This window comes from Cupressus sempervirens, chromosome 5, assembly GCF_028749045.1.
Source record: "Cupressus sempervirens isolate cs-2001-9-10 chromosome 5, ASM2874904v1, whole genome shotgun sequence".
NCBI classification, from domain to species: Eukaryota; Viridiplantae; Streptophyta; class Pinopsida; order Cupressales; family Cupressaceae; genus Cupressus; species Cupressus sempervirens.
This window is the reverse complement of record NC_143122.1, coordinates 441087366-441159454: the sequence shown is the minus strand read 5'-3', so window position 1 is coordinate 441159454 and position 72089 is coordinate 441087366. Positions and strand designations below refer to the sequence as shown.

General features: G+C 35.6%; 1 protein-coding gene across 2 annotated transcripts; it reads right to left on the bottom strand.

The window, feature by feature from the left end:
• Positions 1-27807: 27807 nt before the first annotated feature.
• On the bottom strand, positions 27808-69381 carry LOC149556680 (uncharacterized). Of its 2 annotated transcripts, XM_089831111.1 has the most exons (3): positions 68732-69381; positions 28773-28838; positions 27808-28522 (listed from the first exon to the last, which is right to left on the bottom strand). In XM_089831111.1, exons 1-3 carry the CDS (start codon positions 69356-69358, stop codon positions 28520-28522), a joined length of 696 nt encoding a protein of 231 aa, XP_089687237.1. In that variant the 5' UTR covers positions 69359-69381; the 3' UTR covers positions 27808-28519. The 2 variants fall into 2 exon arrangements, with proteins under 2 accessions (XP_089687237.1, XP_089687238.1); XM_089831112.1 differs by lacking the exons at positions 27808-28522; positions 28773-28838 and adding an exon at positions 67595-68592.
• Positions 69382-72089: the final 2708 nt, after the last annotated feature.

Sequence of the window (72089 nt, the reverse complement as noted above, 5' to 3'; positions counted from 1 at the left end):
TTGGTCACGTAGATGTAGCTGATTTTCTACAAAGGATTGAAGCTCCAGCTACACACGAGATAAAATGTATTAAAAGAAGCAACATCCATTTGGTTACTACATTTCCCATGGCAACCATAGAACCTAATTTTTTCTACGGATGTGCTTGGCACTTCACTCCAAAGACAAGGAATATTAAAGACGTTGATGGCAAGGTTATCATTAGCCTTGATCCTAAACTGATTGAACAAATTTTCAAAGTTTGTCAAAAATCAGAATGTGTTGATTTGACCAAAGAATCATCATTAGCTTGCTAGAATGAACAAAAAAGAAACTATCAGAAGTATGTCAACCTTTACTAGTTAGACAACAAAAGAAGCAATTTTTCTAGGTGGCCAAAGACTCTTCATCGGTCAAATTTTAAACAAGAATACAAGGATCTCATCATCCTTCTCAGCAAAATCTATGGTCTTAAGGATTCTTCCAATTTTGAGTCATGGATGTACAAATTTATGTTTCAAATTATAGAGAATAAAGAACAAATATTTTGGGGAGAGCTTATCAATACTGCAATCTGTCAGCAGATATGCAATGTAGGAACATCAGTATCTTTTTACATGAATTCATATCTAGTTTACATTTTTGCTGCTATGGGATCTTTTTCGGGTCTTTCCACCAAAGGTAATCATATTCAAGTACTTATTTGGGAATACTATGACCAAATCACTTTGGCTAATAGTAAATACCATTACAAAAGAGTCCAAGATGCCTTCTTTGGACAGTACAGGTGTTTGTTTGACAAACAGTTGTGTATCAAAAGAGCATCTGATGTAGCATGGGAAAAGGTAAAGCAGTACGGCTAAATTTTTCTTCAATTTTCCACTTTCACATACTTGAGAGTTGGGTATTTCAAAGGAGATCCATATACCTTACCTAGGTATGCTACAGATCGAATCATTCTAATGGAGTTAGTTAGAAACCTCATGGACATGCAGAGTGATCAGCATGCATCACATAGGCCCAAATTTGGCATCACCTCAGCTAGGCCTTTATCTATTGGCAATTATTCAATTGTTTGTGTGCCTAAAGTGAAGAATATGGAATTAGTGTTGTGATTGATCACATTGAAGAGATTCAAAACTAGATTTGATTTTGATTATCGAGAGATGAACTCTCAAATAAAGAGGGCATGTACTCATGTTCATCATATTGAAGATATTTGGATTGACATGAGAACAAAGTTTGATATTATGAAGATGGATTATTGCAAGTTAACCTTGCAACAAATAATTGATCTTAATATGTTGGAAATCCCTCTAGATTTCCAAGTTGAAGATGATGGCGACATCCTTGATCCAGAATTTCATCAAGCTGATTTTGATAAAATGTGCCCTTGTCCTATTCAATGGAAACAAAAAGAAGGTACATCTATTGTGGACAGGTTTCAATCCATTTTAGAAAACACTAACAAGTGGTTGAAAAGTAAAGGCCTAAAAAGAGTAAATCCTAAAATGGGTCTAGATTGTGGAAGCTTTGGTCCTCCTGGCAGGAAGTCACAACTAGAAATTACAGGGAAAGATGGTGCTTCATCTTCAAATGTCAAGAATACTCTCAAATTCAAATTAAACGGTGGAAAATGAACTAAATCATCTCAAGTTCCTGAACCAATTCAAGAATTAGTGACAGAATCAGAAGAAGAATTGAAAATAGAATTCGAGAAAGCAGATTTAGATGAAGAAGGAGAAATTAGGATCACATCTCCTCCAAAGCCTACACGAGCTTGTACGTCTTCTCCAGATGAAGAGCCCTTTTTGCATGAGGTTGATGATGATGTAGATTCATTCTCTACTATTTTCACTCACTCTATTCCAATCTCAAAAGATAACACCATGGCTCTTCTGATTTCATATGCTGCTCCTCCTGTTCTTGCACATGATCAATATGAACACTTAGCAAATGTGTTTGAAGATTTTGCAACTCTTACCAGTGGTCAAGTTTCCCAACTTGGTACATATTTGATAGGATTTGAACTTTTCATGACAAGATCTTCACAACATATTCCTATGCCTACAGCAGTACAAACTGAATCATGTTTAGTCACTACAGATATACAATCTGGATCAATGCCAATGGTCTCCACTATGCCTGCTTCTATAGTTGAAACTTTTAGCCTACCTGCATGGTTGAGTAGAATAACAAAAAAGAGAAGGAAGGTGGTTGTTCCTCCTGACAATCTTATTATAAAGAAGACTAAATCTAAATCTTTGAAAGATAAGATTATTTCCAGAATTTTGGTTGATTCTGACAAAACCAAATATGTTGAGGTTGTTGAGCCCTTCGTAGGTAAACCTGTTGAAGAGCTTACCCATTCTGACCACAAGTTTACTAAATTTGAAGTTGGAAAGCAATCTCATCTAAGTTTTTTACAAGATGCTCAAGATGCATTGAAAAATGTATCAAAAAGAAATCATGAGCTTTGGGAAAAGAAGAATCAGTTGAAATAGGAAATAGCTCATTTGAATGAGGTCATCCAAAATAAATCTTCTCAAAATATTATTGTTACATCGCAAACATCTAAAGACAGAAGGTTGATTGAAGCTACTAAGTCTTGGATACAGGAAATCATTGTTGAAGGATTTTAAGCTATCACAGAAACACTTGCAGTTCTAAAGCATGTCAAAGAGATGAACAAAATGGAACTAAGCTTAATTTATTCTTTGACTCAAGAAGCAGATAGCCTAAAGGAAATCCTTGAGGATTGGGATGAAATGATAAAATTTGATCTGAATGCTATGGTCTCATGTGATGTTCTTCTGTCTTGTGAAATGTTCTTCAGATTTCAAGGACTCATTGGTTACAAGGAAGAGACTTTAAGAAATTTGATCATAAAATTGCAAGTGGCTCTTGAAGATTGTCAAGCAATAGAAACAAGCCTTATTTGTGATTTGGAGCAATTAGGATGTTGTGTTACTGATAATCTTGGTAATCTTTTGGCAGCAGAGAGAGTGAATTCAGAATATACAATCAGGATCAATAATGATGTAGATTCTAAAGATTTTGGTTCACACACGATGAACAAGTTTGTTTTGTAAAAATCCTTGACAAAACACTTGTTAGATACTACAACAAAAAATTCCAAATTTGTGCAATTAACGTATGAAAATACAGTGAGAATTGAAGCCATATCAAAGACTATGGAAATTGTTGATCTTCCCATAGTGCATGACATCATTATGAAATTCAAGGCATTAAGAAGCAATCTTTAAGATTGTTGTATAGTTTCTATTTCATAGTTGTTTAGAATGCATTACATGAAAAAGTGTAATTGCATGTAATGTGAATTGCATGTATGCAAAAGATGTAATGTGAGTTGCATGTGTAGTTGCATGTAACCCTTTAGTTTCTATAGTTAGACTTGGTCAAAGTTGGTTGAGTTGATCCCACTTTTTCCTCCCCCTTTTTCTCAACTTCTTTGCCTATATAAAGGAGTGCCCTCCTCATTGTAAAATGATTATTATCTTTGTGCAAGAGAGCTCTAGAGAAATTATGACAGCAGAACTTTTTTTGTGTTAGCATTATTTTGAGAGAAAGTGAATACAAAGGAGCATTTGAGACTTGACTTTGATTAAGTGAAATTGTCACTTGTATGAATTGTAAGCTTTGTCTATAATTCATTCAAGTTATCTTTGATTCATCCTATCTTTTGTTATTGATAGTGTATCTTGTGAATTGATAGAAAAGAGTTAAGAAACAATTGAAGCCTGAGCTTTGACCAGGAACAATTGTGAAAATCCATAGCTATAAGCTTTGTCTGTAGCTTGTATATTCGTCTTAATTCGCAAAATAGTTAGATTGTTCTTACTTTTAGGAGTCTTTGTGCCCTAATTGTAAAGCTTTCACCATATAGAAGTACAACATGACTTAGAGCCTGACTGGTACGTTTTGGCTAGCCTTTGAGTTAGTTAAAATTTATCGATATTACTGTTTCTAGCTCTTGATAGAAATGTAGTTAGAGATTCACCTTGCCCATTATTCAATTTATGAGTAAGTGGATCCTTTCTTAAAAGTTAAGAAGAAAGGATATTAGTAACACCCTATTTATAAAATCTCTTGACTTCTTACTTACCTTGAGTTGATCCAAGGAATGGTGAGAAGGGGAAGCCTTCCCTTTAAGGTAGGAGAGACTCTGTCTCATATGTTGTGGCTGGTCATCTTATTTTATGACTAAATTTCTACACAAAATTTTTAGTTGCAAAATATCCACCCAACAATTTTTTGGTCACGCATTCGAAAGCCTCAAGCTTTTATTTGAAGGTTAGTTCCTTATTCTGATTGGCATTACTAGTTATCACACTGGTAAGTTTTGAGTACATGTATTCCCAAAGGAAGAAGGGAGAAAGTTCTTCAAACTCTACCAAATCATTTTGGGCTCAACGAGCTCGTTTTGATTTACTTACTACTATTCCCTCTCTCTCCCATACTTCAAGTTATCCTCATCCTAAAAAGAAGTCATATGTGCCCAGTGAAAATTCCCAATTTTTCCTCAAATACTTGTTATCTACTGCACAATTACAACTAGCTACTACTAACATTCCAGTTATCATTATGGTTGTTGTTCCATGGGGCGTAGTGTTTGGTCTGTTAAATCTTGCAGCACCATTGCATGCATTACCTCAAGGTTCTCATAAGAATTTTCCCAAATTCTATGGAGACGATAAGCAACATCCTAATGAGCACATTAAAGCCTTCTACATTTTTGTAGGAGTCTTTGGTGTTGAACATGAAGATATATCTGTAAGACTCTTTATTGAGACTTTACAAGGTATAACAGTTGATTAGTTCTATAATTTAGAACCTAATTCCATCACTGATTGGGCATCTTTGCATGCTAAGTTTATTGAAAGATTCAAGCCTACAGAAGATGAGCATGCTCTCCTAGAACAGTTCACACAAATGAAAAAGGAGGCAAATGGTGGAATGAGGGATTTTATCACTAAGTTCAACAAATTAGCGAATAGAATTCCTACTGCTTCTCAACCCACTGCTACCAATTTGAAGTGTTTCTTCATCAATACTCAACTTCTGAAGTTAGCTTTTTACTTCGAAGGGTTGCCCCTCCAACATTGGCTCTTGCACAATCTTTGGTAATTGAGATTGAAGATGATCTGATCCTTGCAGGAAAGATTCGTAAGGATACTAGCCAATTCAAGAATAATTCCTCCTCAGAATCCTCTTCATCAAATACATCTGATCCACTAGTTTAAAAGCTAGCAAATGAACTTCTTGCTCTCAAGAAACAGATATCTCAAGGTTCATATGCAGCACCATATAAGGATATTCCAAGGTGATCTTATCCTAATGCTACAAACAATTATGTAGCTAAGAATCAGAAAAAGCTTCCTCCTCCTTTGGAGAGGCTTGCGCTCAAAGTACCACTAAGTAACATAGCTACTGGTTACTTTGAAGCTGATCCACTGAATGAAAATCAAGATGAATATCCTTCTGAGGATGATGTTGCTCTGTATCATGATGATCTTGAAGTAGTTGGTGACTCTACTATTGGTTATATGCAGTACAGTGCTAAAGAAGATCACGAAATTTATTTTGTACAAGCTTATGCAGTGATGACACGTTCACAAACTAAGCTGGCTCAACAACAAGAAGAGGCTGAAAAGAAGTTGGATGTTCCTTAGATGCCTATTACCATTGCAAAGAGGGGGACACCATTGCCCAGTCTACCTAATGATCCATCTAAAAATCAAGTAACTGTTGATCAAACTATTCCTGCATCTACTGTTTTGAAGCCCAGTATGCCTAAATCTCAGGCCAAAAAATTTAATTCTTCCTTAGCAAATTCCTTTCGAGCTTTTGATATTATAGATCATGCTAAGAAGACCAAGATTCAAATGTATGAGGTAGAATACCTACAATCTTATCTAGATCAGATGGAAAGACTTACTAAATTTATCAAAGAATCTGACCCTACTCAAACCCACTTGGTTACTCCTGAAGTCAAGAATATGCAAAATAACTTAGTAACCATTCCATCCTCAATTCTAGGGAAGATTGATCCTTTCTATCTTTCCCTTTTGATCAATGGTTTCAAGTTAAGTAACTACGTCCTAGATTCAAGTGTCTCTAATAATGTCGTGTTTACCAAGGTTGCAGATGCCTTAGGTTTGACCCTAACCAAATCTTTTGGTAGTTGTTATTCTATGGAGAACAAACAAGTGCCTCTAAAAGGGAAAATCAAAGATGCTCAGTTTTCCTTTGCATCTTTCCTAGACAAAAATATCAAAATGACGGTCTTAGTTTCCAATGTACCAGCCTCCTATGGTATGTTACTTGGTCAAAATTTCTGTAAGGATGTAGGAGGAGAACTTAACATGGATATGACTGAAGCTAGAATCCCTATTAAAGGTGTTATACAAAAATTATATCCCAAAAGAGAAACAAAGTATGTGGTAGTCAAATCCAACGATCTGCATGCTCAAATTCTCTTTGAATCAACAGGGATGGGAAATTATTATCTACATAGACTGGACGAATTCTAAAAGCTCTTCACTATTATCAGATACCAAGAGATTTGTTGATGCCATAGAGGAAGATGTTATTCCTAATGACAAAAATATTCTTAAAGATGATCCTATGGATTGTTTAAAGGATAAAGAGATGCATTCTGAAAGTGATTCTACTGATTCTCTTGAAGGAAGAATTATTCTAAATGATTCTAGTGCCAGCACAAGCAGTTCTACTATTGTTTGGGTTATGGAATTTAATGGAAGTTGTGCTTCCATGGGATCTGGTGTTAGAGTTGTTTTTATTTCTCCTGATGGTGAATTTTTCCCTTTTTCATACAAGTTGTAGTTTCCTAACACCAATAGCACGGTTGAATATGAAGCCTTGATATTGGGATTGAATATGGTGCAAGCTAAAGGAATTCAAAATTTTCATGTTAAAGATGATGCTGAATTGGTAGTGTATCAAATTAAGGGTCAATATCAAGCCAAAAATGTTCGACTTAGACACTATCGTGATTTAGCTTGGGATTACATCAAGCTTTTTGATGCCTTCAACATTTCAGTCATCCCTAGAGAATTAAATGATAGAGCTTATACACTTGTAGTTTCAGCTACAGTTCTACTTCCACATCAGGATTTTGAAGATAACATCTACAAAATATAGTTGGTCTACCGACCAAGTATTCTTGATAATTGTGAACATTGGCAAGTTTTCAATGATGATAGTCAAATTATCAACTTTCTTGAAACAAAAGAAGGATTTGATGAAACTTATTTTGAAGGAGGTGAACGTAGTCCCAAGGAAGTGATCTCTAAAGTAGATCTAGAAACTAGTCATGAAGTTATTCAACTCAAAGGGAACAAGATTCATAAAGGTTTGGTTTCTTTAAAAAAATTGTTTGACAAACATGATAGATATATCAAAGAACAACAAAAGGAAAGAACCAAGTCTATGGAACATTATGAGAAACACAACATTGGAACAAATGAAGACCTAAAGCTGGTGAACATTGGAAATTGGTGCACAGAGGAAGAAAAAGGAAATTTTGTTGCTCTTCTTTGTGAATATAAAGATGTCCTAGCTTATTCTTATGAAGATCTGAAATCTTTTCGTCCTAAAGAAGTACAGCATGATATTCCTCTGAAATTTGGTGCAACTCCTTTCTGTCAAAAGAAGAGCCAATACAACCCTAATATTTCAGGTACTATCCTGGCTAAAATTTAGAAGATGCTTGAAGTAGGTATCATTTTTCCTATTCATCATTCATATTGGGTAGCTAATATTGTTTCTGTTAGAAAGAAGAATGGTGAAATTCGCATATGTGTGGATTTCTGTAATCTTAATCAAGCATCACTTAAGGAAAATTATCCATTGCCAGTCATGGATCAAGTATTGCAAGCTGTCATTGGTTCTGAGATGTTGTCTATGCCTAATGATTTTTTTGGGTATAATCAAATTGAGGTTCATGAGGATGATCAATACAAGACAGCATTTACTACCCCATGGGGTACTTTTGCATATAAGTGGATGCATTTTGGTCTGATTAACGCTGGAGAAACTTTTCAAAGAGCAATGGATCTTGCTTTTGATGGTTTAATCAATGATAGTATTGTTGTGTAGTTAGATGACTTGATTTTTTTTTCCAAAAAATGTCAAGATCATTTCTTTCATCTATGACAATTTTTGGAAAGGTGCAGGCAACATGGCATATCTTTAAATACCAAGAAGTCAGTTTTTGGTTTGATGGAAGGAAAGCTCTTAGGACATATTGTGTCAAAAGAAGGTATTAAAATTGATCCTAAGAGGGTGATAGCAATTCAAAATCTATCTCTACCATCAAGTAAGACAGTAGTTCATTATTTCTTCGAAAAGGTGAATTTTCTCAAAAGATTTGTGTCATATTTTGTTGAATTTACTCGTCATATTGTTGAGATGATGAAAGGCAAGACCTCTTTCCATTGGAATTAGGAAGGAAGTAAAGCATTTGCAGAAATCAAGGATGCTATAGCACATGCTCCTGTATTGGTATCTCCTAATTACACTAAAAGCTTTCTTATGTATAGTTATGCTTCAGAGCATACCCTTTTTGCTATTCTGATTCAAAAAAATAATGAAGGTGTTGAATCACCTGTTTCATTTATGAGTTGTCCTCCAAAAGGTCATGAATTGAAATACAACCAAATGGAGAAACATGCTTATGTTGTTGTCAAGGCAGTGAAGCATTTTAGATTCTATATTTTAAATTCTCATATCATTTCTTTGGTTTCGGATACTACAGTCAAGACTATCTTGACTCAGCAAAATTTTGGTACAAAAAGAGGGAACTGGATTGCTAAGATTTAAGAGTATGATATGGAGATACGCCCTACCAAGTTAGTTCATGGTAAGGGACTTTGTCAGCTTATGGTTGAAAATGAACCATTACAAGTAGAAGATTAGAATTCGTCCTCACTTCCTACTATATTGTTTGTTAGTACAATAGATGATTGGTTCTCTAACATGGCTTATTGTCTAAGTTATGGCGAATGTCCTCCTCACTTGAAAACAAAGAAAAAAGGATTCTCAAGTTGAAAGCTTCTAGTTTTATTCTTTGGGAGAATGGTCTTTTCAAGCGAGCATTGGATGGAACATTTTTAAGGTGTGTTGATAAAAGTCAACAAGTCTGACTTTTGGATTCTTTTCACAATCAAGCCTGTGGTGGACATTTCTCGACACCTATCACTGCTCACAAGATTTTGAGAGCAATATACTATTCGCCCACACTTTTTCAAGATGTATATTAGTGGGTAAGGAAGTGTGAGTTATGTTAGCAATTTGTGGGTAGGCAGAAACTTGCTGCTCTTCCATTAAAACCAGTAGTAATTGATGAGCCATTTCAACAATGGGGAATTGATTTCATTGGTACAATTAATCCACCTTCCAGCAAAGGTCATACTTGCATACTAGCAGCAATGGATTACTTCACCAAATGGGTTGAAGCAAATTCGATGAAAGGCTCTACATCAGAGATTATTTGTGACTTCTTGAAGCAGAACATCATCTCATGTTTTGGTGTTCCAAATAAGATTATCTCAGATAATGTAGCTATTTTTTCTTCTAAGGAGGTTATTGAATTTTGTTTCATTCATGGAATTTCCTTGGCGCATGCATCTGATTAGTATCCTAAAGGTAGTGGTCAAGCAGAATCAAGCAACAAAAATTTGGTTAACATTATGAAGAAGTTGATTGATTCAAATCAGTGAACTTGGCACAAGGCTTTGTTTGATGCTTTGTGGGCAGATCGGATCACTTTGAATCAAGCAATTGGAATGTCCCCTTTTCAATTGTTGTATGGGGTCAATGCTGAGATTCCAATAACTTTAGAGCTTCCCGCTCTCAATTTGGTGTGTGCTATTGAAGATGAAACTTATTCAAATGCACTGGATAAGAGAATTATGTTTCTTTAGCAGTTGGAGGAACAAAGAAAAGAAGTGGTTGATACACTTATTGCTCATCAACAACAAGTGAAAGCTCTTTTTGATAAGAAGGCCAAATATTGAGAATTTCAAATTGGCAATCTTGTCCTACTTTGGGACACGAGGCGAGAATGAAAAGGAATGCATGGAAAATTTGATTATCTTTGGCGAGGTCCTTTCACAATTCATCAGATTGTGGGTGAAAATAGTTTTTGGCTTGCATATTGTGATGGAACACCAATGTCACTACCTTACAGTGGATAGCATCTAAAACATTACTTCCAGTAATTATCAAATAAGTACCCCTTGTACATAGTTTTGGTTTTTGAGTCTTTAGCTTAGTTTTTGTTTTCTTTTGTTGCCTAACTCTATTACCCAATGGAGTGGATAAAGGCACTTAGAGAACTAGATTCTATGTCACTCTTTGTTTCAAGAACAAATGAGTAACATTCCCCAGACAGAACCAACTGTTGTCCTGCATTTTGTCACCACAAAATGTAGATAATAGCATGAAACTTTTTCAAGATAGTTTCACGTTTCTCTAAATTTGAATTTGATATTCAATTGCTTAATGTTGATCGACTGATCCATTTCAATTCGAATATCAAATTGTTTTTCTGAAGGCCTTCATCAAGTAATTTTTTTTTTGCTTTCTGTCGAGCCTTTGCTTGATTTTTGAAGCCTTCACAATTCGTTCTTTGCTTCTGAGTTTGCTTTTTCTTGTTTTTGGTCCTTTGGATTTGCTCATGTCATGCCTTTCATTTTTCCCTTCGATTCGGTCTAGCCTAGAGGTCGATCAGAGTTGTCAATCAAGAGATATGGTCATTTTAGTGCCTCAAAAGTGGACATCTTAGGTGTGACAGCACGAATTTAAAAAAATGATGTTATATTTTCATTTTGACATTCACTTTTTCAAAAATATAACATTTACTCACTTTTTGTTATGTTTTTAAGTTACTTTTCATTTAAATTTATAAGTTAAAATTGACTATAGTGAACTTTATGTTATAATTTTAAGTTGAGTTACTTTTCAATTTTTCACTTAAAGTGACAATAGAACTATATAGTTATTTTTCAAATTTTTTTATTTTTAAATCAAATACTTATATAAATGTCACTTTAACTTAATGTTTATGAATTATATTGATTAATATGATACATAAATGTTATTCTTGACCCATATTGTTGACATTTTTATAAAAATAAGTGAAATACATAATTTAAAATCCTAAAAGTGGACATTTCATGTGCATATACATGTAAAAAAAACTATGAAAAGTGGAAACTTTTCATAATATTGCATATAAAAACTCACTTTGAGGACATTTTTCATGTCATTACATCAAAAGCTTGTAAAAGTGGACCTTTTTGATGCAATGACATGAAAAGTTGAAAGTGACTTCTACCTTTTCTTTCTTAGCAGGTTTGAAAGTGACTTCCCTTTTAGTTATTGTTTCACCTACCAATCTCATTTCACATATTGTAAGTATGCCTTGAATCTCATCTATTGTAAGTTTTGTCAAATCTCTAACTTCCTCAATAGTAGATATTTTAGCATTATATCTAAAAGGTAAAGACCACAAAACTTTTTGAACCACTATTGGTTCTTTCAAATTTTCACCTAAATCATTAATTGCATTTACAACTTCATCTACTCTTAAAAGATATTTAGCAATACTTTGTTCTTGTTTCATTTTAAGTTCTTCAAATATGGCTTTATAGGTTTGTAATTTAGCTTGTTTTACTATATCATCTTCTTCATAGCATCTTTGAGTTTGTCCCAAATTTCTTTAGAAAATTTACAATGCATAACCTTGGTGAATTCATTGTTACTAAACCACACAATAAGGTATTTATTGCTTTTTCATTGCTTCATAATCTCTTTTATTAGCAGCATAGTTAAAGGTGCTTTAGGTAAGGTGTAACCATTTTCAATTGACATCCAAACATCAATACCAATAGATGCAATGTAACTTTCCATCCTAACATTCCAAAAGGCATAATTTGTTTCATCAAAAAGAGGTTCTTTGTTTGTTGATGCTCCTTATAAATTTGCCATGTGTTCTATTATCAAGATCTACTTAGATTGGTTAAATCTATTGACAAGCATTGGCTCTAATGTACCAATTGTAGAACATAATTACACTACTAAGAGTGGGGAGAATTAGGATTGTAGAAAATCTAATACCAATTTAATTTCCTGATTGATTTTTTTTGTGAGTATTATATAACAAGTGATGTAAACACAAAACGATCACAAAAGATTATGCACAAGATATAACATAGAAACCCAACTCAAGAAAAACCACTAACACAAAGTCTATTAGGATCTATTGTCTTAATTCAGGCTCAAATCTGAACTAGTTACACTGTTTAAGACTTCAACTCTAAGGAACTTCAATCCCTTCTCTAGAGCTACAACTCTTTCCACAACATCTACTCCTTCACTATGAGCATCAACTTCATAGTATCATCATTGAAATAAGTTACATCACAGTTTATAGTTTAAAGTATCTATTCTTTCTAAATATATGATATGATTTCTCTTTACACTATGATTTTAAATCTGAAATATCTATGAGTCTGAACAAAAACTAGATTAAAAAATTTAGAACCACCTATTCACTTTCAAATTAATGTTCTAGCTCAACACTCCTATCTCAATTAAACAAAAGAAATCTGAATTTTATACTTTTCTGCTAATGTGATCAAAATTTAGGATAGATTTTATTGCAAGAATAAATTAATCAGACACTTGTAACAATTCTTCAGGTATAAGGCCTATTCAAATCCATCTCTGATAGTTGTAGAGTTTCTTCCAATACCAAGCATTTTCTTTATAATGACTTGAATGTATACTACACATAGTATCTACCAGACGTCTGAGATTTGAAATGTTAAACAACAATCTCCATTATTGATTGTTACATCATTTTATAATAATACTTCTTTTTAACTTCATATACACCCACTAGAATTTTTCGCCTCTTTGTTGCTATCTTTCTTGAGACACTATATATACATACCAATTCACTCCAACCATCAACGGGTATGACGACTGGCTATTGTAATAAATTAAACAACTCTTTAATATTGTTCCTCATTGTTAATTCATTATCTTAACAAGTCACTTATAAAAGAACCGATGCTTTGAGATACAATTCCATTGTTTCAAAATTTTGTTCAACTAATGATATAATTTAGTATTTGTTTTATATCAAATTGAATCAACCACATAACAAATGCATGTAATCGGATCATGTCATACTGTACTTTAAATATTTGCAAATTCAATGGAAATTTTGATTCATAAGACAACTACATGCATTTTTCTTATTAACTTTATGATTTGGGCACTATCGTATTATCATCTAATAACATTGTTATTGTAATAATATGCATTCATTCGATCACTTTTATCGGGTCCTGCTTACAAATTGTCTAGCTTGAATATTTGCCTAATAAGACAAATGAAATATTATCAGGACCTAGTTGTGTGCTTCCCGTTATAGACAAAAATAGTTGGAAAACAAATCAAAATAACCTATTACATATTGACTATGAGTTTCCAATGACAAGCCGTATCATTTGTTGTTTCATATGTGTCTCTCATGTCAACATTTATCTTATCTGTCATTTCAGATAATACCAAGATTGTCAAGCATATACAAATTGTTTGTTTTATGATTTACTTCAAGCACTACAAGGTCTACATCATGTTAAAACAAATTCACGGGAATATCAAGGCTCTCTAATTGTTCATAGTATCATAAGCATACAAATGAGAACATCTTCTTCAATTGTTCAAAGTATGAAAGATTTTGTTATATATATTTGGGCGCTTGACAGTATCTGAAAGATTTGAGCAATACAAATCCACAAAACTTGAAAAACACCTGCATGCAAGATCATAGAGAAGAAAGGACAAAGAAGAGGCAAGGGTTTGGCTGTGAGAATATAAAAAATTATATTATCAAACTAAAAGAAATAAAATTTACAATTGATCAATCCTAATAGAAAGAGATTGTAAAACCTAAAAGGGAAACCCTAAGAAGTAAATGGCATTTAATAATTACTATTTAATTATTAAACAAAAATGCATGAGCATAAAGTGAAATCTTAAGAAGGGAGTAATGGTAATTTAATAAATTAAATTAAATTAACCATTTAGTCTAACACTTCCCCTTAAGATGAGCAACCACATAGCTACAAACAATGCATGAAAAAGAAAGGAAACTACAATGTTGAAAGCAAACTTGGGTCCAGACAACAAGGCCTCTATGAAATGGAAAAATAGAGAAAATCACGTAGGAAAAACCCTACTCCAAAAAGAAATCGAAAGAAAAAATACAAATTCTATGTCTCAAGAGACTCTCTTAAAACCATAAGTACAATGAAACCCTCCATGATAGAGGCTTGAGACTCCATAACCCCCCAGAATGGTAGAAATTTTGTCTCGATGAATAGACCAATGTGGCTCCAATCTAAAATAAAAAAAGGCACTGAACAAGGAGGATGAAACCCCTAAATATAAGGTGAAGATGGAAGTCTCAATTGATGCTCAAAGGAGAATGCATGAGAATCCTGAAATGGAATCTCCAATGAAGGTGAGATACTAGGTGTGTTGAATCTGTCATCTAAGAGGAGATGTGTGTCCTCTAATATATCCTCAACAACTACACTACGTGGCTTGATGACTAGAGCTACAATGGTACGCAATGTTGGAGAGTAATCTTGTGCAATACATGGAATCTGAACAAGAGGTGAAGGTGTAGAAGTCACAACACTAGTTTTAGGAACAACACATAAGTTCAAGTGACCTGACTTCACCTTAGTAGTCTCTCGTGAAGGAGAGTGAGTCTCCAGTAATAGAGATGGTGGACCAAAATGAGAGAAAGAGTATAAGCGGGAAGAATAATCAACAACCCCTATAGCAACACTATTGTTTATCTTACTATCTCTAATGTGTATTGGATCTTGTGCAAACTCAACTATTTTCACTTTCCCATTGTGTGTAATATGATAAATAGAGAGAAGGTTAGAGGACAAATATGGAACACATAGTACATCATGAAATATGCCATCATCAATTTCAATAGAACCTTTCTCACATAGTCATAACAATGTTATTCCCCGTCAAAATGTGTGCATTAAGAGAATCCACAAAAGAAGAGAACAACTCCTAAGAAGATGCCATATATTGTGAAGCACCTGAATCCAATAACCATCTAGAAGAATGTGACAAAGTGGTTGCACATAGTGCATGACCATTTCCTATGTCTTTACCATCTGATTGAAATTGTAGACTATCAAATACCTATAAAGAAATCAACCCCATTGCCTCATCCATCTTGTTCATGTGTTGCATGATCTCAAAAGGCCTATGTAAAATTGGTTACACTGCGTCTAAACAAGACCACAACCCTTTTAACCAGAGAAGTGGCATCAGGGACGTGTGATAGTTATGAGGGGTCAGAAGTTCTAAATAAGAAGAGGTGGTGGCCATTGTTTTAGAAGGTGTTGAATTTTTCTGAAAAAATTATGGTTTACTGATGTAAATAACAGAAACAATAATACAAAACACGCCCCACAATGTAAAAAATTGAACCTTGGTTGCTAGAAGGAATGCGTATATAAGAAAAGAGAAAAAAAATTAGTTTCAAAATCATGTGTACCTTTGAAAAATATTGATGAAAACAACAAAAAATCTAGATAGTGCTCGAGAAGATCTTTCTAGCACTTCTTTCGGATCGAAAAATAGAGCTAAAACAAACAAGTTATGCTCTTCAGAAGATAGAAAGCATCATCTTACTTTGAGTGAAAAAAATAGGTACCAAACTAGAAAAATATCCAAAAAATACCTTCACCATCATTTAAGTCTTGGAATCAGCTTTTCGATGATATTTTATTTTCCAAAAAATGATATTGTATGCTCAAGTTAGAGCTAAAAAACCGATAGGGCCTCTAGAAGTGCAATAAAAAAAAATAAAACCCCAAAAAAATGTGGAGGGGATTAAATTTTGGCCTCTAGCCCCCCATGTGACTACGGGTTGGCGGTGGAGGTCAAGTGGCAGTGCATTGGTGGCCCAACTAGCGGAGGCGACGGTGTGCTGCATTTTTTTTTGGCAGAGGAAGTAGTGGCCGAGTGTCAATGGTGCGGGGGTCACACGACGGAGCACAAGCGGTACTATGGTGGCCGTTGTGCGATGGTGCAACGGTGGCACTCTGGCGGCACGTTTTTTAAAATTTGTCATATTTTTAAAAATGTAATTTTATTTTTTAAACTCAGAATGCATGTCAAGGGTCATACAGCCCTAATAAGCAAATAAATTTTACCTCTGATTTGCCCAATGTCCAAAATTGACAAATTTAATACGAAAACAAGGGTTTTGACATCTTCTAAAGCCAACTGTGAGATTTGTTTGGTCTCAAAGTGCTTTAAAATTTAGAGCCCCTTATTTCCATTAAAAAAAATACTCAAAAATAGCCAAATTTATTTTGTCAAACCTTCATTCATCTTTTTCTCCAAATAAGAACAAGCTATAGAAGATTCGGCTTTGATACCATGAAGGATTTGAGCAATACAAATCCACAACACCCAAAGAACACCTGCATATAAGAACCTATCACAAAGAACAAAAGACAAAGAAGAGGCAAGGGTTTGGCTCTAAGAATATGGAAAATTATACTATCAAACTGAAAGAAATGAAATTTACAATTGATCAAAGCTTATAGAAGGAGGTCGTAAAACCTAAAAGGGAAACTCTAAAAGGTAAATAGAATTTAACAGTTACTATTTAATTATTAAACAGAAATGCATGGGCATAAAGTGAAATATTAAGAAGGCACTAAAGGTAATTTAATAAATTAAATTAAATTAACCCTTTAATCTAACAAGTATCATTAAAGACCTATAAGTTTCAAAATCGTGCTCTCTAGTTTGGATAGATTAGACTCCTAAATTTGTGTTTTGCCTATCAATAGAATTTTTGATTGTCGTTATTTTGACATCAATGACATAAACAACCAACAACGACTCCATCCTTTGCATAGGCAATGGTTCCCCCTTGCTTAGCATTACTCTTTTGAACATTGGATATTCTCCCGTCTCATGTAAAGCTTTTCTTTCAACAAGTTCATACTTCTCTGCTTATTCTTCATGTGCTACAAGTTCTTATTTCCTTTACTGGTACAAATAGAACTTAGAAAGCTCTATGACCAACATTCCCATATTTGAAACAAGTACCTTTTAATCCTCCATTGTTTCTACTCCTTCCTTAAGTAATTTAATCATGTGATTCTACAATTACCATTTTATACTTGTCTTTATCAACAACTAGTTTATCCATAATCCTAGGGGTAACTTGTCTTCTCTTCAACTTATGTTATGTCTTCAAGATATACTGATAAGCATCCTCATTGTATTAATCCTCAACATACTTAACTCATCTTGAATGTTAAATGTAAAAAATTAACATATCCAGCCACCTTCTCCTTGGATGACTCTCAATGTTCGTCTTTGATCGTTATCTTGTAGAGCTCCTCCATATACTCTTTAACTATCAAATCTTTCTATTTCAAATTTTGCAATTTATTAAACAATTTTACTTCTTAATCTCTAGTATGAACTTACCCTGAAGTCTAGAAACCATAACACATCGTCTAGTGATCACAAGTGCATCATTATCTTCCCTATCTGTGTGCAATTCTTTCCACAATAAGGCAGCATGACCCTTCAACTTAGTTTGTATTAATCTAACTATTTGTGGATCCTTAACATCTTTGAGTTCAAAACAATCTACTACTTCATTAATAAAATCTATCAATTCCTACAGGTGTAAATAACCATAAAAACATGTAGCATCAAGTCTATAACTCTTACCCATTTGTATCATAGCCCTCAACAATATGTCCTCTTCGGCAGGAATATAACTTCAACTATCTCAAGATCCTCAATAGCTTCCTCAAATTCATCTTTAGTCTTAGTGTTTCTCCTCACTCGAACCAAAGCAATATAAATCTCAGTCCTTATCTTATTTCTGAAATCATTCATCATTTTCTCTAATCTTCTAAGATTCACTTTTTTTAGGTGATATGTTTACCAACACATCAATCTTCAATTCCTTAGGCTTGATGATCTGATCACAATTGTTAATTTCCCTAATCTAATCCAAAAATCTACCAAAATTTTCAAACTATCTCAAAAAAACTAGGTCTATTTCGTATCTATGAAACTATCTATTAGATGACTTAGAGGGGGGGTGAATAAATTATGTCTATTTATCCTGAATGCACTTCAAACACTTAAGTACCAATTCAACTTCATAAGCATCAATAGTAATAACTCAGTGATTTCATTCAACTTCTCAATTCAATCTTGTAATCAATTTACTTTAAACTGTTATCTCATTGTTTTTATTATCACTAAGTATCAAAAATATAACTTAGCTTTTACCTTACTATTACCTAACTATTACCGAGTTGTGATATTAAGTAAATACCATGAAAAACAACTTACAACAAAAAAAAACATTCACACACTTAACACCATGATTTAATGTGGAAACCCTGTAAAATGGAAAAACCACCTGGGACCGGCAGCCCAAATAATTTTCACTCTTCTAAAATGATCTCTTTTAGGAGCCAACCTTATTCAAGTTTACATGCACATTTTTATTGTGACCTAGTTGAAGGTTTTAACATAAAGATCAAAGATCATCTAGACCTTATCACTCCTTGATCTTATCTAAAGAGCGGTCTACTTTAAAAGGACTTACAAACGTCAGTAATCGATGCTACCATATAGGATTCCACAAACTTGTTAAGTCCACCCGATTAAGATATTTTTCTACTACAATGGTAAAAAATTTATAGTCAAATGATCTGTAAGATTCAAAACTTCCTTGTTTGTTCAAATTTTTGTTCTGCTATGTCTTCTTCTTTCTCTTATCTCCTCTTGGTTGATTCACTTTTTCTCACTTTCACTTTCCTTGTACTCTGCTCAGTTCACCTTGTTCCTTTTCTTCTCTTCTTCTATGTCAATAATTCGCATCTAGTAGCATTCAACCAACAACCAAAAACTTTATGTAACATCTACTTAAATAGTTAACTCTCTACTTCCATATTCTTCCAAGTTTTGCAACTTAACCACATTCATAGATCTCAAATTCAATGTATTCAGTCATTTAAAAAAAAACTTTCATTGAACTGTGTGCTCGTCCTTATCATGTTTAAATCTCCATCATCAAATCTTCATTGTATTTTTTCAGCCATAGAACTTGTAACAAACTTTAGCCTTAAATCTTTTTGAACATTCTTTATTTTCATCATAAGTCGGCCTCATATTCCATCTTCCATAACTTGTTCTTACAGCTCATACTCAATGAACATTACATTTCACTCGGTCAATATATCACTTGGTTAACATATGAATTACTTGGTTAATATTGAACTTTAACTTCCTCAAGTCCAAAGTCTTGGTCAATACTATAGTAGCTTGATGTAGCTTGTATATCTTGGTGAATACATTGACTTCATCATTACATTACATGATTGTAAAAGAATCAAACTAATATTACATTATCACTGTCCAACTCATTCAAGTCCTCGTTGAATACCATACTTATCAACTCAATCAACATACTTTCTTCATCAATCAAATGATATAGAAATCTACTGAATTAGCATAATGTCTAGTGAACTAATACTTTGACATCAATGACAATATAACAACTAATATGACTCTTTCGCATACATTCATAGCATTCTCAGTTACATCATCAATTGGGGCTAACAATATCCCCCTTTGGCGTTGATGGAAACACATAAAAAAATGATTTTACATTACATAAGATAATCAAATGTATGCATTGACAATAATAAAGCTTTTTAGCTCTTTGACATCATTCAGGTTCTCTGTAACAAATTTCATCAACTGTACTCGGTTTGTATCTTCAACAACATCAGTCTTCAACATTTCTCCCCCTTAGGATATGCTCTATTTTTGTTCAGTTGTATCTTTATTCTTCTGTATCAACTCCTCCTTTGATATTCCATCCACAATTATGATTCTCTTCCTTTTGTTATTCTTTCCATCTTTATTTATTTTTCATCTCCCTTACTTATTCTTCATCTCCCCATTTGTTTATTCTTCATCTCCCCCTTGGACAGCAATGCCAAAGGTAACCATAAGTTCCAATGTGAAACTTATAAAATTTTGTAGTTATACCTTGTACTTTGCATGTATTGTTTACGTTAGTTTCCTTAGAATCATTTTCACAACTTAGAACTGCTCCTAGTGTTAACTCTTGCATCAACTCCGCAAAGATATTTCTATTCATCCATGAATTGATGCAACATTCATCTTCTCTTTGTGAATTTTGGATAGGGTAAGGACCCCAGTTTACTTCTTAGATGCTTAAAAGCATCCTTAGGAAATGGCTTAGTAAATATTTCTGCAATTTTCTCCTTAGATTTCACATATTCAAGCCTTACTTGTTTATCTTGTACTTGCTCCCTCAAGTAGTGATATTTGATTGATATATGTTTTATCTCTGCATGCATCACCGAATTCTTTGTTATATTTATTGAACTAATATTATCACAATAAATAGTAAAAGGCTCAGTTATCTTCTCTTGCATTCATTCCAACAATTGCTCAATCCAAACAATATTAGAATAAATAATTGCAGCAGCAAAATACTCAACTTCAGCAGTAGATTGTAAAATGCAGCTTTATTTCTTTCTCAACCATGTTATCAATCTTTCTCCTAAAAAGAAAGCTCTGTGACTTGTTTTTTTTCTATCATCAATATTACCAGCCCAATCAACATTAGGATAGACTTTAAGAGTAAAGTCACGATCTTTTTTATATCATAATCCAAAAAAATTAGTCCCTTTAAGATATTTGAATATCCTCCTGATAAAAAGTCAAGTGGGTTTCCTTAGGATTAGAAGAAAACCTTGAAACAACTCCAACAGCATGTGCAATATCTAGCCTACTATGCACAATAGGTTGAAGTTTACCAGTCATTGATTTGTATTGAGTTTCATTTACCTCAACAGTAGTATCTTCTTTTGACAATTTCACTCTAGTGGTCTTGACTCAGTATCTTCTTTTGACAATTTCACTCTAGTGGTCTTGACTCATTCATTCCAAATGTTTTAAAGATTCCTTTACATATTTAGACTAAGTCACATATATACCATTTTGTGTTTGATGAACTTGTAAATTAATGAAATTTTTGATCTCGCCAAACACTAACATCTCAAATTCTTTACTCATTTGATCAAAAAATTATTTACACGGAAAATCATTTCAACCAAATATAATGTGATCCACAAAAATTTCAGCAATCAACACCATATCCTTATTATCAAGTGCAACCTTAATTATCTTAGGCTCAAAATCAACAATTAAACATGCATTGTCTTTAAACTTACTTCTTGTCATTACTCCAGCACTTCTATCACCAATGATTTGTTCAGATGAAAGATTCTTTCTGACATATTTTGCTAACATGGGTTCGGGTCTTTGATTCTCATCATTATTCTCATTCAATTGGGGTTCACCTTCCTGCTCGAGTTGTATTGTCTACTACTCAAGTAAAGAAGAGTGTTGCTTGATAGCTCTTTATTGTAACTCGGGTAATGTGTGAGGTACATCTTCATACACATATACAAATCTATTGTGATCTTTCGATTCTTTCTTGCTTTTTGCGTCGTTCTTGTCTGTAAACTCATCATTTCTTATATTTGTACTTTCAATCATTGTGTTAGTAGCTTTGTTCAAACATTTGTATGCTTTGCTTAGATGAATAGCCAAGGAATATACCTTCATCTTCTTTTGAATCAAATTTACCATTCCTTGCATCCTCATGAATATAACACCTATTTCCAAATATTTTGAAATAACTTACACTAGGTGTATGACTATACCAGAGTTCATAGGGTGTCATTTTTGTTCATTTCTTCAACTGAACTAGGTTGACAATATACATTACAGTGCTGATAGATCCCTCCATAACATCTGTGCAACATCATTTTGAATCAACAATGTCCTTGCACAATCCACAATAGATCTATTTCTTCTCTCAACAATTTTATTTTGTTGTGGTGTCATTGGCGTAGATAATTGTCTTTTGATACCATTCTCAGCACAAAAGTTAGTAAATTCAACAAATGTAAATTCACCAGCTCTATCAGATCTTAGACATTTGAATTGTTTACCAATTTCTTTCGTAGCTCTAATATTATACCAATTGAAAATATCAAAAGCATGTGGCATGCCTTCATAAACTTGGCAGTCATCTAGTGTAATCATCAACAAATAATATTAAGTATATGTCAACATACTAACTTTCCACTCTCATTGGTCCACACAAATCAGTATGTAATAGTTCCAAAATATCATTAGAAGTGTGTGACTTGCTTGAAAAACTTGACTTTGTCATCTTACTGAGCTAACATTCATGGGGCATAGCATTCTCAAGTTTTTATAGATTTGGTAAGCCTCTAACTCTCTTTTTTCTACTAACCTTCGTCATGTTTTCAAAATTTACATGACACAACCTTTTATGCCACAACCATACATCCTCAACTTTAGCAAACAAACATGTATCAACAATAGGATCAAAATAAAATATAGTACCTTTTGTTTGCACTCCAGTTCCAATAAGATTTCCTTCATTGTCAAATATTTTGACTTTTCTATTCTAAAACTCCAACTTGTGACTTGTACTGCTCAACTGAGCAACACTGAAAAGATTATATTTTAGTCCTTGTACCCAGTATGCACCATCACATCTGATTTTATCATTCAACATTAATGATCCTCTACCTTTCATCAGACATGGAACATCATCACCTAACTTAACAGTTGCACCATCAATAATTTCTTCAAGTTTGTCAAACTTACTTATGTCACCAGTCATGTGACGTGAGCATCCACTATCTATGATCCAAGTATCATTCTTGCTAACATGTGAAATAGGGTTTTTTTCATTCTCGTACCTTTCTCCATTAGATTTTTCCTTGATAACAACATACACCATCTCAACTACTTCTTTCTCATCATCAGAATTAGACTCAATGTGCTCTTCTTCGACAATGTAGCATGAATTCTTTTATTTGTCTTTGTAATCCTTGTCCTTCTTGTACTTGTGATATTTCTTATCATTTATTTTACTCTTGCTTCAATTAGGACACTTAGCTGCAAAATGACCAACTTCATTGCGCTTAAAACAAATTAGGGGTAGTTGACCTTTCAATTTACCTTTTCCTTTTGATAAACTCCTTGCAAGCAATGCTTCAATATCTTCTTCAAATCCATATTCATCTTTATTACTCTTCTCTTTCTTTGAACTACCAATGGTTAGTGAAGACTTAAAAGCATTTCCAAGTGTAACCAAATTGTTATCATAATTTCTCAACTCAAATGAAGTCAACCAACCAACTAAACTATCAAGTGGCAAATCATTACCAAGCATAGCTCTAACTTCATGAGTTGTAGAAACTTTTATAGCACAGATGGGTAAAAGAGTTCTAAGAACTTTACTTACAATATCAAAATCACTAACTACTCCAACAGATATAATTGTACTTACAACTTCCTTAATTTGGTTCACATAATGTGCAGCATTCCCATCTTCTTTCAATCTCATGTCATCATACTTGCCTCTTAAAATTTTCTTTAGCTCTCAGCACATTTGGATCTCCACCGTGTATAAGTGTCAACTTCTCCCATGTTTGATTAGCATTTGCACAATTCTTGACATCATCAAACTCAAGGTCATTTAGGGTAGATCCAATTTCAATCATCGGACTATTATGATCTTTCTTCTCAGTAATTTTTTCCAAGGTCATTGGAAGGGGTGGTGTAGTATTTTTTTTTCCAGCCAATATATAACATTGTCACTAATTCCAAACAAATATAGCCTCATTTTGTTTTGCCATGAGGAGAAAGTTTTCTTGTTCATCTTTGGTACCTCTCTCTTATACATATTCAGATCTTTAGCTTAAGTTCCTTCAAACTTCTTCCTCCAATCATTGCGCTATGATACCAATTGTTATATAACTAAGGCGAGGGGTGAATTAGTTATGTCTAGTTATCTTGCAAGTCTTTCAAACACTTTGGTACCAATTCAACTTCATAAGCATCAATAGCAATAACTCAATGATCTCATTCAACTTCTTAATTCAATCTTGTAATCAATTCACTTCAAACTATTATCTCATTGTTTTTCTTATTACCAAGTATCAGAAATATAACTTATCTTTTACCTTATTGTTACCGAGTTGTGGTATTAAGTAAATACCATGAAAAACAACTTGACAATTAACACCATGATTTAACATAAAAACCTTGTAAAGGGAAAAACCACCTGGGACCAGCAACCCAAATAATTTTCATTGTTCTAAAGTGAGCTTTGTTAGGAGTCAACCTTGTTAAAGGTTACATGCACATTTTTAGTGTGACCTAATTAGAGGGTTCTAACATAGAGATAATCTAGACCTTATCACTCCTTGACCCTGTCTAAAGAGTTGTCTGCTCTAAAAGACTTACAAACATCACTAATCAATGCTACCATATACGATTTAATAGACTTGTTAGGTCCACTCGGTTAAGAGATTTTTCTGCAACAATGGTAAGAAAGTAATAGTCAAATGATATGTAAGATTTTGCACTATCTTGCTTATTCATATCTTTGTTATGTTATGTCTTCTTCTTTCTTTGATCTCTACTTCGCTAATTCACATCTTCTCACTTTTACTTTCCTTATGGTCTTCTCAGTTCGCCTTGCTCCTTTTATTATCTTCTTCTCTGTCAATAATTCACATCCATTAGCATTCAACCAATAACCAAAAACTTGCTTTAACATCTCCTTAAATAGTGAAGTCTTTGCTTCCATATTCTTCTAGGTTTTGTTACTTAACCACATCCGTAGATCTCAAATTCAATGTATTTAGTAGCTTAGAAAATAGAACTTTCATTGAACTTTGTGCTCATCCTTATCATGTTTGAATCTTCGTCATCAAATCCTCATTGTATTTTTCCAACTGTAGATCTTGTAACAAACTTTGACTTTGGCCTTTGATCTTCTCGACCAGTCTTTATTTTTCATCATAAGTCAACCTTTTATTCCATCTTCCTTAACTTGTTCTTCCAACTCATACTAGAGGAACATTACATTTCACTCGGTTAACATATAAATTACTCAATTTATATAGAACTTGAACTTGTCCAATTGCTTGGTCAATACTATAGTACCTCGAGAATACTACACTCATTTTACCTTGTCACTTGATGTAGCTTATATATCTCAGTGACTACATTAACTTCATCATTCCATTGCATGATTACATGATTGTAAAACAATCAAACCAATATTACATTATCACTATCCAACTCATTCAAATGCTCATTGAATACCATACTTGTCAACTATGTCATCAACATACTTTCTTCAAATCCTCTTCATTAATCAAATGATATGGCACTCTAATGAAATAGTATAATGTCAAAGCCAACTAAGACATAGACATCAATAACAACATAACAATTGATATGGCACTTTCACATGCATTCAAAGCATTCTAAGTTACATCATCAGTTGGGGCTAACATTAGCAACTTTGCCAACCCACCAATCCTCTTTTGCAAACCCCACAATTGCAAGTGGAATCTAATCTTTTGTAGCCCCATAACCAAGTTCACATGTGTGATCTCCAATCTTCCCACAACCTATCCTTTTATTAACACCTTACACTAGCCTTCAAATGATGTAGATCGAAATCTCAACTTCTATCACTCCACAACAACAAGACATGCAAGTCACAACATTGAATTCCAAGTGCTTGTTCTGCTCTGATGTATAGCCAACCCTAATACCACTTGATGCGATCAAGGATAGAGAATCCCCAAAGATGTTCAACCTTGCAGCAAGAATATGCGACAACAAAAATGCCCAAATAAACAAACAAGCATTGAACATAATTGGTAGAAACATCGTTTGAATATCATTAAGTTCGTCTACAAATGCAGATTTTACGTTGCCATTGTCAATATACAACTGCTACAAGTTTACAGTTAATCATCCATCAAATTATGAAGTTACAAACACACTCAAGTTATCCTAGTTGCTTCTCTAAATCTAATCTACCTCCTAATCATGTAGCATTCTTGTCGCACCTTAGCATTGTCTAAACAAAAACTGCTACCCTACTAATATACAAGATCACCAACCACAAGTTGGCTTATATGATCATTAATTTCCAAAACAATGAAAATGTATTACAAACAAATAGATTAAGGCCTTAATCATAAGAATCTCAAATGAATGCATCATGTCGTGTGAACATACAAGAGGGTTGATGAAACATATTACATCATAGAACAGTGTGGCATTACGCATCATATATCATGAATCTTCATCACAAGTTGCAATTCACCACTCTAACCATTGAAAAGGAAAGTCAATATAGGTCTAGACCAATATTAAAATGACTACATCTAGAAACATTAGAACATGATGCAAAGCAAGACATAGGGCCTTCATGATGCCTAGACCACTCCATGAGGACCACATAATAAAACAAGCCAATTGGATTGATTGCAAGCTAAAACAATAGAAAATTATCCAAATGAACAATAAATTGGTAAACCAAAAGAAAATATTTGTTGTTGATGCAACTTTACCAACAACCCAAGGATGCACCTACATCACTAGGGGAGAGAAGCTAATACTTGTGTGGGTTAAGGTGAACAAAATAGACTAGTAGATGAACCAAAATAGACTGATAGTGGTGCACCAAGAATGTTCCATCAATGCATATCTTCAAATAGATGCCTCTAAATTTGAAAAAAAAACTCGTGGTGCCACATCAATTCACCATTGAAACGTGACTTAATGCATACATATCAGTCTTTCACTTTTTGGCGCCAAACTAGACACCTTCACAAAAAGTATGCTGATGTGGCATCATATTGGACCATAAAAACTTGAAATTTTGTTTTCAAATAGAGGACTGGTTAAGTAAATTATTATTAAAAAATGAAAGATTTGAAATTTTTACATATGATTTTAAAAAGCGCAAAGTTCGAGTGAGTGTACTAGCTCATGTCCAAAAGTGCATCTTCATCACAATATCTATGGAATATAATATATGCTACTATCGTACAGAATTACTCAATAATATTCAAACTGTATTGACATCATTAAATGTTCTCAACTCCAAAGGTTTCAAATTTTGTAAATAAGAATTGAATCAACTTTAGTTTTCAAATATTTTATTATATACATATATTATACTCTGTCCCGAAGAAGCATGGAAAAATTGCAGATCGGGGGCATCTCGCCCCATATCCTATCGATGGTCGGGTGCCTATAGAATGGTAGGGGAGGCGCAGGAGTAAGCATCCAAGGAGTAGATCCAGCAGTTCTTGAGGAGGCCCATAGATATATAGGGCGGAGGAGTAAGCAGCACCTATTGGCCCCTACAATTCTATCGAGCGAACCAGTCGTGTTTGGCTATCATAATTATGGAATAGTGATAGTTCGGTTGCAGGCGCTGCCGTGTATCCAAACTCCATTGGAGGTCGGTTTCCACCTCGGCCAGCATCCTTTCAAACCCCTTGTAGAAGATGTCATTTTCCAGCCCAATGTGATTAAGAGACAATATATCTATCCACTCCGTCAATGAGTGTATATATTTGTGATAGTACAAAACAGAAATAGGACCCAGGCACCACATATGGCAGCTCAGGCTACTGCAATCATTGCTTGTTTGGAAATTTGCATGAATACTCATTGAATTCAACTAGCAAGAGAAACTAATATATCCATGCACTTGCCTTCTCTACGAAATAACTATCAAATTTTGGAATTTAGCTTCTTCCAGATTACATACATAAATGCAGGTATGTAGCATTAAGTGGTGGTTCTTTCCGAGGACAGCATGAGCATTCAAGTGTCCATGCCATGCTTAATCCTTCAGACTATTCTCATTAGGGGACTGCAACATCAATGTTCAATTCATAGACTCAAAAGTATAATCGCTGATAAAAGCTAACAGATACAGTGATAAGCAACAAATAAACCACTGTTTCCTACCTTGGAACATTAAGGCATATATCTTAGGTTATCCTAATGAAATTAACAACCTTGTTGCTGAGAGGCACCCACTTAATTTGCTACATACATATGTTGGAACTCATCTCTCAGATCCCACTATCCAAAATGACATGTTACCGGCTTTCCACCAGTGCACAATGTAATGAAAAATAACCCAAAAGTCTAGCAAGGAGACCTTTATGTTGGAACTTCTGCTAGTATTAAGATCAGAGATATAATGAAACAGATTAACCACATATGTTCATAAGTACTTCCTTGAAAGATACAATTCTTATATCAGCAAACCAACTTGACAAGAATATCCTATTCTCATTAAAGATGTTACTGAAGAATTTGGAAACAGTAGTATGACAGTATTTGTGTAGATTTTGATCATACTTTCTCCTTTGATACCTATACTAATTCACAGAAGACTATGCTATCGCCAGCTGCGTTACTGTAAATAAAAAGGAAAATATATGTATTAGAAAACAGTAAATTTAAAAAGTTTGTATCTGCACCTCAAACAAAAAAAATATTATCACTGCACATACACACGGAAGCAACAAACAGGATTAGACTAAAACTCACAGAAAACAATATAAACTGGTAAGGTGAACTAAATATGAAAGAGGAGTTATATTTGTCCAGTGTAGCATAGAAAATCCACCAGAAAATAAGATACAAAATACATTCATGTAACTTACATTACAATCTTGAGCAACAATAACTTTCTCTGTAGGATTCACAACTACTTCACAAGCTGTAACTTCCTGCACATTATAATCAGGATCAGAATTTGCCAATACATTTCAGCATTGATCTTTCTAGCCAACCAAAAGAATCTTGGTGTGTTATCAGTCATATTCATGTGACAACTAAACCATTTACAAACCCTAATTGAATTGTAAACTGCTAGTTAAAGTAATCTAGTGAGCTTTAAATTAATGCATTCCTTATCTTAAAATAAACATTGTCTTTCAATCAAAACAAGGGCAACTCTCAGATTGTACACTCTTTATGTCTCGCATTACAACCACATCTTGTGATCAGTACGCATAATCTGTGCTTGCCATCCTAATTGATATATTGGTATTTCAACATTTTTGTGATGACCATTGGCAACAATACATTACCATAACTGTCAACAAGCATCACTTGCACTTACTGTTATAGTTATTAGGTAGGTGTCTCTAATCTCTTTAACCCTCTTTTTCTTCTAAGGTGGCTCAGAACAATGTTGTTTTTACCTTCTAATGGTTGTCAAGCGCAAGTGCAATATACTGTCTCAATTTCATTAGATTAGAAGCCTAGAATTATTGGCTGAGTAGTCGTAACAACTAACCCCAAATATATTTTCCAACCTTTGTTGTTGGCAATAGTCGATAATTGCCCCGCACTAATGTTCCTTGAAATTCTAGTCAAGTTTTCTGAGATTTAAAAGAAGAAGAAAAGAAGCTTAGCTGTACTTGGCCTGAGCCTATCTGTTAGTTTAATATTTTATTAGACCTACTTTAATAAATTTGCTTGGTGAACTGTTTCAAAATGTCCCTGGAACGTGGGGATGCATTCCAACTTTCCTTGGTGCCACTCATTCTCCCCCCAATCACCGTCGGAACATGGCAACGTTCCAACATTCCCAGAACGTTGGGGAACATGCAGGCATCCCTCGACCATTCCAGGGATGTCTGGGCATTCCCAGGCGGCAGACAACTTTTTGTGGGTGTTCTTTTTTAAAAATATGTGTTTTAGTCTACTTTTGGATTCCATTTGAACTTAATTGTACGCGGAGCTCATCTAGGCCCCTCAAAGCCTATAAAAGGCCCTCCATGCTTCATTCCTACGATTTTATTTCTCATTGTTTGCTACATTAAGATAAAGAAGAGCGAAGAGGAGAGAAGCTGATTGGAGAAGTCAAAGGAGTGATTGCATGTGAAAGAGTGACAGGGAGCAAGAATAAGAGGAAGGATCTTCACCTTCTTGAAGAGATTTTTGAAGCACAAGATAGGATTTTTAATTTTACTTATGTTATTTTATGATTTTCATTTGTTCAATGCTGTTTCAAATTTGTTGTCATTTTGTTGTTTCATTCTCTAAATCAGACTCTGTTGAATCTTGGGGGTAAAATGAAGATTCTACATTTTTTCGTCAAGGGTCAATATTGGGAAAAAATAAATTTGTGACTTGATTTACAATTTGAATTTTGTTAAAAGAATTAAAATTTAGAGTTTTTTTTTTTTGTTAATTATAGTAGGTTGAGAATAAGTTCTTATTGAATTTATTTTTATTTTGTGAAATGCAATGTCACAATGAGCTCCCATAGTCATGATATGAGCAGGGATGATATAGAAATTCATTCTCATAGTGCAAGTCAATCAGAATATGAACCTAACAGGCATGACGATGAGGGAGATGAGCTTGGGGCAAATCCAGAAGGCCAAACTAGTTCCATGGCTAGTGCACTAGTTGCTACAAATTGTCCCTCCTAGCTTTTGGCAGAGTATACTAGGAGTCCTTATGATCCCAAATCTCCTCTCGGATAGTTTGCAATACGAACAACAGCCCCAACACCAACAGATGGTGACATGAGGAAACGGAAATGTAGCATTTGTAGTTCAGAATGGTTTGCGAGCATCACTAGAGTTAAAGCACACTTCCTCTTTTGGCCAACAAAAGGTGTGGAAGCATATAAATTTTTTGAGGCTAAAAATCTCCACAAAAAATTGAGTTCAACAAGATTTGGAATGTTTCGGAAGATAGTGGAGTTGCAGTGCCTACTACTTCATTTGGTAGGTAACAAGTTCAAACCATTCAATAGATGCAAGGGCAACCACATGTTTCCACTGGTATATTGCATCTGAGAGCAAAAATAATGTCAGGGTCAACCTCAGGACCTTCATCTATTCGTAGTGTTGTAGGTGAATAACAATAGGGCAAGGGGAAACGCAAGATACAAAGTAACCAAATAGTTGATTTGTTCAATGTGTAGCTGAAGGAAATGCCTTTGCCAATGCCATCCCATTTGTAGCTCATCTCTTTATTAAAAGGAGATGATGTCAATGGTGGCAAGGGGAGGACTATCATATCTACTACCAGATGACCACAAATTGAGGACCACAACCTTGGATAACAACTATACCAAAATCAATGCACTAATGGAGTCAATGAGAGCATGTTGGGAGGATTGCAGATGCAAAATAGCTATGGATTGGTGGACAGACAATAGGCATCGTTCACTCATCAACATCTTAATTACATATTCAGATAGCTCATTCTTTCTCAGGGCAGTTGATTGTTCAGGGCATTGGAAAGATTGTGGTTTTCAGTTTGACATCCTTTCAACAGCTATTAAGGAGGTTGGGCCACAAAATGTGGTCCGGGTAGTGACAGATGCAGCACATGTGTGCAAAGTTGCAAAGCATATTGAGGCAACATAAACACATATTTGGACTCCATATTGTGTGCAAACCATAAACAATGCACTCAAGGACGTTGGGAAGATTGACTAGATTAGAGGAGTGGTCAGCAATGCAGGAGATATGTAGATGTTTATCTACAACCACCACACTCTACATAAACTCTTCAAGAGGGTTGCAAAAGAGTTCTTGAAGCCCACTTGAGACCAGATAAGAATCCTATGTTATTCTCCTCAAGAGAATGCTTGACTTGCAAAAGCCAGTACAACTCGTGGTTATGACAAATGATGAGATTCAATGGGATGAAGCCAAAACAGAGCAAGGGAAGAGAATGAAGGAAATAGTGAAGGGTGATGCATTTCGGACTAATACAACATACATAGTCTCTCTCATTGCTTCAGTTTTCCAAGTCATCAAATATGGGAATGGAGGATACTGGATACACCTACCCTTGGAGAGGAGCATGAGTACATCAATTATATGCTTTACCAGATGAGGATTGTTTTCCAAGAAGACCCCACTTAGTATTCTACAATGAGCACATTCAGCTCATCAATCAACACAGGTGGGACAGCCTCAACACTCCATTCCACATGGTTGCTTATGCATTGAATCCAAAGAAAAACTGCTGAGAATTAGTATTCACATATTTAATGTGTAACATATATTAAATTGAGAAACAACTTAATATCATAGCAAATGTTTGTAAGAATTAGTAATCACATGTTAATGTGTAACAGGTATTATGTTGAGAAACGACTTAATATTATACTAAATGTTTGTATTATGCGTTGTTTTAAAAATCATTTATTTAAGAGTTTGTTGGTCACATAATATTGAGTTGTCCCTATAACGTAGGAACCCAAAATCCTATAAATATGTAAATGTACTGAATGATAAAGAGAGAAGCATCATACTTGCTTCTGTTCTATTTTATTGCTTCTATTTTATTGTGATGGTCTTGGAGTAACTTTCCATAAGCCACAGCTGTAGCTGATGCAAATAGCGATGAGTTACTTTGCACTGACTTGCAAAGAGCTTCCTATGGAGATCTGTGCATTCGTGTGATTTAGAGTAATGACAGTAATAAGTACATAACCTAACAAGAAAGCAACACCATAGAGGTGAAATTACAAAGATCGAAGTGGCGGCAAATCTCGCTTTGGTTTGATTGGCATTTTCTTGCAAACATTACAAGTAATATTTTATAAACTATGTAGATGGGGATCTGAATTTTTTTATGCTGCTGATGTGATGAGAATTTCAAATTACAGGTTTTAGTGCTGCTAGCTTGACAGAGATGGGTGATCATTAGTTGAAATGTTGATCTGTTGAGATCAGACAACCAAAGATCACAGTATTGGGGTTGTGAGGGAGTCTTTCTATGCTAAGAAGGTGAGAGAGTTGAAGAAACCATGACCATGTAGAGTTGAAACTTGAGGCCTGTGGATTAATACAGGAGGAATCATTGCTTAAGTGATTATTTTACTATACTTGTACAGGCAGCTGCCCATATATTTGGAGCGCTTCCTTTACTAAAGTGAAATGAAACCTCTATTGAAGCTTTGAAACATACTGTTTGGTAATTAGGTAAATAAACAGGTTGCCCTAGTGGAGAGAATTATGCTCTATTTATAGTCGATACAAAAAAATTGATCTTTTAAATGTATTTAAAAATTTTGAACATCTGTAAGTGATCTGGTTTGATAGGGACTCACAAGCAACTATGGAGAAAAAGCGAAAAAATAGCATAAGAGCATCGGCGTCAAAAAAGAGAGCAACATCAAATATTTTTCATTGATTTTCATTGCATCAGTACAAGATAGCTCAATATTCCATCTTTCATGTCAATGGGCTGAGTGGAAAGGAATGCAAACATAGCAGGCATTAAGGGAGTTGTTTGAATATATGTTACCTTATGGTTACAGCTTAATGCATCAATTTTGTTAGAGGAAGGGAAATTCGATGCCAATGGGTTTAAATGGGATGCTATGGAAACAATGTATGGGGTCCTCAAGTGGAGTGGTGCTCAATTTGAAAATATCAAATATTATAATTGCTCCAGGAAGCACATGCATTGGGTAAATATTGACCATATTTTGCAAATAGTAAGTTGCTATTGCCTACTAATATTATAAAGATATTTATTTTAGTTCTTCAAGAAATATTGTCTGATAATCTAAAAGTTCTATAAAAATATTCTATGCAGTTAATGTTTGTCAAATTTTAACTGTATCAAAAAAATGTGATAAAAAACTACGAATTATGTCATTTATGATTGGAGTACATGATTGATGGTACCTAATACTCCTTGTGAGTTCACATTGGGGGGGTGGGGGAGTGTCAGGATATATTTTTTCCTTGCAACTGTGAAATGTGCCTTAAAGTCAAATTTGCTAAGTAGTAAACATACTGGAGACAAAAGGCAATGGAGGAGGGACAATCAACATCCTCTCATCAGTCACCAACGATGGGGCTGCTCATCAACTTTCATGGCATTTTATTTTTCATGTATGCAGCATGATATGCATTTCTTTTCAATGTTCTTGGTTGTGTCACTAAATGGAATTTCACATTGTAATAACCAATGTTCATTCCCATTGCCAGTATGGGCTTTTCAGAATTGTAATGTGTAAGTTGATTTCTATCTTCCCTATTGTACAAGCATAGTGGCAAACAAAAGCAACAATGTAAGTCATTTCATGGATCTTGAAAGGGTTTGTGAGAGGATCTAAAAAAAACACGAGCTGGACACTTGATGGGTTCGTGTTCACGTCAAGGTTTGTGGTCAGCCTATTTAAAACCATTGAAGGAAAGAGACTTTCGTTTGAATCAAGATAATGAGCCACAAGAGTTGGTTTATTGCAGTTGGAAGTGCTAAGGCATATTGTAAACAGTTGTACAGAAGACCAGCTGACTACAAAGATCCTCTGACTATCAAACTTCTTCAATGTATGGTTGACCAATGATAAGTTTACTAGAAGTCAAAGTGTTATATATTCTTCAAGGTGATCACATGCAGCAAGATCCAGTTAGCAGTATGTAGACCTAAAAGTATTCAAGTTGTGTAATGATCTCTCTCCATGTCCACACAAAGGGAGGGTGTTGGGAATTAGTGTTCACATGATTTATATGTCTAACAAATATTAAGTTGAGAAACAACTTAATATTATAGTAAATGTGTTGGTTCCCTTGAGGTTTTACACTATTAATGTGGTAACCAAGTTGATCTTTCAATTATCTATGGAGAAGCCAACTCCAATTTTCAATAATCTCCTGGACTTGGACCAACTGACAAGGATATCACAAACCCTTCTGCACTTTGGGCTCTGCAAAACCCAGGAGGGTGATCCCTTGATGCATCTACAATCTCTACACCATATTTGTAAATGACATTAAAATGAAAGAGATAATCTCATATAAAGGTTCAATAGAGTGGTAGAATGCTTAGGAATGGCTAATCCCAAGTGATCCTGAACCAATTGGAGAATGAGATGATATCAATATACAACAAGAACACATATGAAATGAAAAGATACTGCATTATTTAACGATTAATAGCAAGTTGCAGCTGAACTTGAACACAATTCTGACAATAAAAATAAATCCAAGCTATGATCAGTGCCTTATTCCATTGGGAACTTGAATTCATAGAACATAAAATGAAATATGATAGACTTTAACTGCTAGCATAAAATCTAAGATAGTAGTGCCTTACAATACATCTCATCAACAATCTCAACCCAAACTGCTTAACAAAATCCTTGCACAAATCTACCAATCTGTTATTCTACTCGAGCATTTAATTGACCCCTTAGATCAAAGCATGAACAAGAAATTACATACACCACAATAGTGCACTAAATGAGAAAATCCTTGATTATATTCATTCAAAATGTAGTAGAATTGTACATTAAAGAGAAATGGATCTGACATATACAAATATATATTAAGCTTGACTGTTATCCCTGTCACAAGACAATTTTACATTTCATTCATTCGAGACCTGCACAAAACTTAACACTGAACTCTTCATATATTTTCTCTGTAACCGACTTTACAACTAACTCATTTTTATTTTTATTTGATGGAGGTCCTCCACAAAATATTTGTAGCTACCCAATAAGGGAGCGCGAGCCTTACGGCTGAACCTCTTCAGCTAAGAGCCAAGGACTAAGGGGTATCCACCTAACTAACTCATTTTCACATAGACTTGCCACTGGAACCTATACTCTGATCTCAATAATAATAAAAATACAGAGATTTTGGAACCCTTGTCTCATGGCCTTGAATTCCCTTTTATAGAAACAAGGAAGCAAACAAGCTTCAGGCCAGAGAAGACACATATCACTAGTCCGTTGAACCACTTGTGATTCTTCTTACAAACAAGACAAAAATGCCTTTCATCATTTTAATCAAAAACATTCTTCACATCTTTCCCACCTAGCACATGTGAAATAGCTAATGTGGGCATGTGCTGGTGCATGCTTGTACTCCAAAAAGATAACACCATGCCAAAATTTGTGTAGCCAGTCTGTCATATGAAATAATTAGTTGGCTAGCTATGTATTCCTTTTCTTCCTCCTTTAAGTACATTTCCACCCAATTATTATATTCTTCATCTGATGGCCAATTGAAGTTCATGATTTCATTAGCTATTGTCCATAGGAATGCACTTAACTGCCACTTCATTTGCGTCCCTCTCTAAGGATTCAAAAATTTTCCTGTGCTTATGATTTTATCCATGCTACTTTCCAGCATGCCTGTGTCAAGATCTTCACCAATTACGTCTCCTTGAGAGTTTATAACCTTCTCTGTCTATTTCTTCCATAGCTGAAATGGCTTGGCAACTGCATTTTCATCTACATTCCCAGGAAGTAGTTTATCATGAAGTTCACTTAATCTCCTCATTAGTTCTCTAATTTTTCTTTCTATATCCTCTTGTAAATCTTGAAATTCTTGTATTGACTTTACCAACAAATGGGTTGGTTGAAGTGTTGGTGGCTTATCAGCATAATATCTAGAAGCTACACACATTGTCTTTAACTAATTCGCCCTATGCACCCATTTAGCAAATAAAGGTGCAGTCACTTCTTTGTCTCTATCAAAACATCTGATACCCTCAAACAATAAAGAATATAAAACATGAATACTTGCCAATTTGCTATCCATCTTTTCATTCAAATGAGTCAAAACTGAACTGACTATCTCTTTTTGCTCCAAGGCAGATTTCTGCTCTTTATCCTCAATTTTTCTCTCCAACTCTCAAAATCATAGAATTTTCAAAAAAGTCTACATATATGTACAACATATGCATTAACAAAGAGTACCAAAAGAAAAGGGCTTTACCCTCACATTTGTAATTCTTCCAACCCCTCATGTATCTTATCTTTGAGGTATTGGGCATAGTCATATATCACTGTGAAATTTGAATGTTGAATTTAGATTGGCATATGCATATATGCCATTGGCATAACTGTACTTGGACGAAAACCTAGAACTTGGAAAAGTGAGAAAAAAGTAGCTATGAGGTGCGGACCAAAAGCATCAACTGGGAAGGTTTCTACTGAACTTGGGCCAGTGTAAGTATTTTTTTATCCTGCTTTGGCCAAATGGGCGAGAAGAAGACTTCCTCTAATAAAAAATTTCATCCTTTTGTAATCTTCTTTCATCTCTTCCAAATTAATAGGATTTGGGAACGATGCAGACTCATATAAACCAAAAACATCTTAAATTTCCTACCTTCTGATTGATAATAGCACTTCTCCTTCATCCCCCTCACGACCCTCAAATTCGGTTGTATATATCAATCACTGCCTAAGCAAGTCAACATCCATGAAAACATTTTGTACTACAAACTTCCCCAAATCATACTGCCGTGCATTGGACGAAGGCGACTAAAGATTCCTCTATCCAACCCACAATCGGAACATATCCAGACTTGTTATTAGCAGAACCACATTTGCAAGCTTTGTCAATCAAATCCTCACCTAGGGTTTTACCTGTTGTGAGATTTTGTCCCTGATATCTATCCTCCATTGATGGCTTCATTTCATATAGAAAATCATCATACAGGTTTCTCTTTTCATATTTTGTTTGTCTAGAATGAGGCCTTTAAGGTGCCATTTCAACAAAGTAGGGCTTTCGATTACAACTTTTAAACAAGAGGAAAAAAGTTTTACGAAATTTTGCAATTACAATATCAATTCAAGCAAATCTCTATTATATCTTATTAATAACCCAATCTCAAAATAAGTTGTAGTCCCTTCCCCACAATTTAGGATCAATTCTTAATTCCACAACATTGAAACAACCAAGGAAAATTAAAGAAATGCACTCATGACTTTTTCACAAAGGAAAATTCTAATTTTGCACTGCAAAAACTTGTTTTTATCTTCTTCGGCTCTAGAATCAAACTTTGCTCTTGCCTGAATGCTTTGGTGAGTAAAAATGGCTAGAAAATCATCTTCTATTTGATCTAGAACAAACAACTTATGTCCCTTCTGCCATTAATGTTCACTTGAGCCAAAAAATAGCTCCATTTTTTTACAGCAACAAATTTCAATACCATATGTTGATCCTCCTCCGCATTTGCTCATCAAAGGGATCTTAGTAGTCAATTTGACATTGACCTACTTGGTAAAAGGGACCATCAAATGACCAGCGAAAGCATTCATCTCATCATCTTTACAATTCAGCTCCTAGCGCTATTGTTGACTTGTTTTGGCTCAACATGGATACATGGCATCACCCTGCGATGCCACAGTGGTTAACATCCTCGCATTTCTTGATCACAAGATCACAAGAACCGTTAGATCTGGTCTCATTTTACTAGTTCACTGCAGCAATGTTAAAGCCTCAACTAATAACCTTCAAGCAACTTTTCGATCAGCTTTAAAACATCTGCATTCATTCACTTCACATGCAAATTCGTGCACTTTACATAGCTCAACCTTTAGCAAAAGGCAGTCGGCAAAATATATTAAAACCCCCTTATGGTTCATTCGGCCAGTAGATATGTGGTCGGTGGCAATCTCCCACGATGCCACAATGAAATAAAATATTCAAGGAATGGGCTTTACGGCATTGCAAGGAATGTTGAAACCTTGACACGTAACACTTTATTAATAAGAAGGGGGCCCGACCTAGGATGAAAGCGACACTCAAGTTATTTTTTAAAGGATAAACGACCCTGGTCACATTAGAGCTACAAAATAAGACTTAGAGGGGGGGGTAGCGGGGGGAATTAATAGGTCGGCTAGAAATGAAATAACCTAAGGACGAAACATGGCACCTGTTAACAATTCAATGACCCTCAATTGTTCTAAGCCAAAAAGTAATGTTGGAATTGAAAAGACCTAGGGTTTAACCAAAAAACAATTACAAATGGAAGAAAACCCAAAAATGTAAGCCTTAAACGCATGATATGTTAGAATCTGAAAAGATTACTAACCCAGAAAACTAGTGCAAAGAGTAAATATCTAAACTATGAATGCAAATGATACAAAATCAAAATAGCATCATAGAGTTAGTCTCCAAGAGAGTAATGCAAATGCTGGAAGCAAAATAGCATTAAGAGGATGCAAAAATAAGAGATACAAATACAAGCCAGGTAGCATGCTTATATAGGCTAGGAAGAGGGAGGAGGTGTCAACACCAACCAATGAGGAGCAACCATCTATAGGACTAAAGATAGCAAAGTATCTTCCCAAGATAGCTAATGGATGCTCACATGTAGGAAGGTGACACCTCACAACCATTCACCTAATAAGACATGCTTTATTAACCTAAGCGAGATTATTAAAAAGTGTAGGAAAAACCTAGCAAAAAAGGAAAAATAAAAAACTACACTAACACCCCCCCATAAGTGAAGCTTAGGTGGATGTAGAAATGGGTCCCGGCAACGAGGCCATGTTAGGTACCCAAGTACAATGCAAGAAGATGCAACCTCTGAAAGTGGGAAAAGAGAGAAAACCACAAGGGAAAAACCCTCCCCCAAAAAGAGGTAAGAACTTAGTGAAGAACTGAAGAAGTCTCCCACTAGGGAAATTGTCCCCTAAAACAGGAACAAGGAGTGATCATGAAGAAGCAGCATCACTGAAGCATGAAGAACCGCAAAACTCTGTCAAAATGCTGATCTGTAGAACCCTCATGGAAATAGAAGGCACGAACCATCAACCAAAGGAACCTCCATGGAAATAGAAGGCACGAACCATCAACCAAAGAAGCATAGAACAACAATATATCCTCCCCTTAAGGTAGGTGAGGTGACAGGCAGCTGAAAAGATGGGCCAAAAAATCTCCTACAACACAGGAGCCAAACTCATCGAGAGTGAGGTACAAACACAAATAAAGGCATGTGTCGTCGACACTGCATGAGGAATTAGAGAAAGAGAGCCTACAAGCGGCAAACAACTATCCCCCCCATGGCACTTTATATAATAGTGCGAGTACAACGAATCACAATGATGAAAAGGATCCCGAATCGCAAGAGTGGCACTTTATCTCAGTGCGTTGCATAAAGATGCTTACAGTGAATATCAACAATGATCAAAAAAAACATAAGGCTAAAACAACAGAAGGTAAAGCCCAAAACGAAGCAACTGAAGCAACAAAATCGATCCCCGGACCTGAAACAAACAGAATATCCACCAGAATGCTAAAATGCAAAAGACTAAATAGGATGTGTCTAGAACAGAATCTGGAACAACAACCAACATCACTGGAAAGAGCACAGAAAGAGCTTTCCAGCGATATAAAGAAGTCCAAAAACGGAGATCGGAAGCTCAAGATACGCCTCCCGGAGTGCAAAATAGAACATCTGACTTTGATTGCCATAATAGGCAACCAAACTGTATCAAAAACTCAAAAAAACCTATACCAGTATCTCTGTCTCAGAACCAGCTTTTCGATGCTTCTTTCGGATTGGAAAAATACCTCCATATGCAAAAGTTATGGCCAAAAAACCACAAGTAGGTCTTGATTTCAATGCATTACAAACCCTCATGAAGAGCATATGTTAAAAGTGAAACTTGGGCACAATAATCAAAGAAACGAATAGCACCACTGCGATCTACTCAAAAAATCATGCACTTTCAAAAAAAGAATCGCCTCGATATGAGGTCGTATGAGAAAGTTATGATCCTCCGAAGTTTCCAAAATAAGAACTGTGCACAGTCACGGCTGAGAATCTGCAATTTCTGAAGAATTCATGCATGAAAATCAAAAAATAACTCCAATAGTGGATAGAGCACAAAAAAATAGCCAAGTTCATAACAAGAATCATCAAAATCGGAGTCTGTATGAGCAAGAACGAGACATTTGAAAACTGCATTCAAATCTGCGACTGCCAACGGAGAGGGGTATGGCTGTAGCTTTGCATGCTCGATTATGAAAAATATACAGCTTGCATGCAAAATCTAAAAGATACCCAGATGGTTTTTCGGGGCTGCGAACAAAACCCAGAAAGCGTTTTTCTTGTTGATGAACAGAAGATGTTGCTATAGTGTAAATCAGACGCCTTTAATAGAAAAAAACGGCTCCAAAAATCAAAAAACGACCCCAGCAACCAAAATTTGACATGCAAATGCTGGATCAGCTTCTCAAGTCCATCAATGGCATGCTGGAACCTGCAAAACTGATTGAAAACTCCAAATATGCAAGTTGGTTGTCAGATTTGAGATTGAAACCCCAGAGAAAAACTGTTTTTGTCAAAACTTTTCTGATTCTCAAGATCATCCAAAGATGCAAGAGAAGAGCATACTTCGTTTTTCAAAAAACTAGAATAAAGTTTATTTACCCCCCCCGAATCTCTCAAATAAGGAAACTAAAATCTACTCTTGCACATAGAAAAGCTCTGATACCATGTTAGAATCTGAAAAGATTAATAACCCAGAAAACTAGTGCAAAGAGTAAATATCTAAACTATGAATGCAAATGATACAAAATCAAAATAGCATCATAGAGTTAGTCTCCAAGAGAGTAATGCAAATGCTGGAAGAAAAATAGCATTAAGAGGATGCAAAAATAAGAGATACAAATACAAGCCAGGTAGCATGCTTATATAGGCTAGGAAGAGGGAGGAGGTGTCAACACCAACCAATGAGGAGCAACCATCTATCGGACTAAAGATAGCAAAGTATCTTCCCAAGATAGCTAATGGATGCTCACATGTAGGAAGGTGACACCTCACAACCATTCACCTAATAAGACATGCTTTATTAACCTAAGCGAGATTATTAAAAAGTGTAGGAAAAACCTAGCAAAAAAGGAAAAATAAAAAACTACACTAACATGATAAAGAGAAATACAAACTGGATAGGATCAAAATCTTTAAGGCACATAAAAACTTGCAAGGCTCGATTTGAAGTACCACTAGTGGTTCTAGTAGGGGACATTCATTCCATTAGAATAAAGCAAGAAATCCAAAATGTTGAGTAAAGCACACCAAAAGACAACCAAACAGAAAAGGAGAACTATAACTATGTACAAAACCTACTCCATTGTTCATGGAAAAAGGACTACTTCAAGAAAAGTAGGGCTTCAAGAATTGTACATGAATTGGCAATTCAAGAATGTTAAAGGAACCTGACCAGATGGCATCAAACTTACCATTCCTCCCTTTATCTTCCAATCCAAAATTCCATATTAAGACTAGATCATTTACTTGAAAACTCCTTGCAATTCTTTTGTCATGAAAATGCTTGACTTGCATTTGCAACTTGTTATTTTTGGCAAAAGTTTCTCTTCTAGTTTCATCTAGCTCCGTCAAATCTTCAATTCTCAACTCCATATTCTTCCACATGATCGCCATAAGTTTGGACAAATTTTTACATCTGCATTAAGTTATTCTAGGGTAGCCTTACATGTATTTCATATAACAAGTCAAAAGGAGCACATCTTATTGCCTTATTTATTGTTAGCCTATTTGCCTGAACTACTAATTTCAACTTTGAGTTCCAAGCCTTTTTATTCTTTTATAGAACTCTCTTGATGTTCTTCATCAAGCTTTTGTTGCTTGATTCCAGTTGCCCACTTCCCTACAGATGGTAGGGTGACAAATATGATGTTTGAATGTCATACTTATAGTAGAATTTTCTGTATTTCTCTGATCTAAAGCACATTGCATTATCTAATATTATTATTTATGGGCATCCAAATCTTGTTAATATGTTATCAATTAGAAAATCAATCACAAGCTTCTTGCTTTCCTAGTTAGAATTATCTCAACCCAATTTGTAAAATAGTCAATGGCCACTAAGATCCAAGAATGACCACCACTTGACTTACATGCTATCTTCCCAATAAAATGAGTACCCCATTACTGAAAAGGAGCTTGTACATCAACTGGCTTCAATGGCAAATTTCTTGATAATTGCAATTTCTCAAAAAACCTTTGGCCTATATCACATTTTTTACTCTCTGGTGTACATCTCTGTATATTGTTGGCCACAAAAACCCAACCCTTAATACCCTGTGTGCAATTGTTTTGGCCATGTAATGTCCCCCACAAACTCCACTATACACCTCTGACAACAACTCCTTAGATTGATTCTGCTCCACACATTTTAGCATGGCACCATCTACATTTCTCCATAGAAGTTTACCATTCACTATGACATATTTGATAGCATGCAACTTTAATGTCCTTTTCTTGTTAACATCATAGTTGCACCACCCTGGGGGACGGTGAAACGAGGGGACAGGTTACTGAGATGGGGGCACAGAGGGGCCTTAATTTGGGAGGGGGCAGGGGTGAAGGGGGGACAGGAGGGTTGTATATATTATACATACGATACTTAGAATGCTAGTTATATAATGATGTAAAAGAGTAAATACTTGAACATTGCATTGAATTGGAACATCGAACATAAATATCAAATCAGCAAATAGTCAACACCAGTACATCACGCCATCCTTGGCGGAGGTGGCAGAATCTAGTAGCATCATAGGGGATGGGGGGGCAGAATCCCCAAGTTCTCAGTGTGTACTTGTCTCTGAGACGTGGGGTAAAAAGGGGAGGACGCGAATATGTGTTACTATGGTTATCATACATGACCTCAAGACATCCCATTTTATGTAAGTAGTATATTATGTTTGCATACACTCACACCCATCCATATCATAAAGATCATCTTTATGTTCCTCTTCTACCAAATTCAAATGATTAGCATCCAAGTTGCTTTGAGCCATTAATTTTGCCAATCCTTGTCTTCTCACCAATTTGGTGATCTAAAAAGTAATCAGATAATTCATGCAAAAACATTCAGATTTAATAAGTAAAATATCAGCAATTAACTATCTCTGAATTTCTGTTTCGTTCCACTTTCACCTGTACATGTAAAAATACTTGCTTCAATATGTTTTCTCAAATGGATGTCACTTTTCCATAAAATAGCATTCAGCTCCAATCATAAAAACAAAAAATAATAATTAGATTGGAGAATAAGAGATAAATGTAAGCACAAGTGAGACACCTAAAATAACGTCTCCAACGAACAATGGGTTCTTGTCCACTATCTTTTGGCTCAAGGGTTTTCATCCACAAAATGGTTGAAGTTGAGCTTCCAATTCTTTAAGAGAAGAAATCTCCATCCAATATCCAAGCATGCTCAAATTAATCAAATCATCTTCTTTTAATGCCCAAGCAATAACTCTTCAACTTCCCCCTTTCTATCTTTTGTCGTCCGCTTTCACCGCCTTTTCTCCTCTTAATATTAAAATGGCTTTTAATAGTTTGCATTCAGGTCTGCTTTCTATGCTGATCTCTAACACTTTGGAAATCTTTCAACTCAACTCAGCTGCCAAAACTCTATTTCCTCCTAGCAAGCTCTACATTCTGCAAAGGAATCAGGGAATGCTTCCTAGCACCCTTCTCAATAGTAAACACATTCTAGACACAATCATGCGTTGCCCTACAATCATACTACCAAGGTCTACAACTAATCATGTCTACAATATCACACAACACTTGATCAACATATTGTCCAATCTGAAAATTAACAAGACACTATTCTCCAACTTCCAAAGCATGTTCATCTTGTAACCAATTGTTCCTATAAGGACAAGGATGTCTCACCCTCTTCAAACCAAATTTCTAAACCATCTCCTCAGCAACTATGTTATCAGTATCACCATCCACAATTACATTCCAGCATTTGCCTCCAGAATTACAACAATTCCTTAACAAATTCCTCCTTTGACAAGGTTCCAATTTCTTCTTACCAAGCAATACTCTCTAAATCAACAAGTTCTCCCCATACTGCTCGAGTTCATTCATCGAATGGTCAGCCTCATTCACCACATCAACTCTTTTATCACCAACTTTCCTTTCAATATTGGGACATTCAAAAGCTCTATGTCCTTCACCACATTTATAGCATGTACCCTTAAATGCAACCTTACCCGTTCTTCTCTTCTACTCAACAGGCTTTGGTTCATCTTCAACAATTTGTTTATCCTTCAGAGAGTGCTCCTTCTTTTCCTTACCTTGAGAATTACCTTGATGTCTTCTCTTCAACTTTTCTTCTGCCCTCAGACCAAACTGATAAACATCTTCAACTAAATCAATATTTAGCATACCAATCTCATCTTGGATATTGAATCCCAAACCATTAATATATCTAGCTACCTTTTCCTTAGACAACTCTCTATGTCCAGACCAAATAGTCAACTTATAGAACTCCTTAATATAATCCTTCACAATCATATCCTTTTGTTTCAAATACTGCAATCTCTTAAACAATTCAAGTTCATAATCAGCAGGAATGAACTTAGCCTTCAATTTTGTAAACAGCAATCTCCATCTAGTGATCTTCATTTCACCTTCTTCTCTATCTCTTTGTAAATCCTTCCACCATAAAGCAACATGTCCTTTCAACTTAGTTTGTGCCAACCTCACTCTAAGCAGATCTTCAATATCCTCTAGCTCAAAGTAGTCTTCCAATTCGCCAATCCAATCAATCGGGTCTTTAGGATTCAAAATACCTATGAAATTAGAAACATCCATCTTCTACTTCAGCTTCAACTGAGATCTAGATCTATCCAACCAACCAACTCTGTCTTCCACAGGTCTTTCCATGCAATCAACTCTGTCTTCTCTACTAGATCCAGCAACTTAAAAGTCTTCAACAACTTCCTCATAACCATCTTCAATACCCACATTCCTAAGTACACCAACAATAGCTATCATGATCTCATTCTTCACCATCTCCATCTCAAATCTGAAATCCGATCTAATCTTCTCTGAAATCCCGATCTCCACAGTATCATAGAGATCATCAATTGCCCTAGGGTCCAATCTTCTCGGAGGCATCTTCCAAGATCTTTGTAAACCCAAAGCAACAAATCTACAAGATCAACCATATCCAACCTTCACTCAATAAGATCGACACACCATCTTCACAACCATCTCTCCATATCAAGATCCATCTGCGAGTCCTCTACAATTACAATTAGAACCACGATCTACCACCTCACAACCAAGATATCTACGACTCCAAAAAGAACAATCCACCACAAGATCAAACTCTGCTCCACAAGATCAATCTCCAACTTTGATAATCTCCAACCAGATCAAACCATTCCTCTGATACCACTTGACGCAATACAAGGCACGAGAATCCCCAAAGGAGATATCCTAGCCCCCAGCAATTAACCACACAGCAAAATAGAAACAATAACACAAAGATTTAGATATAAAATAATATCAACTCTCATATAAGATTTACATCCAGCATGCTCGGTTGTAAGGCCTCATGACCAAATACAAAAGCAATTACAATAAGAGTCTGTAAGATCTCGCAAGATCCAAACCCTACCTAGCCCAGATCCACAATCTGGTAGAAAACTCCAAGCAGAATCTTAACTTGTCACAAGCCACCAAGCAATCTTCTTATTTTTCCAAGCCCACACTTAGCTACTAGCTCTGCTCAACTTCACTCCTCTCAGCTACTCCATCTTCTCCACGCTAAATAATAATGATCCCTCTAGACTCCACAAGACCCTCCACTTATATTAAACCAAGCCCCAAGTCAGCCTAGCATAATAAGCATTAAATACACCCTCAAGCCACAAGTTGGCTTGGCTACAACCACCAAAGACATGAAATAAGTAAATCCTTAGGATAGGCCCCAAGTTTGCAATGCATAAATAACTCACAAGACCACATAAGAATACATGTACTTAGACATAGGTCCACGTGCCATCCAACTATCCAAATCCAAGAGCACACACGCCAACTCCCTCAAATTGAAGCTTGCAAAAACAATCTCCAAAGTCTGTCGGTAAATTAAGAACATGCAACCAGCAATCACCAAAATGGCTCTAACTCCAAGATGATTACTCCATTCATCATGCGCACTAAGGACAAAGTCCCCAAATATGTCTTGAACATATTCCCAACTGCGCGAACCATAACTCCACAAATCTGAGCTAGAAGCCCTTGCATACAGGATTGCTGACTTCCCTAGGATGCTCCTACATCAGTTTCACAGTGGATCAAATCGATTATGGTCTGTCCAATCAACAACTACCAGATCGGGTTTAGAAGAGTTGCATGTGCTCCAACCTTCGAGTGGAATCCAAGTTGTCCACATGTAATGGTTGTTACATGGCTTCCTTGATCGCGATCATCAATGAGTGCTTGTGTCATTGTTGGGACAACCGAGTGGATTGTGGATGTTTGGGCAGCTCCGTAGAGGAATGGGCAAACTTGCAAGGATGCTCCTCTAAATGTCCAAATCTCTCCAAGGATGATGTTGCCAGTGCAGGGAAGACAAATAATATAAGTTGTCGAGTTGGATCGGGTGCTATACACGTGATTTATAAATTTCATTATAATTAGACCAAAATAATCTTTTAGCAATGAGGTTTGAATGGAGATTAAAAGTTGCCCAAATATTCCAGTCAAAACCAATACCATACACATGGGTAGTAGACATACACTAGGAATGATGGACCCACCACTATCGCAAGAGACATAAATATATAAAACATAGGCCAAATAAATCAACATCAAAGATAGGAAAACAGGACAAGTCAAACTCAAATAAGCCAACATACCACGTGGAGAAGATGGTACTGTTAACTAAAGATTTACATACAAATGAGAAAGGACATTTAATATATATTCCTTGTGCCAACAAATACACATTCCACCTTAAAAGAATTACATCAAACATAAGACAGGTCAACAATTGAGCTAACAAGCATCTATAATAATTAAATGTATATATTTGTAAGTTAAGTCACCATTTTATAATTGTAGATGGGATTTATTATAATTATAAATATAGGTAAACAACTTTATTTATATAAGGTAATATAATTTTGATAACATAGATTAAAGTGTATATATATAGAAGATGAAATATATATGCATATATGTTCATATCATATATTTAAATTATCTATCTATATTACATTGGAATGATCTTATATTTGTATGAATTATTTGCCTTGATCTTTTCCAATAATGTTTTTGCAGGAAAAGGAGGATTAATATCACAGATTGAGAGAGAGTTTGACACATTCACCTAAAGGAGCGGATAGAGGATATGTTTCCAACTATCTTTGAAGATCTTGATCATATTAGAATCAGAGGGAGTTTTGACTTCATGTAAACTTTTGGTGTCATACATGTGACTGTATGATGTTAGTGAGCCTACCCCCTGTGTACATCATGAGGAAGTGACGACTTCCAAATGATCATCACTTGTATTTGCAGAAATTATTGAAAGGTGAGGATCTTACAATAACTTAATTTTCTATTATGATGGATATCTTGCGATGTCTTTGCAGAGCATGATAAATTATACTTTGCATGGTGGATGTTTATATGGTACGCATTATGAGAATGTATGTGCACATACCTTACAACATTTTTTAGTACATGGTGAATGTTATGCAAATTGATGTTCAATAGGCCATTACATAGAGTACTTGGTGAATATCATGCGACTTGATGTTCTAGAGGCCATTACTCACAATACTTGGTGAATATCTTGCAACTTGACATTTTGGAGGCCATTACTCAAAGAGTATTTCTTGAATATCATATGTTGATATTCTGGAGGCCAATACTCATGATATCAAATGTTATATCAAAATAAAGGATATCATATGTTGATATTCTGTAGATCATTACCTTATTGAGTACATGGTGAATATCAAGTGTTGATATTCTAGAGACCATTATTCAAAGTATTTGGTGAATATCATATGTTGATATTTTGGAGGCCACTACTCATGATATCAAATGGTGGATATCTTCTGATCAAAAATACCCTTTAAAATTTGTCATCCCCAATATTATCATTAGTGTAATATATTTATCATGTGTTTATCCTCCCTAGCTAAGAGGGAGTATTAATGTCTTGTAGCTTTAGTAGGATAAACATATGAATAATTATATATCAGATATAAGGTTACTATTATATGAGATAGATATATATATATATATATATATATATATAAATTTATTATTATAGTAATTATGTAATTAATGAATAGACATGTGCCCTGAAGGGACATGACTCTTCATAGCCTTATTCCCAATATAAATACAAGGTAGATTGTTTCATTTGAAACACACATGCCAAAGAGGTAATGCAACTACATTTGCAGCGATCCCAAGAATTAACAGATGAGTGCATTGATATACATGCATGTGGTAACAGAGACTAAGCCACAACTGGCAGACATGCACAGAGATTAGTTGATCATGGATCATCTAAGGTGTGTCACTAGATGTGACAAGACACAAGGTCAGTCAGAGTTGATGTGACAAGGATACAGGCTGAAGTAGTGGGACACAAAGACAAAGGCTACACCTAGGCTCACAAATGGACTAGTAGGGATACCGATCTAGACCTTACTAGTAGGTGTCTTGGGATTTCTGTGAGCAACTCGAGTATGAATTTCAAATTTGAAATTGAGTGGGATTTCATTTTGGGTAACTACACCTAGACACTGCAAAGTGTATAAAGGCACTCAAACTTCATTAGTGAAGAAGTTATTGTTGTTGCTACCAAGAGAGTAGGTATTGTTGTTCGTATGAAGAGGTGCAAACTAGTGAAGAACATAGTTGCAAAGTATAGTGTAACAATAGACAAATCATTCAGAACAACAAAGCAAAAGTGAGATTGAAGTGCTCACGAGGAAAGCAGAGAAAAGTAGAAGATTAGTGCATCTTCGAGAATATGCAACAGAGATCTACAAGGGAAGAGAGTGTTATTCATAGATCATTTACTTAGATTGCTTTCTTACCATTACATCTATTTGTAAGCTCTTAACAAAGCAAGCAAGCTTTTGTAAATCCTCTAACAAGGTGTCTCTCAAAAAGAGATTTCTAAATCCTCTAACCAAGTAGCTTTCACAAGCTTTAGTAATCCTAACAAGTTATAAACATTCCTAACAAAATATATTCTTAGAAGGAACAGTTGTGGCCTTTAACCAGGCAACCCTTTACATGCATTATAAGGGCTAGTGGGTATATTACTCCCACTGTGGTTTTCATCCTCTTATTGAGGATTTTCACATACAAAATCATTGTCACTTGATGTATGCATTTGTGTGTGAGTTTGTATGCTTTTACTTAACTATTTTTATTGTTGCATTACTAAGAGAACTAGTGTTAAGAATATACTCTATGATAGCTCAGTTTACCGTTAGAAAAGCTTGTACTGATTCACCCCTCTTTTCAGTACCGGTTGAGACCAACACATAGCAGTATCCTTGAAATCAGAACATGTCATGTTATGAAACTAAAAATAAAGACATAGTTCAGCCATCAATAAGATCCTTGGATCCCAAGTCAACCTGAGAGACACTATTGCATCTTCCTACTACATTACTCTGAACATAATTGCACCAATCCTCAAACAACGAAAAAATTTGTCATAATCCACAAAATACAAAGCACTCGTCGTATTAGCTCATAAATCCCAAATCAGCTTATCAACTTGATCTTGGGAGTAGAAATACATGTCAATCAATCCACCATCCTCCTGAATCAGCCAATTGACCAAGTGGATCACTCCACCAATGCCAAAAACATCTCCAATATACACAAAGTTCAGCTTATAAAACCACCATCTGTTGTTTCTATAAGATATGTTGGCATCAAGAATAGTATTGAGGGTACCATTATTCCAATGTATAGGAAAGAATTCTATCTCATGTGCACTATCTAACACATTCATATCTCTGCAACCATGAATAACTGAAATAGGGATAAAGATAAAGTCACCAATCAATAAATAGATTGTTGTCATATCATTAAATCTTAGTGTTAAATAGCTAGTTGGACTATAGAAGCCCTCAATATGCATTGAGGACAACTTTGAAATTTCTGTATCAAAACAAGTGTTATCAGTCAAATCTTCACCTCCATAAACAAAATCATCACGATCACATGAAATTTCAGAACTAGCATCACTCGGTTCATATGTATCCTCATGACAGTATGAAGCTATATAACTGCTAATATAAAAATCAGAATTATTGTGGTTCACTTCTTGTTGGTCCTTTAGGCCTTGTTTAGCATAGATTGTCTCATTTGGATAGGGAAAAGTCGAAATACCGTGTTCACCATTATTCTCAGCAAGGGTATGGATCCCTTCTACAATTTGTATGATCTCCTTGATTGTGGAATCATGTCTATCTTCCTTATTAGTGGCTTCCATAGAAATTTGATTTTCAACCCGGTATAATGAGTAGTGTTATACTTAATGGAAAAAAAGTTCATCTATTCTCTTCTTTATCATATGTATATTTGATAGCCATATCTCCATCTTTGAGCAACTTCAAGTAATTTGATACATATTTGTCAATGCCTTTTAAAGTGTGTAGATATGCACTATTAAACCCACTCACTATGTCATTTTCCTTTTCTTCAATTTGAACTTCCACAAAGTTTCTTCAAGGCTTTTATGGGTATTATGAAAATGCACCAAGGCTGCAACAACCATTTCATCCAAGACTTTAAACTTATCCTCCAAATTATATGCCCCGAGTTCCTTGATGGCCAAATCTCCATCTTTGAGCAACTTCAAGTAATTTGATACATCTTTGTCAATGCCTTTTTAAGTGTGTGTAGATATGTACTATTAAACCCACATGTCACTTTTCTTTTCTTCAATCTGAACTTCCACAAAGTTTCTTCAAGGCTTTTATGGGTATTATGAAAATGCACCAAGGCTGCAACAACCGTTTCATCCAAGACTTTAAACTCATCCTCCAAATTATCTGCCCTGAATTCCTCATCTAGACATAAAATTTCTAGTTGATCATTCAAATCAGCCCCTTTAGTGTCCTCATGGTCTAGCTCATGCTTACAATTTTGAACAACCCCTTGGTTGGAAGAAATTTCATCATCCATTGCACTATTTTAATATTTATTAGGAGTAGTTTCCTCCTCTAAATGTATGGCGTCATATGCTAATATGTCATGATATTCAAATAGTTCATTCTCATGAAAGGATTCATTTTCTACCTTTAAAATATAATATGTCATGATATTCAAATAGTTCATTCTCATGAAAGGATTCATTTTCTACCTTTAAAATATAATATGTCATGATATTCAAAGAGTTCATTCTCATGAAAGGATTCATTTTCTACCTTTAAAATATCTTGTAAATTAACATCCTCATAAAAAGGTTTGTCAATAACCACTTCCAAGTCACCAAATAAGAAGCTAGTATATTCCTCACCATTACCCATAGTTGATTCCATCTCTTTGCAAGCTTAGGTATCATTATGTTGGAGTTGAATTGTAGGACTCTTTAACTTCCTCAACACTGATCTGAATTTCTTGGGCTGACTCTTCTTCCTTGTTGTCCACACAAACGTCAAGTGACCAAGCATGCTAGCAAATGAAACAAAGCTGCTCTTTCCTCATTTGTTCCTTGCTCATTTTCAGAGATTCTGAAACCTGTATGCCCATTGATATCAGCTCATTGTTCCTCATGTGATCCTTGAACCTACTCAATCAATTCCTTCATGAGCTCATATGATGTGAGTGAGATTTCATATTGCCCTCTCCAAATTGTCAACAAACCTGATTGTAATTGTTTACATATATCATCATCCTCGTCTAATATTAAGGACATGATAGTTTTTATGCAAACTCTCACAATGTTTGGATGATGTTTTCTAAACTCACTTAAGAAACATTGAAACAGCTAAAGAATCATTCGTTTACAACTGAGATCCAACATGATGATAAAAAATGTGGGTTTTGCCATAAGCTCCAAGGTCATAACCTTCTAAACCAAGAGTGGGTCATTAAAATCATGTAATCCACATAAATTGTCCAAAATCAGTTGTAAGAACTTCTTCAATACGCTATCATTATAAGGTGTAATAGAAGTTGCTATTCGGATGATTTCACTAAGATAAGAAGCAACTAGTAGTCTCACATCTTTGCATGAGTGCTCCATTAACTTGTGTTGGACTTGCTGTCCTCCAACAAAATGGAGATAACAGTACAATGAATTTTAACTAAGTTTCGCTTATCTCTGAGATAATTCACTATTTAGTTGTATAAGATTGATGAACCAATCGTTCCCAATTTGCATAGTGCATCCTTTTTATTGAAGGCTTTCATCAAGTTCTTTTCGTTTTTCATTTTGTTAGCATATGCTTGATTTTTTAGGCCTTCATCATCCTTTTATGTGTTTTTGAGTGTTTGTTTAGTTGGGTTTAGTCTTTTTGTTTCCTTCAATCTCTTGCCTTCAATTTTCCCTTTGATTTGGCATATCTTAGGGCTTAATCGGAATTGTTAGTCAAAAGATATAACCATTTAAGTGCCCAAAAAGTGGACTCTCCAAGCTCAAGTGCATATTTAAAAACATTAATGTTATATTTTAATATTGAGTTGCACTTTTTTGAAAAATAGAACTTAAATTCACTTTATGTTATGTTTTAAAGTTACTTTATGACTTAAAATTTATCGCTTAAGTCATCATAGTGCACTTTATGTTATATTTTGATGTTGAATTGATTTTTAATATTTCACTTAAGTCACTTTATTACCTTAGTCTATTTTAATGTTGAGATTTACTTTAAATTTTTATTTTAAAACATTTAAGTGAATTGTTACTTTTTGAACATATTTGTACTTTATATGTAAAATATATAGTGTAAATATGATATTTGACCCCTTTAAGTGATATTTAATCAATAATCGATAATCAATTTGACATGTGCTAAATAGATTACTTAAGTGATGCAACTCAACAACATGTCTTTTCCTCTAACATGTTACATGTAAATACATCTAGAGAGTGAGATTTACCTCTTGCATGCAAACACAAATGCATCTAGAGAGTGAGATATACCTTGGATGCCCAAGTGCATGTTATTTCAAAAAGCATTTTTTAAAACATGCAATCACCCTCCAAGAGTGCAATTTGCATGTAAAGGCAAAAATAAAACATGCAATCACTCTTGGAGAGTGCATATTTGCTCTTTGGGTTGAAATAGTTAACTTGTGCAAACCAAAAGCACATTTTTAAAACACGTAATGGCACTTGGAGAGTGTAATTTGCCTTCCAAGAGTGTGATTTGCACTAAAAACCACAAATACATGCATAATTAAAACATACATTTGCATCTAGAGGGTGCGATTTTGGCTTTGAGAACATGTAAATGATCTCAAAGCCCATGTTTTTCCTCTTGAACTCCAAATACGTGACATGCTATTGCATCTCAAGACCCTGATTTTGCACTAAATGCTTGTTTGTTGACTTTTTAAAACTTGCATTTGCATCTCAAGAGTGTGATTTGGCTTGGTGCAAATGCCTTTGGAGACCCCAATTTTGCTTGCACTGTGACTTACATGCATCCATGTTGCATATTTCAAACATGTATTTGCTTGTGGACCCCAATTTGGCCTTCAACTTCAAAAACACCCATTTGCATGTTTTTCCTTGCATATTTAAAACATGTAAATGCCCTTGGAGAGTCTGATTTTTCTCTTGCACTCTAAAATGTGCATGCAAATGCATCTAGAGAACCTGTTTTTGCTTATAAGGTAAAAACATGACATGTAATGACATGAGGAGAACCCAATTTCGGTTGAAAACAAGACATATGCATTTGCGTTGCATATTTTAAACATGCATTTGTCTTTGGAGAACCGGACTTGCCGCTCCAATGCCAAAAACGTCCATGTAGAAGGTCATCTAAACCATGTTTTACCAAGAAGCTTGCATGTAAAGAACATTTGCAACAAGTTTCTTTGCCATTTCATGCACATGTAATGCAACTTGGAGAACCTAATTTTACCTTGGAAAGACATTTTCAACACAAAAATCACTTGGAGAAATGCAAGCTGCACTTTGGAAGACATTTGCAAGATCATTTGCATCATCTTGCACATGCATTTGCACCTACAAACCATGATTTAAAGCTAAGATTTGAATCTTTCAAATTCATTTGGTCATTACATGCAAACACAATTGTAGAACCTGATTTTGGAGAGAACAAGTTCATTCCAACTTCTTCTTCTTCCAAATTTTGCTCTTTGCTCTCCAAGTAAGTGCAAGAATCTGGTTTTGTTTGCATTTATTGCTTGTTTTGCTAATTTGTTGCATTTTTTGGCTCTTTATCATCCATTTGTTCAAATGCAACCCTAGATTTTTTTATCTTCATTTTGTGTCAAAGCAAGAGGTTTTGATCTATTTATTTTTGGTTTGTTCATGAAGAAAATGATGGAATTTTTCACCAAAAGAGTGCAAGTCTCCCCCATGCTTTCATCTACCATATTCCATCCATCTTCCAAATGCATCCAAATTCCATATCCCTAAACGTGTAATCACATTCTCTAAACCCGATTACATATTTACACCAAATAAAATGATGGATTTTTATCACATGTAATCCACCATCCTAAACCCGATTTTGGCCATTTTTACCCAAAATACAAGCTGTCTCATTCATTTCCATCCATCAAAAGTGTTCAATAAGTATCTAATCCATACTTCGAACACATATCTTTCATAGACCTAGCATTACAACTCAAATCTCAAAGTTTTCATGGACCTAATCATGTTGGAAGATGCTTCAACTCATTGAAATTTTCATGTTATGGCGAACTCTTCAAGTCAAAAAGGCGTTCTTCAAATCAAAAGGAGTAATTCATTTGGTCTCCATTTTCCCAATGGCTACCTGAGAACCTAAGTTCATGTGGAATGCACCAAGCACTTCGTTTCAAAAAAAAAAAAATTCAATCAAAGATGTTGATGTGGAAATTGCTCTGAGAAGGTTTCTCCAAGTGTCAGAAGTTCCAGAGGGTGTAAATCTGACAAAGGAGAATTCACGACTAGATCACATCGAGTTTTCAAAATACAATTGGCAATTCATCAAAGAAAATGCAGTGAAGCGGCAAACAAGAACTCCCAATTCCTCAACCATTCACGATTGCACCATCAATTACAGGGCCTTCGCTAATAATATATAGGATCGATTCATTCAAAATCAACAGGTTCAACATTTTATTTAAGTGTTTTTCAATTTTGTAGTTGCAGAAGATGAATTGCATGTAATTCGATTACATGTCCTCATGACATGTAATCTAATATATCTTCTCACCTAGTTTGACTAGGTAAATGTGGTTAAGGTCCTCCCACCTTTTTCTCCTTCTTTCTCTCACTTCTTTTTCCTATAGGAGTGCCCCTCTCATTCTAAAAATCATCATTTATTGTATGCAAGAATGCTCTAAAGAATTGTGAAAGCATAACTTTGATTGTGTAGTATTGTTTTGAAGAAAAATGAATACAAAGAAGCAGTTGGAGCTGAAACATTGATTGAGAGCAATTGTGATAGTGCACATTAGAAGCTTTGACTATAATTTGCGTATGTTATTTTTGATTCATGTTGTTACTGTATGTTTAAATAATTGAGCATAACGAGCTAAGAAGCAATCAGAGCTGAAGCTTTGACTGAGAGCAATTGTAGTGATACATAGTCTAGAAGCTTGACTGTAGCTTGTAGTACTATCTCAATTCATAAAAATAGTTAGAATTCCCTGCTTCTGGAAGTCTTTACTTCCTAATGGTAGAGGTTATTCTTATAGAATAGATTAAAACGGGACTTAGAGTGTAATATCCTCCCCTGATTTGAACTTTGACTTGCAGAAATTTAACTTAAGGAATATTGTCAAACACTTTGTATGCAAACTCATAAAGCTGATTTCCTCAATAAATTGCTTTCCAATGAGTAGATTTACGAACAACTATGAAGTGACATTAAAATGCATAATACACATCATAACATTTTCACAAACACTTGGCACACATTCAATAGTATATGAAAAATCTGGAAACTCTTTCAATCTGCTAATAAAGGGTGATTTTTAAATGTAGATGTGCACTTACAGCTGCCTTAAAGGCTGCAACAACTATTCAAACTTGTATTCAACAATTATTATGCAAAATATCAAAATTTGACAGAAGAAACCTGAAATTAGTTGCCGTAGTATTTTGCAGATGTAGTCGGTCAGCCCTCCAAACTTCTAATCAGCCGGAAAAACAAGTAAACTTGATACCAACACTGTTCACGCCGTACTGTAGCAAAATACTGTTCATGCCAACTGTAGCAAAATACTGTTCATGCGGCACTATAGCAATAACTAACTTCAGATCTGCACCTCAAACCCTTGTAAATTTCTTTATGCAAACGCCCCAAATGAAACCCAGTGTGTTTCCTGAAGTGAAAACACCCTTGATCCTCCTGACTGTGTCTTCCAACAGCGAAGAGAATGCTAGTAAAGAGGGATTCCGTCCTCCAAACCCGATAATCAGATATCCAGCAACATAACATTAATCTTCATCCAAGCATACAAAAAAAAAAAAAGCTCTTCCATTTCTTTTATAGTGTTCTCACAAGAGCTCAATCCTTCGTTTTCTCAATGTGGGATAAAACATAACTCCCTTTATGTATCTTATGTCTCCAATGTGTTATAAAAATAAAGGGAACTCTTTTAATTTAAATATTTCCCACAAACTATAGTCTATGCATTAATAAAGTTAAATATTTAAATTTAACTTTATAAAATGGCTTTATCAATGCATAACAAATCTTATCAATGATAAATAAGTCTTCCTGTCGATTTTAAACAATTACCATCGACATACCACTGTGACTGAATGTCCGGCCATGTCCAAGATGACTTACTATAAATAGTAAGTATGCCCAAAGTTGCCTCAGAACCCCTCAGAAAGACCTGCAACTGAAACTGTCTAGGCCAAATGGCCTCTAAGCCCCTTTAATGTCCTAGTTAGCCTACGGGACTGTGGGGAAATAGGCTAACGACAACATCATGCTATGAATGCTAGAAAGGGGACATTACAGTCCGCCCTTCCCAAAATTGCTTGTCCTCAAGTAATTTCAGCTCTGGATGCTGCAATATCTGCTCATTTTCCCAAGTAGCATCTTCGACAGGTAGGTTCCTCCACTTCACTAAATACTCCTTGATAGTCCTCCTGCGAAGCACCCTCTCCCTAGAGTCAAATATGGCCTCAAGAACCAAGATAAGCTTCCCCTCATCATCAAGAGGTGGCAATACTACTGAAGGCACCACATTGTGACCCAATGCCTTCTTAAGGCGTGACACATGGAACACATTATGCACTTTACTGTCTGCAGGCAACTCCAACTCATAAGCTACTTCGCCCACTCTCCTGATTACTTTGAACGGTCCATAGTAGCGTGGTTTCAATTTCTCTGCTCCACTCTTCTTGAGAGAGAATTGTCTATACGGCTGTAACATGAGGTACACCATATCTCCCACCTCAAAAGACCTCTCAACCCTGTGCTGATCAGCATATTGCCTCTGCTGATTTTGTGCCTTTTGCAAATTTTCCTTCAAGGATCGCATAATGTCCTGACACTCCTGCAAAGTATCCTTGGCCTTAGGCACCTTGCTGTCCCCAAATAACAAATCCAAAAAATTAGGAGCATCATACCCGTACAGTGCCATAAAAGGAGACATTTGAATAGACATATGGAAAGAGGTATTATAGCAGTACTCCCCTAGATGTAGCCACTTCACCCAAGCCTTCTGCTCTCTTGCAATGTAGTTTCGAAGGTAGCCCTCAACCCATTTGTTCACTATCTCTGTCTGCCCATCAGTTTGGGGGTGGTAGCTAGTACTTGGAGTGAGCTCTGTTCCACATAACCTGAACAACTCCTGCCAAAAGTGGCTCATAAATCTGCTATCTCTGTCACTGACTATGCTCCGTGGTATCCCATGTAGTCTGAATACCTCTCGAAAAAATAGTTCTGCTGTTTGTGCTACTGAATATGTAGACGAAATTGCAAAGAAATGTGCAAATTTCATCAATCTGTCTATCACAACAAAGATACAATCCCGACCCTGTGCCTTGGGGAGGGCTGTGATAAAATCCATGGAAATGCTATCCCACTTCTTCTCTGGTATGGGTAGGGGCTGTAGTAAACCACCCAGAAAAGAATGTTCCTGTTTGTTCTGCTGACACACAGGGCATTCCCTAACAAACTGAAGCACCTCTGATTTGAGTCCTTTCCAAGTGAAGCGCTCTCTCACTTGCCGATATGTCTTAAAGAATCCGGGATGTCCTGCCATTGGTGAATCATGAAATGCCCTCAAAATCTTCTGCTTCATAGCAGACCCGGGTACTAAATAAATCCTTTCCTTGTAAATGATCAAATCATTTACGACAGTGTATCGACTATCTTGAATAGCTCCCTCAATAATGCTAGATGCCCAACTATCCTTAGCATATTCTGCCAAGATCATCTCTCTCCAATCATCCATGACTATCCCAACAGCAAGCAAATGAGGCCTTCTAGATAAAGCATCTGCAACAATATTTTTCTTCCCTTTGACATAGGCTATGTCAATGTCGAAATCATAGGCCTGTAATTTACTCACCCATTTCTGTTGCCTGTCATTAAGGTCCTTCTGTCCAAGGAAATGTTTCAAGCTATTATGATCTGTTTTTACTGTGAATCGACTTCCCACTAAGTACTGCCTGAACTTAGCTAGCGCGTGCATGATTGCTAGCATCTCTTTGTCGTAGATGTTGTAGGTTCTCTCCACACCTCATAATTTTCTACTCTCATATGCGATGGGATGTTTGTCTTGCATGAGAATAGCTCCTATGCTCTCTCCCGAGGCATCACACTACAACTCAAAAGGCCTGGTGAAATCTGGAATGGCTAAAACAGGACATGTACTCATCAGCTCCTTAAACCTGTCAAAACAATCCTGAGCCCTCTCTAACCACTTGAAACTATCTTTCCGTGTCAAATCTGTAAGTGGTGCTGCTATCTGTGAAAATCCCTTCACAAATCTGCGGTAGAACCCACAAAGCCCAAGAAATCCCTTGAGTTGTGAAGTGTTCCTCGGTGGTGGCCAATCCAGAATGGCCCTGATCTTGTCTAGGTCAACCCGAACACTTCCTGCACTAATAATATGCCCTAGATAGAGCAACTCTGTCATCCCAAACTCACATTTACTCATCTTGGCATATAATGACTCCCTCTCTAGAATACTGAGCACTGTATCAATATGCTTCAAATGTTCCTCCCAAGTACGGCTGTATATCAGTATATCATCAAAAAATATCAACACAAACTTCCTCAACTGATTTCTGAACACTCTATTCATACAGGACTGGAAAGTGGCAAGGGCATTTGTCAACCCAAAGGGCATGACTAAGAACTCAAAATGTCGATAGTGGCATCTAAAAGCTGTCTTCTCCACATCCACCTCTCTAACCCGTATCTGATGGTAGCCGGATCTCAAATCAATCTTGGAGAAGTAGCATGCACCATGCAATTCATCAATAAGCTCATCGATGCGCGGGATAGGGTATCGGTTCTTGATTGTCTTCTTGTTTAGCTCCCTATAATCAATGCACATCCTCATTGTACCATCCTTCTTCTTCACCAATACTACTGACGAAGCGAAAGGACTTTTGCTTGGCCGTATGTGCCCCATGTCAATCAACTCCTTAATTGCCTTTTCTATTTCATCCTTATATCTCTTCGGATGGCGGTAAGGTGTGATGATAACTGGCTTAGCCCCTTCCTCTAATTCAATAACATGATCGATTCCCCTATCCGGGGGTCTCCCTAGAGGTATCTCACCAAACACCTTAGTATGTTTGGTTATTATTTTTTGTACATCAGGTGGATACTCTAGTTTATGCTGCTCTGTCATCTCAGGCATTACTCTAAACTCTACTGCCCACTGCACCTGATCATGTCTAAAGAAACTCTACATCCGCTTGAGTGACAGCACTCGAAGTCTCCCATCTGAAAAACCTTTGAGCACTATCTTCTTACCATTTGCCTCAAACCTCATTTCCATTTTCTCAAGGTTAAATGTAAACTCTACCAGAGACTTCATCCAGTTCATCCCAAGCACCATATCCTAATCACTAATGTTGACCACAAAGAAATCTCCTGTCATGTCATAATCTCCCAAACGAAGCTGCAAGTTGGAGATTTTCTTGGTACATTCAATTTTGAAGCCATCGGCAACCATCACCTTAAATCCCCTATGCTCCTCTGTATGTAGCCCTCTGCGTGTCACAAACTTCTCATCAATGAAGTTATGTGTCGCCCCTATATCAATGAGTGCCACAACTCTCTGTCCATCCAAGGTTCCCCTAACTCTGAAAGTGACGGCCTCCTGTATACTTGACAACTGAGCTATCGTGCTATCACCGCGTGCTTCCTCCTGTGAAGAACTATCATCATCTCCATCTGATTCGGACGACTGCTCTGAATCTCCATCTACTGACTCTTCGGCTGAAAAGTACTCCATCTGCTTAGCTTTTGCTTTCAATGGACACTTATGTGACAAATCCCAAGGCTCCTTGCAATGAAAACAAAGCTTCTTCTTCCTGAGATCATTAAGTGTCTCATTGTCCAACCTCTTACTTTCCTCCTTAGTTGGCTGAACCTCTTTATGAAAAGATTTCCTGTCCTTATCTTTCCTTGAAGGGAAACTCTTTACCTGGAATTTATTTTTTGAAGATGAAGAGGAATCCATGTCACGAGCTTTCTTAATGGCTTCCTGCAAAGTGGGAGGGTTGAGAGCTTTAATCCACCCTCTCAACGGATCAGCTAACCCATCCATAAATAGAACTAGTATCCCCATTCAGATACATCTGTTACTAACACTGCAAGTTTCTGAAACTCTGAAATGTATGTTTCCAATGATCCCCACTGTTTAAGCTAAGCTAACTCCTTGAAATGGAGTTCTGGATCCTTCCTATCAAAACGTTCAATCAGCCTCTCTGTAAACTCCACATATGAGGTAATGTGTGCATGTCCCATAGTGACCATACCATGATGCCACCACTCGTGTGCTAACCCATCCAGATGAATTGCTGCATACTTAATAGCTTCTTCCTCGGGCATAGGGTTCAATTGAAAGTATGTGTCAAGCTTTTGAACCCAAGCTCTTGCTGTAGACTTTCCTGAGCCATCATAATATGGTAACTCAAGTTTTCCTACTTTCTTCCATAGCTCATAGCTCTGGTTCCTGTCATGTCCACGTGGCATATGTTTCATCCGCACATCCATATACTCCCTAAAGGTAATTGCAACAGTAAAATCTGGCCCTCCGGCTTCCCAATCTCTCCTCAACTGGTCCTGTATATCAGTAACCTGGGGCTCTAGTACGAGCTGCTCTGGAGCTCTAGGAGGAAATGTAGGAATCATGGACCTTGAACTCACTGTCCTAGCTCACTGGGGTGCATGACCGAAATTGTTCCCAAATTGTTCATCTCCATTATGTGTCCCATCCTGATCATTTCCATTCTGATTGTTACCATTCTGATTATTTCCTCCACCCATGTTAGCATTCAACCCCATTTGACGAGCCATCATCTGCATCATAAGATCCAATCTCTGATTCTGTTCCTGTGCCCTTTGTTCTGCTACTCGCTGACCCTGTACCAAGGTCTCTAATAACTATAAGAATCTTTCCTCTCCAAGCTCTGGACCGGCATTCCCGCCTCCACCTTATCTTGTATTCCTGTCATCTCGGTCACCCATATTGCTGGCTTGATCAAAGAATACCTCTGTTGTGTCTGTATGACTGGATTCTATACCCCCCTGTACAGATGAACTAGACTGTTTGCTTTGCAGGTCTGAACTCCTACTTTGTCTTGCTCTGGTATTGCGAAAATTATAAGGCCCCTGTCGCATGCTCAAACATAAATGCTCTGCTTTGCAGGTCTGAACTCCTACTTTGTCTTGCTCTGGTATTGCGGAAATTATAAAGCCCCTGTCACATGCTCAAACATAAATGCGGAAATTTTAGTGTTTTGACATTTCATCAAACACTTTCCCCTCTATCCGCCAGTTCCAAATTTCCTATAAGACCTCCACAGGCTGGCAGGACTTATAGCTCTGATACCACTGTAATATTCTCCCCTGATTTGAACTTTGACTTGCAGAAATTTAACTTAAGGAATATTGTCAAACACTTTGTATGCAAACTCATAAAGCTGATTTCCTCAATAAATTGCTTTCCAATGAGTAGATTTATGAATAACTATGAAGTGACATTAAAATGCATAATACACATCATAACATTTTCACAAACACTTGGCACACATTCAAGAGTATATGAAAAATCTGGAAACTCTTTCAATCTGCTAATAAAGGGTGATTTTTAAATGTAGATGTGCACTTACAGCTGCCTTAAAGGCTGCAACAACTATTCAGACTTGTATCAACAATTATTATGCAAAATATCAAAATTTGACAGAAGAAACCTGGAATTAGTTGCCGTAGTATTTTGCAGATGTAGTCGGCCAGCCCTCCAAACTCCTAATCAGCCGGAAAAACAAGTAAACTTGATACCAACACTGTTCACGCCGTACTGTAGCAAAATACTGTTCATGCCGACTGTAGCAAAATACTGTTCATGCGGCACTATAGCAATAACTAACTTCAGATCTGCACCTCAAACCCTTGTAAATTTCTTTATGCAAACGCCCCAAATGAAACCCAGTGTGTTTCCTGAAGTGAAAACACCCTTGATCCTCCTGACTGTGTCTTCCAACAGCGAAGAGAATGCTAGCAAAGAGGGATTCCGTCCTCCAAGCCCGATAATCAGATATCCAGCAACATAGCATTAATCTTCATCCAAGCGTACAAAAAAAAAAAGCTCTTTCATTTCTTTTATAGTGTTCTCACAAGAGCTCAATCCTTCGTTTTCTCAATGTGGGATAAAACATAACTCCCTTTATGTACCTTATGTCTCCAATGTGTTATAAAAATAAAGGGAACTCTTTTAATTTAAATATTTCCCACAAACTATAGTCTATGAATTAATAAAGTTAAATATTTAAATTTAACTTTATAAAATGGCTTTATCAATGCATAACAAATCTTATCAATGATAAATAAGTCTTCCTGTCGATTTTAAACAATTACCATCGACATACCACTGTGACTGAATGTCCGGCCATGTCCAAGATGACTTACTATAAATAGTAAGTATGCCCAAAGTTGCCTCAGAACCCCTCAGAAAGACCTGCAACTGAAACTGTCTAGGCCAAATGGCCTCTAAGCCCCTTTAATGTCCTAGTTAGCCTACGAGACTGTGGGGAAATAGGCTAACGACAACATCATGCTATGAATGCTAGAAAGGGGACATTACATAGAGCCAAATTGATTTGCTTTCAATCAGCCTTTGAGTTGGTGTTGATTTATCAGTATCATCGTTTCCATTTATTAGATAGAAGTGCAGTTAGAGATTTCATCTTTTCCATTACTCACTCCAAACTTCAAAGAGAATTTCAGGATCACTACTCTCCCAACAGCTTGAAAAGGGGTATGTCTCCAAAAATGCCTTCCAAATTTGGGAGTCATCACCAAGTTTTTAAAAATATTTGGGACAAGGAGGGAGTATTTTGTTCCCATCCCTGTATTCCCAAGACTTTCCCAATCAAGGGATTAGTTTATTAGGAATATTGGGTTATACTTCCTTCTATTATTGTTCAAACTCTAAAGTGCTCTTAAGTATATGGGTTCAAGCTTTTAGTAGCTTTCCATGTACTTGATAAGTACTAAATGGATGCATAACTAGCAAATGTTTTGGATTTTACTTAGGTTTTACAAACTTCAAACATCTCCTTTTTAAAAGCTATATGATTTGAAAGGGCCCGCAAGGCCAATTGTGTTAATGTAGAAAATTCTTAGTGGACTATATTTTGCACATGAGCTATTGCTGTGAGGCTTCTTGTTGGATGGTGTGCATTTTGACAGTGTCAACATTATTTTGGACCATTAATGTGATGGAGAATAAGATCAATGATAATAAGAGGAAAAACATCTTAAAAGACAATCTGATAATGTCATTTTAATATTTGTAAAGCCCATTCTAGAGCTATTCTTACAATTGTGAACCATGATGTTAAGATCTCTATTAACAATTTAACTGTCTTACAGGATGTAAGCAATTAGTTGGATACTCCTGATGTGAATGTACGTTGATCTCAACAATCTAACCCCTCAATGGTATTGTGTGGTCCACACTAAAAAACTGCCTGGATTTAGTCCCTTTTTGGGCTGTACCGAGAAGATGAGTTCATGACCAAAACATGGTTGTTTGACCATTTAAACCTCTTTGCCTAGCCTTTTGTTAAGTAGCGCAATGAATATGACATAACTGAGTCTATAAATGAACTGTAACAAAATTTAAAACAAGTTGTTTAAAGCCTCATTTGAATATTGTGAGAAATGACGTTGGGGTTTAGAAAAGTAAAACCATAAAGAAATCAATTAAGGCTGTGATAGCATTTGGAATGTGTTAACAACACTTTTATAACCCTACATTGAGTAAGATAACCTTATTTTGATGGCATTTAATATTGGACTGTGTTTTCAATTGGATTTGGAACAACAATGTTTCTGTTCAGTAAAATAGTCTATCTCCTTAATATGGTGTTACATTTTATTGGGTTAAGCCAATTGTTCAAAGATTTATTTGGAAGTTGAGTTATGATATTGTGTTTTAGAAGACCACGAAGAAATCCCTTGAGGCTGTGATAGCATTTGCCCTGTGTTATCACAAGTTTAATAGCCTTACATTGGTTAAGATAGGTTTTCTTTATTTGCATTAATTATCGGACTGTTTTTTCAAATGTATTTCAATTTTAGAACTATAATGTTCCTATTAACTGCGTTAAGCTAGTCCTCTTATTATTGTGTTACTTTATATTGGGTTGAGATATAACATCAACAACATGTTGTGCTGCATTTATAATGAACTGTGACAGGATGCTAAAAGTCATACATGGGTGTCATGTGTTGTGCTATGAGAACAATATGCATTACCTGTGGTTTTGTACTTCAAATTTTTCCATTCTACTATTAAGGGATTGGCATCTAGTTGCTGTTGTGACTACTCATCCCATTGTCAAGACAGTTCCACCCTGTTAAGTTGGATTTTCCTCCCAACCTCCATGTACTAGTTCTCAACTGTTACCTATACTGATGTGATAAGATAAGTCAATAAATACTAAGCAATTATGGGATTGTTATAATTGTTACCCTTGAGCTCCAAGTTTCATACATACAGTCATATTTGACTCTTTGTCAATCATCTCCCAAATGAAGGAGATCCAGAGTGCCTAGTGAATTGCAATTTCCTTCATTAACAACCAAGTGCGCAGTTTTCTTACCCACCTTATCGTATTTTCAGTATTCCCTATTTCAATACACCAAGTTGATGCTTTTGTTACTAAAATCCTCGAACAGTCATAGTTTCTTGTTTGTCCTTGTTTTATGTGCTATTCAGGACTGGAGCTAGAGCAGGAGAATTGAGTTTGCACACTTATCATAATGAACAGCATAACAATCATCTCTCTATCATCAGAAAACCACAGATGCGGACTCTAAACCATCCCCTGTGCACTCTTTAGTTACCTTGCAGCCTCATTTCTTATGGAAAATAACTAGTCATGCCTCAAGGGAAAATGTGATGACTACAGCTAATTTATAGGTCACCCACTAGGATTCCACTTTCAGTGGAGATACCACCACCACGATCCCTGAATCTTGCTTTCCAATTGTTGACTGGGATTATAAGGACACCCACATTACACCAACTTTAAAAATCTGCAAGAATGTCTCTGGCGATCATCTTTGGGTCTTAGGGACTGGTTGAAGAGATGTTTCCTTAAATTTTAACAGTTTGACTCCTATTGTTCAGATCACTAGACTTTATCATCTCTTGTTTTTCATCTACTGTCATCTATAGTTACCAAAATCATTACAGCAGTCATCCACAAGGACTTCAGTTTGCCCTTGCATGTCTCTTCCCTACAATACTATATTGAATTTCCAAAAATATTCTTTCTGGTTCACTAGTAGACTTCGGACAACAAATTGGTTTCCATTTAGTTTAAATTGGCAGTTCCTTTCTCTCATCATACTATCACATAGCCCTGCAATTCTTAGAAAGAAATCACTCTTTATATGTCCCTAACTGAAGTTGACATAAGGAGCCATCCATATTAATTGTTTTGGCATCATTAATGGTTATAACCCATTATCATGTTTGGGATAAAAATTAAATAACACTTTTTAATTGTATATGCTGGTTATTGTTCATGTTGAATAGTGGATTCACTAACAACATGATCATCATTTGAATTTATCAACATTAAATAAACAATGTAGTGATTGAATTAGGGCTAATGTCATCTTACTCTATTGCATGCTTTAATTTATATCTTATTCCTGAACTCAAACTGATATAGATTGGTGTATATATTTTTGCAAGATTTGAACAACATGCATTCAAACCCCAAATATATCCTTATATTTATCCTTTATGATACAGATTAAATATAATTGCTCTATGGTGGTGCAATCCAGTGCAAAAGTCTTTAATCACTATACAACATTGGAAAACTCTGGATTGTCTACTTACTTTGTAAACACTTGTTATTGTTCATATTGAATATTACATTCTCTACCCCTATCTATCAAACTTGAAATTGGAAAAATGTAAATATTAAATCTTGTGATTGAAAATGGGTAATGTTATGTTGCTGTGTTGCATTTTTTACAGTACAAATATAGCATTGCAATTGAAATAAATTAATGGATATATTGTTGCAAGGTTCAACCCAAAACATTCAAACCCTTGATATGTTATATTTTATGTTTCCAGTTAGATCTTGGAACTCTTGAGTCTTCGCTATATGGGGGCGTACCCCAAAACAACAGTCCTTATTCACTATACAACATATAAAGACTTCAGTTTCTACTTGCTTGATCTAATCCTTAACTTGGAGCAATTTGAAAATTAGCCAAGCTTTTACATGTAAAGACTCTTAATAACCCTCATAATCTTTTAATAAGCTTTTGTGAGCAATGGTGTGTTCAATAGTCCTGCCTGCACTAAATAATGGATCTAAGATTCTAATCCTCTCATCGTGGAGTTTTAGGATTTCAGATAACTCTCACATATCTTAGCCTCCTCACTTGGTTGAACGTATTAACAAATGTCATAAATGTCTCCAATTGTAGGAGAATAGTAATTATCATAGAGAATCCCCTTGGACAATAAATGATACCTTAACTTCAAATTTCCCATCAACCACCATACAGCAACTAAAACTATACTTGATCATTACTAGAGTCATTCACTCTCTTCAATTGAACCAACAAATTTCTCAGAAGCGTCCTTAGAAAATATTAGTTGCATCAGAGGCACCCTCACTAATAAGAGGAGGAGATGCAATAGAGATAGTGCATTCACTCTTTCGGAATGTGTTACAATGCATCCACCACTGGAGTGAGCTCTAAGGACAAAGCAAGAAGTTTGAAATTTATCTTTAAGCTCCAGCAGGGCCATACTCTCGTTGCGTTTGTGATATACTGAGTCACATCCCAAACCATAAAGGGCTGGTAGGTCAAGTGGCAGAGCACTCAAGCATACCGAAGGTATTAGGATTTGCCGGGTCACAAAAAAATAACATATTTCCAAGACATCGTAAAATGTTTTTGGCGAGGGGGACCTTGTTCAATTTTCATCAATTCTATCAAATACAATGAAAACGAACTTTATGCTCAAATCTAAACTCTGCAACAAGGCAGATACAATATAATTGTCAGACAGAGCAAAATTACTACATTTACTTGGCAATATTTACAAAAGACAATCTTTTGCTAGCAAAGAAAACATATAAACTCAATGCAAGGAACAAAAAACTTATCCCTACCTTTAACGTGAAATTAACGAACCAAGCTCGAACACGGCCGTGGAATTCCGTAGTAGTATCAAGTGGCAGCCGTCCTCTATCGAGATCCCTCAACAAGTAAAACACATCATTCAGCACCTCAATTCCATCCAGATCCAGAGTGGCATCCACGTATGACGTGCCCCGGGCAGACAAACTTCCGCTCTGCGAATTAACCACCCCAATTGCCCTTCCCCTGTACCCAATCCCAACCCTCAGATAATCATAATCCAAGCCAAAGTAGTCCCTATTTTTCACCTTGATGGTCATGCCCATGCTTATGTTCATGTACAGGTGCGGTATAATTGAGCCAGATTTATCAGCAGTCTGGAAGGCGATATTCTGGAGATTTAAGCGGACAACTTCCATATGCGGCTGAGATGGCCAAAAGAAATAGATGCCCACGCAGATGATAATGGCAGCGAAGATGAAGAGCGCGCCATAGCCAAGGAAGCGGCGACGGCGTCCTACAGCAGGGTCGTACGGAGCCGGGGGCAGAACCACATAGTATGAAGAGTCTGCAGGGTATCCATAGGCGTAAGCTCCTTCAGCCGGGGCCGTGGCATTGCCGGCCCTTCCTCTCTGAGTATTTGGGCGGGTCATCTTCATTTCCCCTCTTTCTCCCTGGAAGTGAGATTTATACAGCTGATTAGGGAGTCTATTTGAACGTGCTAGTGCTGAAATTCCTACCTACCCTTCAGGTAGCCCGAAAAGCAGCTTCCTCCAAATTGCAGTTGCCCAGGAAAGAGGGGTTTAGCGCGAAAATGACAGGAGATCAGTTTGTTGCCAGGTGGCAGTTGGTGTCTGGTCCGCGTAAAATATTATGTGAAGTTTGGAAAAAATGTTGGACGCCAGTACAGTCATTCAAGTTTGGTAGAAAGGAATCCATGACAAACCCTTGAATATGTACGTAAAAGCGACATTTTTTGTTTGGAAGAGACCTTTAAACTCTTTTGGTAAAAAGAGCAATGACGGGAAACAACCCAAGTTTTCCCTTTTGTTTATGTCTTTTTGTAATGGAGAGTTTTCGGATTTAATTGTGTAGTATTTAGTCAAATTTATTAATTCTATTTTTATTTTTGCATGCAAACTTTTCTTATATGAGATTGAGTGTAAGATTTAGCATTCATTGCATTTAGGCAATGTATAGAATTAAAGTATTAGGTCTTTTAGGAGGTTACCTATCTCAATACCACTCTCACTCAAGCATGAGTTTTGTTCATGATTATGTTCATTTCGTTTGCTAACCCATCTGCAAAATCTTCAACAAGTGGTATATCTTATGAACAATTAATTGCAAAGCCCTTTGAGCTCATCAATTGATAAGTAGAGAGATTTTCCACAACAAGTCAAATTAAGGTATTCTTATCAAGACTCGACAATGTAGATTTTGAGTTCAACTTGTGGTTAAGCACACCCGAGTTCAAGAAATACTGGACTGGGTGACCTTTTGAAGAATTTTCTATCAAATTTTGATTAAATATTCTCCAAGGTAGAATTGTAACAATCCCTTATTGTGTTGGAGTCTTGCTTTCAGCAATATTTGATTTTCGAATAGCTCATTTTGAATCATTCAACATCACTAGCAAGGTCGGGGTCTATAAACCAAAAGTATATCTTAATTGTACATCTTAAATTATTTTTACATTGTGGAAATATTTTATTTTTAATTTAATAATTTAAGATAAATTAATTTCAATGATTGAAAGATTTAGGATATTTTGTTTGAAAATGAACTTAAATTTTAAATAAATGTATATTTTAGTATTAAAGATGAAGAATATTGTGATATAGGTGACTAAAATTCAAATTTTGATATATATATTAAACAAACATAATATGATGTTTGAATTCTCATTATAAGTTGGAATTATTTATCTATGCCTTGATCTTTTTATGCAATTTCAACACCTTTAGGCTTTTATAATTAATTATGACATTAATTCGTGCTAACTATCACTTCAATGGCATTGTAATAATGATATTAACATACATAGGCCTCCATTCTAATAACTATAGAATGGTACTGCACAAGTAATGATAAAAAAATAGCAAAGTGATAGAGTGACAAAGGGTTTAGCAACGTATGGGATTTAGTTATGGCAATGGCAATCAATCTCGAAGGCCTTTCAATCAAAGTGTATCATCTTAAAAAGGAAGCACCTATTAAATTGGGGGCTCTTAAGATTTTTAGCTTCTCTTTGGTGATCTTCTAGATTTTGGTTTGCCTCTTTTGATCAAGGTAAGTCATTTCATTTCCTTGTTGTTACATTTCAAATATGATCCATGGAATAGATTTTCTTATCATTTCATTTACATTAATTTGTATACTTGCTTTACATTTTCAAGACATGTCTTTAAAGGCAATCTCAATTCACATTTACATTATTTAATTCCTTATCTCTTAAGGATGGGAGGTAACAAAACCCAAGTAATTTCTTCATCCCAAAAGGGTTTCACATATTGGTACATTCATATGTGCTAGTCAATTTCCACTTTGGTGTGGAGGGATCTTGGTTTTCCTCCCTACACCAATGTAATGGTGGATACCACACCACATAGCAACAATTTTTACCTTTCCATTTTGGTGAACCTTCCTCTTTCATGTTTATATCTTTTGATGTAGTAGTTGCATTCATTGGTTCACCTCATTACATTTTGGTGAACCCAATAACTTACATTCCATTTTATTTTATTTTGTGTTATATTATCTTCCTGGGCTATAAATATTTGTATATTATTGTACACATTTGTACTTATATCTAGATCACTTTCATTACATTTAGATCTTGGTACTATCATTGTATATCTTTGGGTAATTAGATCTCTCTTTATATTGTATGCATTTTTCATAGCATTGTTAGATCTTTTCTTTGCATTGATTTCTTCTTCTATCATGCATTGGGATCTCATTCATCTATTAGTATTTGCATGAGCCTTTTCACTTTGAGTCCTACCTATAATATTATGATTAGAAGAAGTTGTAGACTCACGAGTTCTTTGATCCCGAGTCCTCTTTCTTTCCCAAGAATCTTGATGATGCCAATATGCTTCCTCATGATCCCAATCTTAGCACATTAAAATAACTCTTCTCGTTCTTCCTATGATGAGGATGAAACTTAAGAGTTCCTCCTTCACAACTCGAAAAAATTACCACAAATTTTTTTTAAATGGAAAATTGGTTACTGAGGAGAATCATAATCCTAATTCAAATTTTGTTTTAGTGAGTATAAGAAATCTTATTCATAACATTAAAGATGTCATTAACATATTGAGTGGCACCTCTCATCTTACCTAGTGTGATTACAAACCTCTCTCTCAAGTTTCTCAATATCTAGGT

What these genes read in the sequence shown, in the direction of transcription:
- LOC149556680 (XM_089831111.1), bottom strand. Translation starts at nt 69,358, where the DNA reads ATGAAGATGACCCGCCCAAATACTCAGAGAGGAAGGGCCGGCAATGCC. An exon ending in TCGTTAATTTCACGTTAAAG is followed by an intron (nt 28,839 to 68,731) that starts GTAGGGATAAGT and finishes TATAATGTGCAG; the next exon opens with GAAGTTACAGCTTGTGAAGT.